Source organism: Cannabis sativa, chromosome 7, assembly GCF_029168945.1.
Source record: "Cannabis sativa cultivar Pink pepper isolate KNU-18-1 chromosome 7, ASM2916894v1, whole genome shotgun sequence".
Lineage (NCBI taxonomy): Eukaryota > Viridiplantae > Streptophyta > Magnoliopsida > Rosales > Cannabaceae > Cannabis > Cannabis sativa.
In genome coordinates, this window is record NC_083607.1 from 47141282 (window position 1) to 47203056 (window position 61775).

Below are 61775 nucleotides of genomic sequence, written 5' to 3' on the forward strand. Positions count from 1 at the left end.
ACACGACAACCTTGGATAACCTGATCATCTTCGAATTTTCTAATCAAGGAAGAAAACCCTTCAGCACAAATGATGAACAAATAAGTAGATAAAGGATCTCCTTGGCGGATTCCACGAGAGGGAACAATCAGCCCCATAAGATGGCCATCATGGAAAACAGAATACTGAACAGAAGTAACACATTTCATAATAAGGCTGACCCATTTACCAGCAAACCCCATACGATGCATGACAGCAGACAGATAATCCCATTCAACACGATCATAAGCCTTACTCATATCAAGCTTCATGGCCATGAATCCTTTTTTACCTTTTGTTTTCCTCTTGAGGTAGTGCATGATTTCAAAGGCCATCAGGATATTATCAGAGATAAGCCTTCCAGGAATAAACGCACTCTGAGTAGGAGAGATGATATGATCAATTAGCACTCTCATTATATTGGCAAGGACCTTCGAAAGAATCTTGTAGGAGACATTACAGAGAGCAATAGGACGCAAATCACCCATAGAGGAGAAGTTCTTCTTCTTTGGAATCAACAATAGATGAGTGTCATTAAGACCAATCGGCATGCATTCATTGTTGAAGAACTCCATGACAAGCTTAACAATATCGGGGCCGACTATGTCCCAATGCTTCTGATAAAAACCAAGACTCATACCGTCAAGACCTAGAGCTTTATCAGGATGCATTTGGAAGAGAGCTTGCTTCACTTCATCAGGTGTGATTGGGCAAAGTAAGGCGTCATTTTGTTCAACAGTTACAGTACGCCAAATGCCATTAACAACAGAGCCACATATAGCATGATCAGTAGCATAGAGAACTGAGAAATAATCAATTATTACCTGATCAAGACCCGAATCCCAGCCTTTCCACACGCCATTGCTATCCTGAAGCTGAACTATTTGGTTATTCCGTTTGCGAGAGCTTGCGGTAGCATGAAAGTATTTACTATTCTTGTGTCCTCCATTTAACCAGAATTGTTTTGACCTCTCCTTCCAATAGAGCTCTTGCTGAGCTAAAATCTCAAAGTAGTTGCATTTCTCAATCAAGAAGTCTTCATGAGAATCCGGATTGTCACGGGACTTAAGACACGAAAGCTTCTTCTTACTAGTAGCCAACCGCTTCTTAAACTGACCAGTAAGATCATGGCCCCAATCAAGAAGAGCATCAAGACAAAGTTTAGTTTTCTCAGCAAGGGAAAGTGGAGCATTTAGCTCCCAACAACTTCGAACAATTTGACTACATAGAGGCTCACGGCTCCATGCATTTTCATACCGAAAAATGACCACTGGTTTACTCATCACACAAGGTGCAGGTTCAAGGAATTTAGGAGTATGATCGGAGGATGAAAAATCAAAATTTGACAAACAAGCCTCATTAAAAATAGTTAGCCAAGACTGAGTAGCAAAAGCTTTGTCTAACCTTATTTCAATGTGATTTTGAGTCCCTTTTCCACGCTCCCAAGTGTACTTATGACCACGCAGTTCAAGTTCGCACAAACGGCAATCATGGAGAGCATTATTGAAGCCGTGGATCAAAGATTGAGGGTAAGGACGACCACCCTTTTTATCATCATGCGTGGTAATGTTGTTGAAGTCTCCAAGGATACACCATGGTAATGGTGAAGCATCGGCAAGCTCTCGAAGAAGGTTCCAAGTTGTATGTCTTCTCGAACGGTTTGGGTCACCATAGAACCCAGTAAGATGCCAGTGAACAAAGCCAGGAACATGAATCTCTAAGTCAATGTGGTGGGCCGAAAACTTAAGCAAATGGGCATCAGTAGCAACTTTCCATAAAAAAGCAATACCACCTTTTCTACCTTGGGCCGGCACAGAAAAGCTATTCTCAAAGCCCAACCGAACCTTGAGTCTATCCACAATGTCATTGTTGCATAAAGTTTCACAGAGGAAAATAAAGTTGTGCTTCTTTTGTACACAGATATCAACAAGGAATTGAATAGCCCGTGGGTTCCCAAGCCCACGGCAATTCCAACTAATGGCATTCATAATGATTGGTGAGCCTGAGCACCAGGACCCACCTGTTCCACGTTTTTTGGAAGCCCATTAGCATCACTACCATGAAAACTAATTGGCTCAGAAATACACACCACATCCTCTTTCACTATCTTGGCCGAATTTGTAGAGAGAGAATCAATTCTCTTCCTCTTCAAATCATAAAGATCCATGTTATCCTCTGACATAAATGTTGATTCATTTTCATGAATATGGAAAGTTGCCTCATTTGTATTTTCCAAAATTGAATGACCCAAATGCATAGGATCAAGGAGAGAATTTTGGAAATTAACATTTGTGACAGGGAGTTGATTACGCTGCCTGGTTGGACTCGCACTCGTAGGCTGCGATTGAGCCTTCGTGTTGAATGCAGACGACTGTGGTGATTTGCTACCTCCGGCCGGGGGAGGTTCAGGCTTGCCGGTCCTAAGCCAAGGAGAAGTCGTGAGAAAATTCTGGCGCCGTGACGGAGCACGTATATCTTTGCTGTATGGCTTTTTGATCAATTCCGGTGGCGTATCGTAGAGTTGGCTACAAAAATTCTCCGAATGGCCCATGATGCCACAGATAAAACAAAAGGTGGGAACGTACTCATACTTGAAATTCGCATAAAACACATCACCATTCTTCTTCTTGAACTTCATACGCCTTTTTAGTGGTTTTTCAATATTCAGACGAACACGAACACGTAAATATTCACGCCAAATACCTTGAAAGTTGTTAGGATCCGATTCGAGATACATACCAATGTAGTTCCCGGCTTGACAAATAGCCCTCTCGGTTTTGAACCCGGGTTGTAAATCGTGGACTTGCACCCAAATATCAAGGTTGTTTAGAGGAATTGTTCTCGGGTTTTCACCTTTTTTGAGTCGCTCGATGATGAGTTGTTTTCGGTCATATGTCCATGGGCTGCCCGCCAGAACACGTTTGATATCTATTTCATGGTAGAACTGAAATAGAAATCGGTTTTGCTCAAGAATCTTGATATACATGCCTTTCCCGGGTTTCCATAAATCCGCTATCATATGAAATATCTGAAAATCAGATACTTTCCCAGTCAATAATCGCCCGACAAGACACCAACGATCATCAAATTCAATCACTTCCTCTTCCTCCTCCTCGTAAGCCACCTCATTTTCTTCTTCTTCTTCTAAACAAATGTCTTTCCATTGTTGTTCCAAACCAGTGGTGGATCGGCTACTAGACGCCATGATAAGATTCAAACAAAAACACTTGACACAAAATAACAAAAAAACTCTATAAGAATAGAGACAAATCACATATCAGAGGACATGACTTAGAATAGATACGAATGCCAAGTCCAAGTTGAACACTAGTATTTAATGAAGAAAAATAAAATGAAAAGGCAATAAATAATAATTGTTTTGGTGATACTCGTTAGTGTAGGTTTGTCAGTACAAAATGAATTTGTTTTATTATGCTATGAAGGACAATAATGGTATTTCACATCTATTAACAAGGGACAAAAAGATAATTTCACTAAAATTTTGGTGGAATGTTGAATAAATATCTAAATTCTAAAGTACATATTTTGAAACAAAAAATCAGAAATCAATACCAATGAACATGTTTAGGTGTCGTGTAGTTAACTTTGAAATAGAGTGATTATGGTTGGGCTTGAGCACTGGGTTGGGCCGAACAGTGTTAGTATAGATTGCAAAAATATTTATAGGATAATTGTAGGGGTGTTCACAAAGTATCCAATCTAATCCAATCCGCACGATCCAATCTAATCCAATCCGCAAAATACGGATATCCGTACTTGTGCGGATTAGATTGGATTGAAAAATCTAAAATCCGCACTTGTGCGGATTGGATGTTGTTTGACCTTAAAAAGTAACCGATCCACTCCAATCCGCACTTAATTATATATATATATATATTTTTTAAAAAATATAATATATAATATATATTAATTAAAAAAAAAACACAAATTTCTAATTTCTTAATCTTTTTTAGAAATGTATTGAGTTGGTGCATTTTATTTATTTTGTAATAAAAAATACAAGAAAAATAATTCTTATTCACATAGACACATACACATAAAGTTTAAATATATATATATATACTAGCTTATTTATTTTAGTAATAGATACATATATATTTTAGTGTAAATCTAATGATAAAGTATATATATATATTGATATATATATATATGGAACACTTCTTAATGGGTAATACCCATGGATGGGAACTAAAAAAATTAATAAGGTAACAATCTAATAACCTTTTATGGCAAGTTTCTAACAATTATTTTTTTTTAAAAAAAATTATATTTATTTTTTATAAAATTGGAAATAATAATTACAACTAATAGTTTAAAAAAATTATAAATTATTTTTAAAAATTAATTAAAATTACTAGTTTATTATTTTATGAAATAATTGTGAGTTTATTAATAATTTATTATTGTAAAACTAAAAATCATTTACATGTATATTAATATGTTTTTTTTTATTAAGAGAATAAGAGCTTGATTGTGGAATCCAATTGTCTTAATATTATTCATATTCTTAAAAATAAAACGCTACAATACTTCTTAGTTCTTACTTAGGGTATCATTGTTAGAGAAATATTATTATCATCCAATAATTTTTTTGACATTACCATGCATCATTCTCCTAGAATAACTAATGATGTGTTGTTTATTATTTATATTTTTAGGATTGGAAGATGATAATCTTGTCTAAGGGTCAAGTATAATTTTTTGTGCTAAAATTCTTGTGTTCGCAATTGCAATTATTCAATAATGTTTATGACACTTTTTTCTTCGTTCATTTTTTTTTTGTTAAAATTTTCTTTATTGGTTTTGTTCTTATAGATTTTGGTAAGTTCAAGTATTTTTTTAAAAAATATAAATAATTGTTAATTATTATGAAATTAAAGATTTTAGGTTTAAAAAAAATCTTATACATTTTATATGTATTATAGCTTAAAGCTTAAAATTATAATTTTTTTTGTTCTCATAATGCAATTTAGAATTTTAGTTCGAAGAAATTTTATAAAAAGATAAATATACACTTTTTTTTTCTTTTTAATCATTAAAATGATTTTTATTAAAAAAATAGTTTGTTAGTTTTTTTAGTGTGTTTTATTTTTGAAATAACAATTCCATTTATAAAGTTTTTATTTCTATTAATAGTTTTATCTATTTTAGGAATATAGAGAATAACAAAATCAAGGAAGAAGTGACAAAATAGGAAATATTAATTTTTTAATATTTAATTAATGATAATAAATATCAACCATTAGATATTTGATCCAATGGTCAAGAATGAAATACCCATACATGGGTAATACCCATTAAGAGCATACCCATATATATATTGATATATATGTATATTGGTTTAATTTGTATATAAATAGAGATGCAAATAGATTATTATTGGAGATTAAGAAACAATAGTTTTTTTAAATTTTTTTTTCTATGAAATATTAAATAATTTATTATAAAAAAAATAACCGATCCAAAATAACCGATCCAATCCGCACTATTGCGGATTGGATTGGATTGGATTTAAACTCTTATGCGGATCGGATTGGATCCAAAATATGAAATCCGCACTTAGTGCGGATTGGATGTTGTTTGACCAAAAAAGTACGGATTGGATCGGATGAACACCCCTAGATAATTGTAAGGCACTATTTTTCTTTTTTTTTTTTTTGTAAAAAATTATATTTTTACGTTTAAAGAATTTTTTTATATTTTTACAATTTTCTTTATAGAAATAATACGAAAATAGCAAGAAAACTACATAAAAGTAACATCTAAATAATATCAAAACAATAACAAAAAATAACATACAAATAATAAAAAATCAACAACAAATTAACAAGAGTACAATATACAAAGACCGTATTTTCTGTAAATAAAATAAAAGGAAAATTTCACTTTTTGGCCTTAATAATACAACACATATCAAATTTTATACCCCTTACTAATTTGTACAAAACAATTCCACTATTTTTAAATTCTACCCAAAATACCCCTTACATTTAATTTTCCCACTCTCTCTTTCTTTCTCTCTCTCTGTTTTTCCGTTTCTCTCTCCGTCTTTCCCTCTCCTCTTCGTCCCTGCCCACGAAACAAAAAAACCACGCCGAACCCAACCCAACCCAACAACCCAACCCAACCCGACCACGACCACGACCACGCCGAACCCAACAACCACGACGACGACGACGACAACGACCTCCCTCTCTGTTTTTTTCTCTTTCGCTCTCTCTCTCGGTCGGTTGCAAATTTGACCCGTGCTCGTCAAATCCACCACGAACCACCACTACCCGTGCTCGTCGACACAGAACAGAGGCCATCGCCACCACCACGAGCAGGACCCGTCGCCACCGCCACCAATTTCATTCAAAGGTAAGGTTTTTTTTTGAAAAAAAAATATATTTTTCATAGTTTTGGATGCCAATTATTGCATGTTGTTGAGATTAGTGGATTTTTTATAGATTTTGTGCTCTTTAGGTTGTAGATGTTGGTGTTTCAATGGTATCTGTGATTGTTACAGGGTTATCGATGACATGTCGATAAAATATCGATAGGATGTCGATAGAATTGGTATTTGTTTACATTGCATTGCAATTATTGTATGTCGTTAGGATGTCGATAGAATATCGATAGGATGTCGATAGAATTTGTGTCTGTTTGCATTGTATTGCTGTTATTGTATGTCGATTGAATATCGTGTGTATGTCGATAGGATGTCGATTGAGGGTTTAACTTATTTTTGGCCCTTAATTGTCGACAGCTTGTCGACAGTATGTCGATGTGTTGTCAACAAGATTAGGATGTTGCTTTTAAGTGTATTATCGAGTGCATATCGTCAGGATGTCGATATTATGTCGACATGTTGTGAAATTGTTGTCCTCTTGAAATTGTCGATATGTTGTCGACATGTTTTAATTTATATTGGCTGTTTGATGATGCCGACATAATATCGACATGATGTCGATATTATGTCGACGATTTGTTAATTTTTTGGCAGTAATATTGATTTGTTATTTATTTTTTCAGATGGCTCCTAGACTCATAATTCTAAAAGTTGTCAAAACGGCTTTCCTTCGTCGTGTTATTCAAGTTTTACTCCTCAAACCGAGACTTGATTTTCGCAAAAGTTCCGGTGCCTCTGTATGTCACGCGGCCAGTAAAATGCTCCGATGCTGGAATTATGAGTCTGGGAGCCATCTGAAAAACTAAAAACTAAAAAAATGTTAATGTCAAAAAATTTTAAAAAAAATGATCGACAAAATATCGACATCCTGTCGATATTCTGTCGACATTATCAAACAGTAAGCAAGAACATAATTTGTTCGACAGCATATCGACATACCATCGATATGCTGTCGACATTCCAATAAAATCAACCCAACACAACATCACACAATATTATCGACATTGTGTCGACATGGAGTCGATATATCACATAGAAATTAACAACATAAAGTGTCGACAACATATCGACATACAATCGACATGCTGTCGACAACAAATTAAAATAATGAATTTACATTGTGTCGACAACGTATCGACATACAATCGACATATGGTCGACAAAATGAATTTAAACACTAAATCCAGTTCAAAAAAATTTCACTCAACATCTGTCGACATTCTATCGATACACTATCGACATCCTATCGATACACTTTAACACACAGAAATTTCTAAAGGTCATTTTGTCGATATCCTATCGATATCCTATCGATATCTCATCGATAACATTGTTTTAATAAATAGACACAACTGATGAACATGAAGAAAACCATTCAAATTCGAATACACAATCTAAAACAATCTAATCTGAAGAACATACACAAATTCGCATCCAAATCTATGAAAATTCAAATTTTTAATGAGAAAAGAACTTACGGTTATAATTTGGGTTCCCTCGGTGGTTCGTGGTCGTGGTTTTGCTGGTTGTGGGTGGCCGTGGATCGTCGTGGATCAATGTGGAACTGTGTGGGTCGTCGTGGGTGGTTCGGTCGCGTCGTGGGGGTGAGTCTTCGTCCTCGGTTGCGTCTGTCGGTTTAGTCGTGGGGCGGGTTTAGTCGTCATCGTGGGGTCGCGTCTGTGGGTGGGTCGTCGTCGTCGGTGTCTGGGTTTAGTCGTGGGGGTGGGTCGGTTGAGATATTGGTGTGGTGTGGGGGGTGGGTCGGTTGACAGAGAGGAAGAAGAGAGAAAGACAAAGAGAGAGGGTGAGAAGAGTAAGAGTTAGGGAGGGAAAATTAAAATAAAAGGGTATTTTAGGTAGTTTTGGAAAATAATGGAATTAATTTGTATAAATTAGTGGAGGGTATAAATTTTGAAATGGGGTATTTTATTAGGGTCAATTAATGAAATTTCCCAAATAAAAATATCTTAAAAATATTTCAAATTAAAAGAACTTATTCTTGATCATGGATGTAATAAAATAAACAAATTAGCAAATTAAAAGAACTTATTCTTGATCATGTAATTGTTCCAATTAACATGTTACTGTAGTAATTGAAATTGATACCAATAAAGTTCTTGGACATGTTGGGTATTATGCCCTAAATAAAACTCATTTCAATATAATCAGATTTACTTATTAATATAGATCAGAAATAACATTTAATGTTGCATGGTTCACATGATTTATTTCATGATTATATGTATATAATGTATAAATTCATCTGAAACCCTTTTCACATACTTGATCCTGTTTATTGTGTTGTCAACATATTGGAAAGTAAACATGACTATGTGAATAAAGTTTCCTAGATTTATCAGACACAGGGTTTTACTGATATGATAATATACAACAGAGTTTACTTGCATTTGGAGAAATGCTATGTTCTTTCCAGAGCATTGGTTAAAGTAAAGCTCAGGTTGGATGCATGGAGTATGCATCGGAAGGGACCGATATTGAACTTTGACTTAGATTTATTAAACTTACCGTAATATCTATTCAAGTCAATATCGCCTAGTTGATCCTAGATCAAATGATCTTAATCATGTTATGATTAGGCTCAATCTCGAAAGGCTATTCGTGTTCTTTGATTTGTTAGTTAAGCCTACTTTTAGGTCAGGGTGATACGTACATTTTGGGAACACGGTAGTGCAATTGAGTGGGAGCGCTAACATAAACATGGAATCTATAGCTTCTATCTGACGAATAGTAAGTAAAGGATGATCTCCTTCGAGCTTGACCAAACGAAAATAAATGGTGGAGTACTCATTTCACATAAGCTGAAATATCATTTATACGGGGTTAAGTGTTTTTAAGGATAAAATACACAGTAGGGTGTAACGGTAATCTAAGTGTAGATCATTCATATGGAGGATCATCGATCAAATTAGGATTATAACAATGGATAACTAATGATGTGTCTATATGGTGGAACATATAGAGCATTCTATATACTGAGAGTGCAATTCTAAGTTCTATGCGTGGATTCAACGAAGAATTAATAAGTCAGTGAATTTAGGTTATAAATTCTTGATCTGCTTATTGGAAGCTTGGTTATATAGACCCATGGTCCCCCCACTAGTTGAGATAATATTGCTTGTAAGACTCATATAATTGGTTTTGATTAATCAATTATAATTCTCAAATTAGACTATGTCTATTTGTGAATTTTTCACTAAGTAAGGGTAAAATTGTAAAGAAAGAGTTTTAGGGGCATATTTGTTAATTATGATACTTTGTATGGTTCAATTAATAAATATGATAAATGACAATATTATTTAATAATTATTTATAGTTATTAAATAGTTAGAATTGGCATTTAAAATGGTTGAATTAGAAAATTGGCGTTTTTGAGAAAATTGAGATGCAGAAAAGATAAAACTGCAAAATTGCAAAAAAAAAAGTGAGGCCCAAATCCATATAGTATAGGCCGGCCACTTTTATAGGGTTTTTCATATGATATTTTCATTATTTTAATGCCAAATAATTCAAACCTAACCCTAGTGGAATGCTATAAATAGATAGTGAAGGCTTCAGGAAATTTACACTTAACTTTCTACTTTTTCCTTCAGATAAAAACCTGAGCCTTCTCTCTCTATTCCTAGCCGCCACTTCTTCTCTCTCTTCTTCCTTGAAATTTCGAAATACTTAGTGATTAGAGTAGTGCCCACACACAGCAAGTGATACCTCAATCATAGTGAGGAAGATCGTGAAGAAAGACATTCAACAAGAAGGAGTTTCAACATCAAAGGAAGGAGAGAAAGAGATCCAGGTTCAGATATTGATAATACTCTGCTACAGAAAGGAATCAAGGGCTAGATATCTGAACGGAAGGAGTCATTATATTCCGCTGCACCCAATGTAAGGTTTCCTAAACTTTATATGTGTTTATTTCATAATCGTTTTAGAAGTTCATATTTAGGGTGTTAATCAACATACTCGTGAGTAGATCTAAGATCCTGGTAAAATAATTTCCAACAGGACATAGTATCACAGTACCTTATCTGAGTGGGAGAATTTTAAAATTCTAGCGCATCTTTATTTGGATGACACTTGTGATAGCTTACTATGTTATGATCATGATAGGAACTTTAAATAAAATTGAGAAAGTAAATCTAACCATTCATATGGATATAAACAACTTATTAGAATTATGAGAATAAGATAAGAGAATTTTGCAATGTCTATTCGAATGACTTAGGCAAAATACCTAATCCTTATGAAATGTTTTATGGTATCTTTAATGATTACTTATTCTTAAGCAAGTATTTTACATTATTGTTAGTACTAGAATGATATGTTGATGACTTAGTCTAGAAGAAACTTATAGTGTCAGACTAAGATAAAATATCACAATGAAAGGTCCTTGAGAACCAATAGTAAGAGGTTAAATGTACTCCTATGTACGAATTTAACCAGACTTCTATTGTTGAGTGGGAACCATCTAAGATGTTAATTAAACAAGGAACATTAAGAGATAATTAAGAAAGAATTATGAAAGTGACCTATATGTTAGATGATAGGGGTGTATATTAGAATCCTTATATCTACACCAACTCAGAATATTATAGATGGTGGTTACTCTAGGGGTGGAGGAATTATTTACAAGGATGTAAAAACCCATCTATAATAATTTAAGCTCCATCAGTGAAGCTAAATAACTTTGTTGCTTTCGAAAAGTACTGGAAAGTTATTCAAACTGAAAAAGTTCTTAAACTGGTTTATTTCTATTCCATTTGGATAGAATTAGAGATATGTCTTCTGTATATTCAGATGCACTTAATAAGCAGTAAAGAATTCAATATCCCTAGATGAGTAATGCATATAGAAAATGATGTTGCATAATGTTTTATGAACACAAAGGAAGTATGGTGGACAAAACAGTTGCTTGCCACAGACTTACAGTTCTTGTAATTTGGGTTTAGTCAAATACACTACAGTTGATCTGGATATCAAGACAATGCATTGATTGAAATTCACTACTTGTTTTATTTTAGTGCAAGTGGGAGTTTGTTGAGATTTTATGCCCTAAATAAAATCCATTTCAATATAATCTGATTTGTTATCAATAGAAGATTTGAAGTCATTTATGTTTACATGTAGTTTTTCATGTTTATGGTTTAATGTATACAATTTATGTTAAGTCCAAAACACATAGTTATTCACAATTACAGTGATGTCAACACAATGGAAGGTAATTGTGATTATATGCTTCAAAAGTTAATGTCCCATGATTCATCAGTGCACTGGATTTACACTGATGTGATAGTCAGCAATAAAGCTTACTTACACCTTGGATAAGTGTTATGTTCTTTCCAAAATATTGGCAAAGTATGCTAGTATCGGATGTATGGAGTATACATTGAACTGGGACCGATATTGATCTTGGTAAAGATATTATAATCTTACCGTTGTATCTTTCTAAGTCAATATCACTAGTGTTGGGTTTTATGCCCTAAATAAAACTCATTTCAATATAATAAGATTTACTTATTAATATAGATCAGAAATAACATTTAATGTTGCATGGTTCACATGATTTATTTCATGATTATATGTACATAATGTATAAATTCGTCTGAAACCCTTTTCACATACTTGATCCTGTTTATTGTGCCGTCATCACATTGGAAAGTAAACATGACTATGTGAATAAAGTTTCCTAGATTTATAAGACACAGGGTTTTACTGATATGATAATCTACAACAAGAGTTTACTTGCATTTGGAGAAATGCTATGTTCTTTCCAGAATATTGGTTAAAGTAAAGCTCAGGTTGGATGCATGGAGTATGCATCAGAAGGGACCGATATTGAACTTTGACTTAGATTTATTAAACTTACCGTAATATCTATTCAAGTCAATATCGCCAAGTTGATCATAGATCAAATGATCTTAATCCTGATATGATTAGGCTCAATCTCGAGAGGCTATTCGTGTTCTTTGATTTGTTAGTTAAGCCTACTTTTAGGTCAGGGTGATACGTACATTTTGGGAACACGGTAGTGCAATTGAGTGGGAGCGCTAGCATAAACATGGAATCTATAGCTTCTATCTGGCGAATAGTAAGCAAAGGATGATCTCCTTCGAGCTTGACCAAACGAACATAAATGGTGGAGTACTCATTTCACAAAAGCTGAAATATCATTTATACGGGGTCAAGTGTTTTAAGGAATAAATACATTGTAGGGTGTAACGGTAATTTAATCCCTTTACAGTGTAGATCATTCATATAGAGGATCATTGATCAAATTAGGATTATAACAATGGATAACTGATGATGCGTCTATATGGTGGAACATATAGAGCATTCTATTATACTGAGAGTGCAATTCTAAGTTCTATGCGTGGATTCAACGAAGAATTAATAAGTTAGTGAATTTTAGTGCTAAATTCTTGATCTACTTATTGGAAGCTCGGTTATATAGACCCATGGTCCCCACACTAGTTGAGATAATATTGCTTGTAAGACTCATATAATTGGTTTTGATTAATCAATTATAATTCTCAAATTAGACTATGTTTATTTGTGAATTTTTCACTAAGTAAGGGCAAAATTGTAAAGAAAGAGTTTATAGGGGCATATTTGTTAATTATGATACTTTGTATGGTTCAATTAATAAATATGATAAATGACAATATTATTTAATAATTATTTATAGTTATTAAATAGTTAGAATTGGCATTTAAATGGTTGAATTAGAAAATTGGCGTTTTTGAGAAAATCAGATGCAGAAAAGATAAAACTGCAAAATTACAAAAAGTGAGGCCCAAATCCACTAAGCATGGCCAGCCACTTTTGTAGGAAATTTAAACTGATATTTTCATTATTTTAATGCCAAATAATTCAAACCTAACCCTAGTGGAATGCTATAAATAGATAGTGAAGGCTTCAGGAAATTTACACTTAAATTTTCTACTTTTTCATTCAGAAAAAACTGAGCCTTCTCTCTCCCTATCTTTGGCCGAACCCACTCTCTCTCTCTTCCTCATTGAGATTTCGAAATTCTTAGTGTAAGAGTAGTGCCCACACACAGCAAGTGATACCTCAATCATAGTGAGGAAGATCGTGAAGAAAGACCTTCAGCAAGAAGGAGTTTCAGCATCAAAGATTCAGAGAAAGAGATCCAGGTTCAGATATTGATAATGCTCTGCTACAGAAAGGAATCAAGGGCTAGATATCTGAACGGAAGGAGTCATATTATTCCGCTGCACCCAATGTAAGGTTTCTTAAACTTTATATGTGTTTATTTCATCGTTTTAGAAAGTTCATATTTAGGGTGTTAATAAACATACTTGTGAGTAGATCTAAGATCCTGGTAAAATAATTTCCAACAACTGGCCTCAGAGCCATGGTAATTGATTTACTTGCAAGAAATTTGGACTTTAAAACGATTGTTTGTTTGTTTTTGGATGGTATCATGTTGTATTGAGTGTTATTTGATGATTGATTGGTTTTTGTGAATTTTTGTTAAAAATAATTGAATATCTGTTTCTGGAATTATTTTTATTGGATAGTATGGAAAAAATTAAGCAAGTTATTTTTTTACAAAACTCAATTTCGATTTAATTTGAATTAGTTACGATTTTTTGAAGATTCGAAAAAATCGGAGTTGTGCTGAAATTTTCCTGCGATCGCGTAAACTGTCCGTACAGCTCACAATTTTTTTCGTTTTTCTTCGATTTTTCATGCTTTTTCATGGAATTAACTTCCGATTTTTTGTGTAGTTCTATATTTATACCATTACTATTCCTAATTCAATTCTAATTATCATTATGAATTAATTTAATATTTTTTAAATTTAATTCAAGATATTAGTGTAATTTCAATTTAAAATAGTTGGTATCTATCTTATTTGCTTAATAATCTATCTTATTTTTAAATTTGATTATATCTTATCTTATTTTTAAATTTAAGGTCAGATTTTAAATATTTTAAATTAAAATTTTTTAAATAATTTGACCTTATTTAAATTTAAAATAAGATAACTATAATCATGTAATTTTAAATAGATGTAAGATATTTTGCTAACTTTTAAATTTTGTTATTTTATTTATTTAAATTACATTTAAAATCTGGAAAAGATATTCATTTATCTTTTTTAATTTTTTATTTAATTTTTATTTATAAAATAACATTAAAATTTTAAAAGTAGTTAGCAAATTTTGAAATGATATTTAGGTTGGTTGAAACCTAATTTTTCAAAATTGTAGTTTTAATTTTAAATTTAATTTTTTTTTAAATTTTTCGATTTTTTTTTTAAATTTTCGAAAAATAAATATTTTATTTATTTAATTAATTATTTCGAAATTAATAATTTAATTTAAAATTAAATAAATCCTACATCCAACTATCCAGCTAACCTTGTTGCAGGAGTATGTGTTTTAGCTTGTGTGTAAGTTTTCAAAACCTATTATTACTTGATTGCAATTAGCCATGGTTACCTTTTGCCAGATCTATTATTCTGATGGCTCCCTTGGTCAAGTTAATAATTTGTAACAGGTATATTTACAATCTTCTTTCATCTGTGGATGACCTAGCAACATGATAGGACCCCTCCAAAGTGTGCCTGTGTGAGCCTATGTGTTTAATTTTATTATAGATGCATATAGGTTGTTGTTGCTAAAATAAATTATCATAGTTCTTGATAGAATTTATTTAGGCCCATTTAGTTTTTGGGCATATTCAATTAACAACAGTTGTTCTTATTAGGGTTAAATTCCTCTCTTTTGGGCCTTGTGTGAGAGTTGGGAGCCATAGTAGTGGGTACGACATACTGAACCCAGCACCCCCTCACATGAACCACCCCAATTGTGAAGGCCCATTTGCCTAATTTGAATAACTGTACTAGGTTAATTAAACTAGTTTAACCTAATAAAATTGATTAGCAACATAATTTATTTCATTTATTTTGAAATTAATTTAAGAAAATTATAGTTTAAAGAATTTTTTATTCTAAGCTAAACTATATGTATTTTCTTGTATTTAATTAAATATAGAATTATAACCATCTAGATTCTTTCTGAAGCTTAATTTAAATTTTTCATTAAATATTCTTATTTAAGTTGATATTTAGTTATCTACAACTAACCAACTTAAATCTGAATATCTTTTGGATTTAAATTTCAAAATTAAGTTGAAGAATTTTAGGCATTGGTTATTAAGATTCTTTAGATATTTTTTAAGTTAATATCTTTTCGAATATTAACTTAAAATGAAATATTTTAGATATTTTTTTGAGTTAATATCTTTTCGAATATTAACTTAAAATGGAATATTTTCAAATTAAGTGGTTATAACTTAATTTTTGATATTTAATTAAATTTAAATTTGAAAAATATTTAAGTTCTAGATTTTTTCTAATACAACTTAAATTAGATATTATTTTTTCAAATTTTATGGAAAAGATACTTAGTTAAATAAGATATTTTCTAGATAGTTATTTCTAGAAAAAGACGAGGTGAGGTGGGGGTCGGGCTAGAGGAAGAAGACGAAGAAGAATAAGAAGAAAAATGAAAAAAAGAAAAAAAACAAATAAAATAAAATAAATTATAATTTTAAAATATTTTTTTAATTTTATTTTATTTTAAAATTTTTTTAATTAAATTATTATTTAAACCAATTAAAAATTGACACGTGGCATTTTTATTTGTGTTTAACGGATCAGTTAAGTTAGGGACCAACGGACAAACAAAAATTGGGACCTTAGGTATTTTCACCGCCAATTTTTGAGGTTGAGGACTAATCGGCATCAACCTCAAGTTTTTGGGGACTTTTGCCGCAATTATCCCAAAATATTATACATTGTGAAATTAATTATTTAAATAATTAATTATTTTAAGTATATTTTTCCTAGTATTAAACTAGAGATTAATAATTAAGCCTTCTCTACACTTAATTATTTATTTCTTGAATTTAATACATTTAATTAATTTGAAAATTAAATATCTAAGTTTATTTTCATCATGATACTTAAATATTTCTTTTTCATGACACTTAATTAAATAGAAAATTATTTTTAGTTGAAATTTATTTTTTCAACTAAATTTAAATAATTTCCAAAATATATTTTTTATTTATTTTATTAATCAAATTTCGAAATTGCATTTCTTAAATGCTGGAATTTCGAATTTTATTTGAAAAATAGATTAAAGTTGTAAATTATTTATTTTAATTTTGGACCAACTTAAATCAATGATTTTTTCATTAATTGATTAATTTAAAATACATGAATTAAAGTATATTATTAGAAATTGAATTAATTAGTCAAAGGAAAATCTAGATAGATGATATTTTTGCTTGAAGTATTTTTCTAGTGTATTTAATTAAATAGAAAATTAATATTTAAGTTGATTTTCATCATCATACTTAAATATTTGAAATTTTTCTTATATATTTAATTAAATAGGAAAATTATATTTTTTGTTGTAAATTAATTTTATTAATTAATTTTGGGCCAACATTAAATTAAAATAATTTTTCCAGGATTAATTTTTTATTTTAACATGCATTTTTCGAAAATTGTGTCCTTGAATACTTTAATTTTTCGAAATGCAATTTATATTTATAGAAAATTAAATTTGAGTTGTAAATTAATTTAAATTAAATTTGTAACAGCTTAAATTGAATATTTTTCTAAATATTTATTGGAAATTATTACTAAGATGGAAATAATTTATATTATTTTCATATCCATCTAAGTAAAATTTATAAATATTAAATTAAAAATTATATTTAGAATTTTTCATTCTAAATTGGAAATTTTAATTAAATAAATATATATTTAAAATAAATAGATTAAATAAAGAGAATCAAAGAAAATACAACTCACTTTAAATAATGAGCTTTATTATTATTAAGATATTCGATCTCCATTGTTGGTCTTACAATAGTTAAATGTTTTCAATATAACCTCGAGACGCTAGACTTCGTCCCCCTTTGGATGGTTATTCGTTGAACGCATTTAACACCGTAAGATCTCATTTGATAAATGTTTTGTAAGTTTTCGTCTCTATTAGACTCTCCCCTACGGTGACTACTTAGAGATAAACTTATGAAACATGAAACAATGGTGGAAGCTCATAAAATGAGAATAACCTTGACTCTCGCCTACCGGGACAACGTTGGATTCTTATTTTGATCGAATAAAAGGTTGCTAGAATGGTTACTATTTTAGATGAGCTGACAACTCTATTCAATGAATGATACTGTAACGCCCTTACTTACGTAAAATAAGATGCCATAAATAAACTTGCGTTAAGATACTAATGTTGCCTTTATTAAAAAAAATAACACTTTTCAAAACATGGGTACCCAGTTGAAAATAAAGTATTACCACTTAGGGAAAAGTAATAGAAAATTTAAACGACAACATCCTCGATAAGTTTAATAAATAAAAAAAAACTTTCAGCGGAAGATGGCCAAGACCACACGCAGTTACATGATCACACGAGATACACCCCATGCTGCCCAGACTCAACTTGTCACCGAAAGCTTACAGGCTTACTTATCTGCACATAGGGGGTAAATAAGGGGTGAGCTGCAAAGCCAAGTAAGGAAAAACAAAATACTATGTACCAGCATTCACACATCATAGCACAAACATATACATCAAACATACAACAACCTAATCATAAGTATAAATAGAGGCAGCCACACAAATACTGAAATACCACACACTCACACTCCAACTTCCATACAAATTTGGAGTGTCTTACGTTCTTAACCAGAACGCAGTACCAATAACCAGTGCACCCTTACGTACACTTCCTCACTTACCACATCACCATACATGTGTGGTTTCCAACCACTTCCAAGTACCTGGAACATGATTAAACAGCCATATACAATTCATCGATAAAACACTATTTCACCAAAACTATCACATTCCACAGTTTCAATACAATTTATTCAAGCAGTCATACTAGATACTCAAACCATATAAAAAGCAAGTATAAAGTATAATTATTTTTCCTTACCTCAACTCTGCTGTAATTAACTCCTACGATACCTTCTAGCCCCTATAACAATTAGTGAAACCCTTAGTCCACCGATAAACTCAATATATTTATTACTCTTACTGTACAGCAAGTTTAGCCTAGAATTTGACTCATAAAACGTTTGAATTAGAAGTCCTACAGTTCACAAAGTTTTTAGTTAATTGAAAGACCTTTTTAACGGTATAAAGATCATCAAAATCGGAGCTATAACCTAGGAGTTATGCATGTTTTCTCAAAACAGTTTCTTTAAAATCCTGGATCACGCCGATTTCTGAATACAGCCTAAAAATAAAAGTTTTAAAAATAGTTACACCCCGATCTAGACAATACTTTATTCATAAGAAATGTAGCTATTTTTCTAAGCTTTAAAACGAGATAAAGATCTTTCAAAATGGATCAAAAGTGAGAGAGATATTGAATTTTTACTGAAGACACTTTTTTTGAAACAAAACTTAAAACGAAATATCCTAACCGAGTAAAGATACTAACTTTTGACTGGTAAGAACTCCGAATTAGGGAAAGGTTTCTTCAATGAAAATATGGATTATTGAATTATCTTTCTAACAGTACAAGAATCGCTGTAAAATAATAGATATCGAGAGAAATATCACACTTTTACTAAGGCAATATCGGAAAGAAATTTTAAAAAAAAACTGTAAATCGACAGTCAGTGTAAAACATGAATTTTTGACATCGAAATAATCAGAATTAGGAAAACATTAAATTATCTTTAAAACGGTACCTAAATTACTAAAAACGGACATAGGAGCAGGAAGATATGGCAGTTTAAATGAAATGATAGGCTTTCTTTAAAGCAGAGATTGAGAGTTCCTTACCTTAACAGTGAAGGGTGGAAGAGTTTGCACTAATTTTTATTTTTAGATCCAATATATGATAGCAGCCTTTGTAGCCACACCCTAGTCAAACCTCAGTAGAAACTTTTACGTAAGATGCACTACGATTTACAAAGAGACCAGACCACAATCACCTTCCTACTCTGATCACTTTCTCTCTCACTCCAATATCACATAAAGATAACAATTTCTATATATTATATGACTACTATAACTATGATCTTTAGTTGCATCTAATTGGCATCACCCAATTCGAATTTAAAAAAAAAAAATCTCATAACCTCCCTCATATATCTCGGCTAAACCAACTAAGTCACTATTCCTCATCAAAAGTAAAATATAATATATATCATTTTAAATCCTTTATTTATCTATTATTTTAACTCCAACCGAAAAGACTATATATCAAAGTCAACTATTCGATTAAAATCACAAAAATATCACCAAACAAACTTTTTTTTTCTTTTCAAATATAGCTTACTAATAGCTTAAATTTCAAATATCAATACAACTTCTACTAAAACAAGGTTCTCATATTTATAATCATAATAATAATATTTATACTTAAATTACATAGTTAATATATAGATTGCCATCATATATAAATTGAGTATTACATTCTACATTCCTTAAAGGAAATTTCGTCCTCGAAATTAGAATTACCAAAAAGTTCGGGATATTGCTCTTTCATGTCTCCCTCCATTTCCCACGTTGCCTCCCTTTCTGAACGGTTGCTCCACAGAACTTTTACTAGAGGAATACTTTTGGACCTTAACTCCTTCGTTCCTCTCTCTATAATGCGAACTGGTCGCACTTCATAACTCAAGTCCTGCTTTAGCTCCATTCTTTCATAGTTCAGCACGTGTGATGGATCCGACACGTATTTCCATAACATAGAAACCTGGAACACATTATGTGTCTCAGCCAAAACTGGTGGTAGTGCCAGTCGATAAGCTACCTGTCCCACTCTGTCCAATATCTCAAAAGGACCTATAAATCTTGGACTTAGCTTTCCTCGCTTTCCAAAACGCATAACCCCTTTCATAGGTGACACTCGAAGGAACACTTTATCACCCACTGCAAATTCCACATTCCGTCGCTTTGCGTCGGCATAACTTTTCTGGCGGCTTTGTGCAGTAACCATTCTATTTCGAATCTTTTCTATCGCTTCAGTGGCCTCTCTTACTAGGTCAGGGCCTAAGTATCGCTTTTCGCCAACCTCATCCAAGTGTAGTGGTGATCGACACTTCCTCCCATAAAACATTTCATAGGGTGCCATCCCTATTGTAGATTGATAGCTATTGTTGTACGAGAACTCCATTAGTGGAAAATAGTTACTCCAGTTACCTGGGAAATCCAACGCACAAGCTCGTAGCATGTCTTCTAGTATTTGAATAGTTCATTCCAATTGTCCATCAGTTTGAGGATGGAATGCTGTACTCAACCTCAGTTTTGTGCCCAAAGCGCTTTGCACACTTTCCCAAACTTAGAGGTAAAAACTGAACCTCTATCAGATACAATGGTCTTTGGGACTCCGTGTAGCCTTACAATTTCTTTTACATACAGTTCAGCATATTGCTCTGCATTGTAATTAGTGCGCAGAGGCAGAAAATGTGCTGATTTAGTAAGTCTGTCAATAATCACCCAGACAGAATCCTGTTGTTTGCTATTCTTCGGTAACCCTGTCACAAAATCCATAGCAATATCTTCCCATTTCCACTCAGGAATATCAAGAGATTGCAACAGCCCTGCAGGTCTCTGGTGTTCGGCCTTAACTTGCTGGCAGGTAAGACATTTTGCTACAAATTCTGCTATATCATTTTTCATACCCGGCCACCAATACCTACCTTTCAGATCATTGTACATTTTGGTTAATCCTGGGTGTAAAGAATAGGGTGTAGTGTGCGCCTCTTGTAAGATTTTTGATTGCAACTCCGCTTTCTTAGGTACACACACCCTTGCCTTGTATAGTAGAATACCCTCTTCATTAACTGAGAAGTCCCCGACTTTCCCATTTTGTAGTTCGACCCGCTTCTTGATTAAAAACTCATCTTGGGCTTGTTCTTCTTTGATATTCTCTAATAAATTTGATTCAATTGTGAGGTTAGCTAGCTTTCCTGTTACTAACTCTATTCTAGATCTCTCGATTTCCTATTGCAACGACACTTTTAATGCCCTTAACATTGATAAGCTTGCATAGTGGCGTCTGCTAAGTGCATCCACCACTACATTAGCCTTTCCAGGATGGTATAGTATCTCACAATCGTAATCTTTTACCAGTTCCAACCACCGCCTCTGTCTCATGTTGAGCTCTTTCTGCGTGAAGAAGTATTTTAGGCTTTTGTGATCTGTGTATATTTCACACTTCTCTCCATAGAGATAGTGCCTCCAGATTTTCAATGCAAAGACCACTGCTGCCAACTCTAAGTCATGAGTTGGGTACCTTGTCTCATACTCCTTTAGCTGCCTAGAGGCATAGGCTACCGCCTTCTCATTCTGCATCAACACACAGCCGAGCCCTTGCTTTGATGCGTCGCAATATACTACAAATTTGTCTTTGTTAGTTGGAACACATAGGACGGGTGCTGTTATGAGTTTATCTTTCAATGTTTGAAAGCTTTCCTCACATTTATCTGTCCATGCAAATTTTTGTTGCTTTCGAGTCAGATTCGTCAATGGCGTGGCTATTTTTTGAGAACCCTTCAACGAATCTCCTATAATATCCAGCTAGTCCGAGGAAACTACGAACCTCACTTGTGGTTTTTGGTTTTGGCCAGCTCTTCACTGCTTCAATTTTCGCAGGGTCCACCTCTACCCCATCTTTGGACACTATATGGCCTAGAAACGCCACTTTCTCCAACCAGAACTCACACTTTTTGAATTTGGCGTACAATTGGTGCTCTTTGAGTCTGCTTAGAGTTAGCCTTAAGTGCTCCTCGTGCTCTTCCATTGTCATTGAATAAATGAGTATGTCATCAATGAATACCACCACAAACTTGTCAAGATATTCCTTGAATACTCTATTCATTAAATCCATGAAGGCTGCTGGGGCATTGGTTAACCCAATTGACATCACTAGAAATTCATAATGCCCATACCGTGTTCGAAATGCCGTCTTTGCTATATCTTCCTCTCGGACTTTCAATTGGTGGTACCCAGATCTCAAGTCAATCTTTGAGAAGACGATCGCCCCTTGTAACTGATCAAACAAATCATCGATGCGAGGCAAGGGATACTTGTTCTTTATAGTCACTTTGTTCAGCTCTCGATAGTCTATACACATCCGCATACTACCGTCCTTCTTCTTGACGAACAACACTGGCGCACCCCAAGGTGAGTAACTTGGTCTAATGAACCCCTTGTCTAAAAGATCTTGTAGTTGAGCCTTCAATTCCTTCAATTCATTGGGAGCCATGCGGCATGGAGCCCTCGAGATTGGTGCTGTGCCTGGCGCTAACTCAATCACAAATTCTATCTCTCTATCTGGGGGTAGCCCTGGTAGGTCTTCCGAAAAAACTTCTTGGAATTCACATACTATGTGGACATTCTCTGGCTTGAGGGTGGTTTCTCTTGACTTGTCTACTATGCTGGCCAAGTATGCTTGACATCCCGCACGTATCATCTTTTGTGCCTTCAGGGCTGTAACTAGCGGTAAGCTTGACTTGACTTTGATTCCTTCAAATATGAATGCCTCTCCAGATTCAGGGGTGAAAGTCACTGTCCTCTTTCGGCAGTCTATTGTTGCTCCATGTCGTGATAGCCAATCCATACCCAAGATAAGATCGTAATCCCTCATCTCCAGCTCTATCAGATCTCCACTAAGTTCCTTGTCTGCAATCCTTATTGGCGCATCCCGCACTCCTCTAGATGATATCATAGCCTCGCCCGAGGGCAACTCCGTCATGAACTTATAACTAAAGTTTACATACGGTAGTTCTAACTTATCTATTATCTTTAAAGCAATAAATGAGTGCGTAGCTCCAGAATCAAATAAAACAGTACATAGTTTTCCAGAGATAGAAATCTGACCAGCAACCACAGTGTTACTAGTCTCAGCCTCCCCTCTGGTTAGTGCAAATACTCAAGCTGGGACAAGTTTGTCATCCTTGAGTTGATCACCCTTTTGTGGACAGTCCTTCTTATAGTGGCCTGGTTGCCCACACTTGTAACAAGTCTTGCCTTTCAGTCGACATTCTCCTGGATGCTTACGACCACATGTTGGGCATAGGGGGTACTCCACATATGGCTTCTTCCCTTTGTAGTTATTGGACCCTATCTTGTTTCTCTTGTCGGCTTCGTTGTGTTGGTTACTTGGCAGTTTCCTTTTGTTATCACCACCTCCATTACTAGCCTTTCTGGCCTCCCACCTTGCTGTATTGTCTTCTGTATACGAATTTCACACAACTCAGCTTCTAGGGCTTTTTCCAGTACCTCAGCATACGTGGTTGCCCTTACTCCTGACATCGCTATGTCCCGACTTATTCAGGAGTCGAGCCCTTCAGTAAAACGATGAATCCTCAGAAACTCAGTAGGAACCAGATCTGTGGCAAACTTTGCTAATCTGTCAAATTGGTGAGCATACTCTGTAACTGTAGACTTACCCTGCCTCAGGTTCGTGAACTCATTAACTCTAGCTGAGCGTATTGCTTCACTGTAGTATTTGTTGTTAAATACTTGTACAAAGTCAGACCAGGTCATTGCGGCCACATCCCGTGTTTGTTTAATAACATCCCACCAGATGCGGGCATCCTTTTTCAATAAACTAGCAGCACAAACTACACTATCGCCGTTACCGAGCCGCATGTACTCAACAATACCTTCCACTGTTCTTAACCATTCCTCAGCTTCCATTGGATCTGAGCCCCCTTCAAAATTTGGTGGGTGTTGCTTGCGGAACCTTTCATATATTGGTTCCCATCGACCCTCCGGCACAGGCATGTATTGCACCGGCAAAAATCGATGTTGTCCTTGATTGGGTTGTTCCTGACGGTTGTGAGCCTCTTCATCTCGCTTCCTAATTTCTTCCCTGAGACGAGAAACTTCTTGCGCCAAATCTTCTTGTTGTGGTGGCACCACTACAGGGGCGTTTTGGTGTTCTTGACCAACTACCCCAGCAGGGACTTCGTGGTTGCCCCCACCTTGACCTGATTGTTGTCCATTTACAGGGGCATTTTGATTCTCCTGGATCACCGCCTCGGCAGGGACATGCTGGTTTCCCCTGCCTCGACCGCGACCTCGACCGTGAGCACCTCCTCGCCCTCGACCTCTAGCTCGGTCTCTTACAACCGCTCTTTCATTCAACCGGGTTGATCTTCTGGGTTCACCGTTTTCCATCAAATCCCTTAACTTGTTCTTCAAAAGAAAGGAGATAGTAGCGGTAAGAAAAATAACCAAAGATGTATCTCGCTCAAAAAGGAAATATCTATACACTAAATTATATAAACTTAAAAAAACGTAAATCATCAAGCAACAATTCACCATGTAAAATAAATAAATAAATAAATAAAGAATCTTTACTCATAAAAAAAAATTACACTAATAAGAAAATTGTTTGAGTTATACTAAAATTCTAACTCCGAAGAATCAGTTAATTGTTTCAATTAACCATACCATAAACTTCTAGCTAACTAAAGGAAAATCAAAAGATAAAGACTAAACCAAATTTAACATATAAGACATAACATATATAAAGCATACATACTTGATGACAAGTTGATCCTTTGCAGCGATGGTGTGTATGTCGCGTGAATTCAAGATCAATGTAACTGTGGCTCTCATACCATTTGTAACGTCCCCGCTTCAAGCCTCCATTGGGTCCTTACACCCACGGACTAATGGCTCTTATACACGAGTACGCCACTCTGGCTGCTTTATGGACTGATGACTGACCCTACCGACCAACACGAGTGTTTCTAGCGTGCTTTGTCCTCACTCGTACGCTTCCTAGGAAAACTTCCCAGGAGGTCACCCATCCTAAAATTGCCCCAGGCCAAGCACGCTTAACTGTGGAGTTCTTTCGAGATGGGCTACCGAAAAACAAGAAGCACCTTGTTGATATAGGTAGTACCAATCAATCCATTTAAGCCCTCTTCAACTGTGTAGTCCCATACCTACACATTCTCAGAATCATCCCACTTGACCTTCCCCAGGCGGTGTGGGATTGCACAGCTTACCCGGTGTTTCCCCTTATGGATCACGGGACTACTAACTGTCACAATCACCCCCCCTTACGGGGTCCGACGTACTCGTCGACCACACTTCCGGCCGGGTCAAGGCTCTGATACCATTTGTAACGCCCTTACTTACGTAAAATAAGATGCCATAAATAAACTGGCGTTAAGATACTAATGTTGCCTTTATTAAAAAAAATAACACTTTTCAAAACATGGGTACCCAGTTGAAAATAAAGTATTACCACTTAGGGAAAAGTAATAGAAAATTTAAACGACAACATCCTCGATAAGTTTAATAAATAAAAAAAAACTTTCAGCAGAAGATGGCCAAGACCACACGCAGTTACATGATCACACGAGATACACCCCATGCTGCCCAGACTCAACTTGTCACCGAAAGCTTACAAGCTTACTTATCTGCACATAGGGGGTAAATAAGGGGTGAGCTGCAAAGCCCAGTAAGGAAAAACAAAATACTATGTACCAGCATTCACACATCATATCACAAACATAAACATCAAACATACAACAACCTAATCATAACTATAAATAGAGGCAGCCACACAAATACTGAAATACCACACACTCACACTCCAGCTTCCATACAAATCTGGAGTGTCTTACGTTCTTAACCAGAACGCAGTACCAATAACCAGTGCACCCTTACGTACACTGCCTCACTTACCACATCACCATACATGTGTGGTTTCCAACCACTTCCAAGTACCTGGAACATGATTAAACATCCATATACAATTCATCGATAAAACACTATTTCACCGAAACTATCACATTCCACAGTTTCAATACAATTTATTCAAGCAGTCATACTAGATACTCAAACCATATAAAAAGCAAGTATAAAGTATAATTATTTTTCCTTACCTCAACTCCGCTGTAATTAACTCCTACGATACCTTCTAGCCCCTATAACAATTAGTGAAACCCTTAGTCCACCGATAAACTCAATATATTTATTACTCTTACTGTATAGCAAGTTTAGCCTAGCATTTTACTCATAAAACGTTTGAATTAGAAGTCCTACCGTTCACAAAGTTTTTAGTTAATTGAAAGACCTTTCTAATGGTATAAAGATCATCAAAATTGGAGCTATAACCTAGGAGTTATGCATGTTTTCTCAAAACAGTTTCTTTAAAATCCTGGATCACGCCGATTTTTGAATACAGCCTTAAAATAAAAGTTTTAAAAATAGTTACACCCCGATCTAGACAATAATTTCTTCATAAAAAATGTATCTATTTTTCTAAGCTTTAAAACGAGATAACGATCTTTTAAAATGGATTAAAAGTGAGAGAGATATTGAATTTTTACTGAAGACACTTTTTTTGAAACAAAACTTAAAACGAAATATCCTAACTGAGTAAAGATACTAACTTTTGACTGGTAAGAACTCTGAATTAGGGAAAGGTTTCTTCAAAGAAAATATGGATTATTGAATTATCTTTCTAACAGTACAAGAATTACTGTAAAATAATAGATATCGAGAGAAATATCACACTTTTACTAAGGCAATATCGGAAAGAAATTTTTAAAAAACTGTAAATCGACAGTCAGTGTAAAACATGAATTTTTGATATCGAAATAATCAGAATTAGGAAAACGTCTCTTCATGAAAAATGTAGCCCATTAAATTATCTTTAAAACGGTACCTAAATTACTAAAAACGAACATAGGAGCAGGAAGATATGATAGTTTAAATGAAATGATAGGCTTTCTTTAAAGCAGAGATTTAGAGTTCCTTACCTTAAAAGTGAAGGGTAGAAGAGTTTGCACTAATTTTTATTTTCAGATCCAATATATGATAGCAGCCTTTGTAGCCACACCCTAGTCAAACCTCAGTAGAAACTTTTACGTAAGATGCACTACGATTTACAAAGAGACTAGACCACAATCACCTTCCTACTCTGATCACTTTCTCTCTCACTCCAATATCACATAAAGATAACAATTTCTGTATATTATATGACTACTATAACTATGATCTTATATATATCTATCCTTAGTTGCATCTAATTGGCATCACCCAATTCGAATTTAAAAAAAAAAAAATCTCATAACCTCTCTCATATATCTCGGCTAAACTAACTAAGTCACTATTCCTCATCAAAAGTAAAATATAAATACATATATATCATTTTAAATCCTTTATTTATCTATTATTTTAACTCCAACAGAAAAGACTATATATCAAAGTCAACTATTCAATTAAAATCATAAAAATATCACCAAACAAACTTTTTTTTTTCTTTTCAAATATAGCTTACTAATAGCTTAAATTTCAAATATCAATACAACTTCTACTAAAACAAGGTTCTCATATTTATAATCATAATAATAATATTTATACTTAAATTACATAGTTAATATATAGATTGCCATTATATATAAATTGAGTATTACAGATACTTTTACTCTCGCCTACCGGGACACTGTATCAGTTTGTTGGAAACCTTGGAAATTATTTAGGATTGTATGTTTTAGTATTTTCACTGGTCATTCCTACTTGCTATATGTTTAATAATTTCTGAATTGTGTATGAATTTATATTGAACCATGTTATTTTCTGTTATTAAGTTGTAGTTTAATTTCGAATCTTCATTGTTGGTCTAACATGTTTGTTTTTCTAATGAGATAAATCCCTAATGGATTTTCACCATTAGACATACAAAATAATGTTAGATCTCGAAAGATAAATATTGTATATGCGACATCTAGCTGTTCATCAATTGATGACACCTTAGACTAGTATTTTTACGATATGAAACAAGAAGATTGTATAAATAAGATTACTTTGACATTCGCTAATCGAAGCATCGTTGGATTCTTATTTATAAACGAAATTATCCTAATTCCTCTTAGCTTATTCATTTCAAAAAGCTCAATAACATATCATTGGATGAATGGTCTATAAATCATTTCATGTCATTAAATTTTCTCTTAAGAAATTAAATGACGCATATGATTATAATCCCGAAATTCTATTCCCAATTGATATAAATCCTCAATCTTAGAAATCTCCTACTTGTATGGGCAAATTTGACTTAGAGTTAAATTAGTAGTGGTGGTCCAAGATAGAATTACTCATAATATTTGGTATAAATTTAAGTCTTTGACTTTAATTTTAGATTCCAAACAGAAATTTTCTTATATTTCTAATTCCAGAATACAATACAGTTACACTTTCTAAAGTGTTTAATATCCATCTTCTATTAATGGATTAAAACTGTATGGAATATGAGTTAGGTATTCTGTGACCAGGATCCACTTGCAGTATTCTAAGAACTCTTTGATGTAACTAAACCTAAGTCATCAAAAGACACTACCACATTTTTTTTAATCTATGGCATTTGTATCTTGTTCATAGTGGATTTGACAAGATCAATCTCTGCAAAGAGTTAATATGCCTATATCCACTGAAAGTAGTTCATCTCATTCGCAGATGGATGTACATTCAGGGGTGGATATGAGTTTTTTGTTGTATTCTTAAAACGATAACTCTAGATATACCTTTTACCAAGAAATTTGAAATGTTTGAAAAATTTCATTAATTTCTAGCAATGGTTAAAACCATTAAGGTAAGTGGTTAAAGATCTTGCGAACTGATAGGGGTGGAGAAATAGTTAGTAGATATGCAATTCAAAGATCATTAAATTGATTTTTGAATTATATCCAAACTTACCTCCCCAGAAATTTCGAGTTGCATGTTGATGATTAGTTACTAGTCGTTGCCTAATTCCTTCTATGGTAATACAATTTCAGAATGATGTAATGGTTGTATACTTAATGTAAATCATTACTAGATTCATGGATGACCTAATCAAAGCTAGAACTGTTAACCATGGTTTGTTAACTATTCTAAGTGATTAGGGGTGGACCATCCCATTGTCAATAGATAAGAAAGTGTTTGTTCAAACAAATACTACTTTTCTAAGAAAATGACTAAGTCCAAAAATAAAGTAGCATATAAAGGAGATATTTAATTCTTGATTCCAAAAGTGTTCTATCATCTTATTTGACATATGATGATCCCACTGCCTCTGTTGTCTTGTCACAACCAAAGAGGTTAATACCATTTTCTTAGACATAATTCACGGTACCTTGTCGTAGTGGGAGAGTTTCTAGGAACTCACCTTCTTATGACTTGGGAGACACTAGTGATTAAAATCCATTGTGAGTTTAAACAAGTAATGGATTGTCAAGATAAGAAACTAAGAAGAAAAGCCAATAGAACTATGGTTTAATCCATTCACATGGAATAACCTAAAGTTTTCTATTACAAGGACATAAAAGGAAATTTTAGTTAATAAGTCTATTCTATGGACTTAACAAACTTCCTGTTCCTAGTATTATAGGTTTGAGTTTATCTAAACCTATGGCTTGTGGTATACCTGGTAATTACTTACTCTAATGCAAGCAACTTACTTTAGTAAGATGCTGAAGCATTTTCTTTCTAATGGAAATCTATAGAAGCTTCACAACTTCTTAGGCATAGATTTTATTTATCTAAGGAAAAGTCTCAACTATTCCAGAAAACATAAAGTCATGAAAGAATTTCTTACATCAACAGTGAGAGGTCTTAGATATGCTTTTGTATGCCTTAGACCAGACACCTGCTGTTGAGTGGGAGTAATGAGTAGGTATCAGATTAATCCAGGAGAAGAACATTGGAAGACAATCAAGTAAATCTTAAGATTAAGAAGAGGAACTATATGTTAGTCTATAAGGGTGTGTTTAAAACTCTTAGACTACACCATATCAGATTTCGAAATTTGCCTTTGTGCTAGTAAATCTTTCTGATAAGATGGTGGTTACTTTGGGGGGTGGAATAGTGATTTTGGAGAAGTGTAAAAACCTATCTGAAGTCTCTAGGTCTACCAGAGAGAGACTGAATGTTAAAGCTGCAGGAAAGGTACTTATTCAGTCTAAGAAAAGTTCTATACATCTTTGGCACTATTCCAAATTGCCTTAAACTACTAGTGTTCTTTCCTGATTAACCAAAAGTAGTTGCCAAAGGTATAGAATCCAGTATCCCAAGAGAGTAGACATATAGAGAGGAATTTCATATTATCAATGATTTTGTGATTAAGGAAGAGTAATAGTGGAGGAAAGGTTGTGGTTAATTCAACCTTTCAGATCCTATTACGAGGAGTTTACTACTACTACACTTGATTTGTATATCAAGGTGTTGAGATTATTTGAAACGCACTTTTTGTTTTATATTTGTGCAAGTGGGAGTTTGTTGGGTATTATGCCCTAAATAAAACTCATTTCAATATAATCAGATTTACTTATTAATATAGATCAGAAATAACATTTAATGTTGCATGATTCACATGATTTATTTCATGATTATATGTACATAATGTATAAATTCGTCTGAAACACTTTTCACATACTTGATCCTGTTTATTGTGCCGTCATCACATTGGAAAGTAAACATGACTATGTGAATAAAGTTTCCTAGATTTATCAGACACAGGGTTTTACTGATATGATAATCTACAACAAGAGTTTACTTGCATTTGGAGAAATGCTATGTTCTTTCCAGAACATTGGTTAAAGTAAAGCTCAAGTTGGATGCATGGAGTATGCATCGGAAGGGACCGATATTGAACTTTGACTTAGATTTATTAAACTTACCGTAATATCTATTCAAGTCAATATCGCCAAGTTGATCCTAGATCAAATGATCTTAATCCTGATATGATTAGGCTCAATCTCGAGAGGCTATTCGTGTTCTTTGATTTGTTAGTTAAGCCTACTTTTAGGTCAGGGTGATACGGACATTTTGGGAACACGGTAGTGCAATTGAGTGGGAGCGCTAGCATAAACATGGAATCTATAGCTTCTATCTGGCGAATAGTAAGCAAAGGATGATCTCCTTCGAGCTTGACCAAACGAACATAAATGGTGGAGTACTCATTTCACATAAGATGAAATATCATTTATACGGGGTCAAGTGTTTTAAGGAATAAATACATTGTAGGGTGCAACGGTAATTTAATCCCTTTACAGTGTAGATCATTCATATAGAGGATCATTGATCAAATTAGGATTATAACAATGGATAACTGATGATGCGTCTATATGGTGGAACATATAGAGCATTCTATTATACTGAGAGTGCAATTCTAAGTTCTATGCGTGGATTCAACGAAGAATTAATAAGTTAGTGAATTTTAGTGCTAAATTCTTGATCTACTTATTGGAAGCTCGGTTATATAGACCCATGGTCCCCACACTAGTTGAGATAATATTGCTTGTAAGACTCATATAATTGGTTTTGATTAATGAATTATAATTCTCAAATTAGACTATGTTTATTTGTGAATTTTTCACTAAGTAAGGGTAAAATTGTAAAGAAAGAGTTTATAGGGGCATATTTGTTAATTATGATACTTTGTATGGTTCAATTAATAAATATGATAAATGACAATATTATTTAATAATTATTTATAGTTATTAAATAGTTAGAATTGGCATTTAAATGGTTGAATTAGAAAATTGGCGTTTTCGAGAAAATTAGATGCAGAAAAGATAAAACTGCAAAATTGCAAAAAGTGAGGCCCAAATCCACTAAGCATGGCCAGCCACTTTTGTAGGAAATTTAAACTGATATTTTCATTATTTTAATGCCAAATAATTCAAACCTAACCCTAGTGGAATGCTATAAATAGATAGTGAAGGCTTCAGGAAATTTACACTTAAATTTTCTACTTTTTCATTCAGAAAAAATTGAGCCTTCTCTCTCCCTATCTTTGGCCGAACCCACTCTCTCTCTCTTCCTCATTGAGATTTCGAAATTCTTAGTGTAAGAGTAGTGCCCACACACAGCAAGTGATACCTCAATCATAGTGAGGAAGATCGTGAAGAAAGACTTTCAGCAAGAAGGAGTTTCAGCATCAAAGATTCAAAGAAAGAGATCCAGGTTCAGATATTGATAATGCTCTGCTACAGAAAGGAATCAAGGGCTAGATATCTGAACGGAAGGAGTCATATTATTCCGCTGCACCCAATGTAAGGTTTCCTAAACTTTTTATGTGTTTATTTCATCGTTTTAGAAAGTTCATATTTAGGGTGTTAATCAACATACTTGTGAGTAGATCTAAGATCCTGGTAAAATAATTTCCAACAACTAGTTGATCTTAGATCAAAAGATCTTAATCCTGACATGGTTAGGTTCGATCTTAAGAGTGTTATTTGTGTTCTTTAAGTTGTTAGTTCAAGCCTACCATTTGGTTCGGGTCACACGTACAACTTGGGAGCATGATAGTATAATTGAGTGGGAGCACTAAACGTAGATGTGGAATCTATAACTTCATCTGGACATAGAAGTGAAATGATGATTTCCTTTGAGCTTGGCTTAATAGAGATACATGGAAGAGCTCTTATTTCAGTGATTATATTAGTTTACTGAAATATCATTTATAGGAAGCTAAGTGCTTTAAGGATAAAATACATTGAGGGGTAAAACGGTAAATTTGTCCCTACTCGGTGTAAATCATCTATAGAAGATCTTTGATTATTGGGATTAGAACGATGGTTAAAAGCGTATCTATATCGTGGAACATATAGAGCGTTCTATATAATTGAGAGTTCAAATATTCCAAATATAATTGAGCGTTCTATATAGTGGGAGCGCTAAACGTAGATATGGAATCTATAGCTTCATCTGGACATAGAAGTGAAATGATGATTTCCTTTGAGCTTGACTTAATAGAGATAAATGGAAGAGCTCTTATTTCAGTGATTATATTAGTTTACTGAAATATCAGTTACAGGAAGCTAAGTGCTTTAAGGATAAAATACATTGAGGGGTGAAACGGTAAATTTGTCCCTACTCGGTGTAAATCATTTATAGAAGATCTTTGATTATTGGGATTAGAACGATGGCTAAAAGCGTATCTATATCGTGCAACATATAGAGCGTTCTATATAATTGAGAGTTCAATTCCAAATCTATAGAGGTACAAGGAGGAATTAATAAGTTAGGGAATTTACTTGGTAAATTCTAGATCTGCATATTGGAAGCTCGGTTATATAGGCCCATGGTCCCCATACTAGTTGAGACAATACTGCTTGTAAGACTCAGTTAATTGATTTTAATTAATCAATTATAAATCTAAATTAGACTATGTCTTATTTATGAATTTTCACTAAGCTAGGTCTTAATTGTGAAGAAAAGAGATTCTTGTGTTTATTTGTTAATTAAGAGACTTTATTAAGTCTAATTATTAAATATATTAAATGACAATTTTATTTAGTAATTAGTTTTTATTATTAAATAAATAGTTATGACATTTAAGTGGTTGAATTGAAAAATATAGCATTTGTGAAAGAATAGGATAAGTAATTGAAAAATGGCAAAATTACAAGTGGTGGACCCACATCCTATGGTCGACCACATTGTTGGGTTTCATGCCCTAAATAAAACTCTATTTCAATGTAATCCAGATTATTCAATATCAATAAAGTAATAGAAGTATTTTTCATTCATTTGTGTATGTTTTGGTTCACCTTATCAATTGTTTGTCTATTTGATTTATAAATTCATCCAAACCCTTTTCACATACTTGATCATGTTTATTGTGTTGTCAACACAGTGGAAAGTAAACATGACTATGTGAATAAAGGATTCCTAGATTTATCAGAACATTGGGTTTTACTGATATGACAATCTACAACAGAGTTTACTTGCATTTGGAGAAATGCTATGTTCTTTCCAGAATATTGGTTAAAGTAAAGCTCAGGTTGGATGCATGGAGTATGCATTGGAATGGACCGGTATTGAACTTTGAAATAGATTTATAAAACTTACCGTAATATCTATTCAATTCAATATCACTAAGTTGATCCAAGATCAAATGATCTAAATCCTTATATGGTTAGGCTCAATCTCAAGAGTATTATTCGTGTTCTTTGATTTGTTAGTTAAGCCTACTTTTGGGTCAGGGTGATACGCACATTTTGGGAACACGGTAGTGCAATTAAGTGGGAGCGCTAACATAAACATGGAATCTATAGCTTCTATCTGGCGAATAGTAAGCAAAGGATGATTTCCTTCGAGCTTAACCAAACGAAGATAAATGGTGGAGTACTCATTTCACTTAGCTGAAATATCATTTATATAGGATTAAGTGTTTTAAGGATAAAATACATTGTAGGGTGTTACGGTAATTAAGTCCCTTTACAATGTAAATCATCCATATAGAGGATCATTGATCAAATTAGGATTATAACAATGGATCACTAATGATGTGTCTATATGGTGGAACATATAGAGCATTCTATATACTGAGAGTGCAATTCTAAGTTCTATGCGTGGATTCAACGAAGAATTAATAAGTCAGTGAATTTAAGTAGTAAATTCTTGATCTGCTTATTGGAAGCTCGGATATATAGACCCATGGTCCCCCCACTAGTTGAGACAATATTACTTGTAAGACTCATTTAGTTGATTTTAATTAATCAATCATAATTCTCAAGTTAGACTGTGTCTATTTGAGAATTTATCACTTATTAAGAGCAAAACAGTAAATAGAGAAAGTAAAGAGCATATTTATTAATTGGGAAACTTTAATTAGTTTTATTAATAAATAAATGACAAAATATTATTTGATAATTAATTTTAATTATTAAATAATTAGATTTGACATGTATGTGGTTGAATAAAGGAATTGGCAGTTTTTGACAAAATAGGAAACTAGCAATGTAGGAAAATTAAAGTTGAAAAAGTGGCAAGCCTTGTTTCCACAATGCCTAGGCCGGCCACCTTGCTTCCCTTTTCACATTGATTTTTCAATTTTTAAATGCCAAGTAATTCAATCATAGCCCTAGGTGGTCTTCTATAAATAGAAGGTAAAGGCTTTAGTTTTTGTAACACTTTTGACATAATTTTCTCTCATACAAAAACTCTCTCAAGCCGCCACCCTCTCTCTCTCTCTACCTTCTCTGTTTTCGAAATTCTATGAGTGATAGAGTAGTGCCCACACACATCAAGTAATACCTCAATCATAGTGAGGAAGGCTGTGTAGAATTCAGAGACAATAAAGAAGGACTATCGGGCTCAGATCTTGATTATACTCTGCGATAGAAAGGAATCAAGGGTTAGAGATCTGAGTGGGAGGAGAAATATATTCTGCTGCACCCAATGTAAGATTTCTCTTACTTTTATGTGTTTAATTTTTAATCGTTTTAGAAGTTCATATTTAGGTTGTTAAATCAACATACTTGTGAGTAGATCTAAGATCCTGGTAAAATAATTTCCAACAACTGGCACCAGAGCCGTGGTAATTGATTTGCTTGCAAGAAATTTGGACTTAAAACTATTTGTTTGTGTTTTGGATGGTATCATGTTGCTTTGTGTGTCATATTGATGTTTGATTGTTGTTTGTGAATTCTGGGAAAAATAGTTACTTTTCTGTCTCTGTAATTATTTATATTGGATAGTTTGGAAAATTCTAAGCAATTTACATTTTTACAGAACTCGATTTTGATTTAATTTGAATTAGTTATGAATTTTTGAAAATTGGAAAAATCGGGATGATGAACACCTTGCCACGCAGGCGGAATGGCTGCATGCAGATGGGTATGCTTTGCATACCATCCAAACTGTTCATCAAATTTTTCAATTTTTTCGATTTTTCATGCTATTTCATGGAATTAACTTCCGATTTTTTGTGTAGTTTTGTATGTTGATTTTTATTTTTCAAATTTCAAATCTAATTATCAGAAATAAATTAATTTGATTTTTCAAAATTAATTTTATATATTAGTGTAATTTGAATTTGAAAATAGGTTAAAATCAATTTTTGCTTACCTCTTTTCTTATTTCCTTTAAAATTTGATTATTTTATTTTTTTTAAGGTCAGATATTTTTTTTTTTGGTAACTTGACCTTATTTAAAATAAGATCAAAATAATCATGATATTTTAAAAGAGGAAATAAGATATTTTTGTTAACTTTTAAATTTTGTTATTCTTACTTAAATTAAAGTGTAAAATAAGAAAAGGGTATGTATTTACCATTTTCTATTTTATTGAATATTTAATTTATTAAATAACATGAAATTTAAAAGGAAAGTTTGCAATTTATTTTGAAATGATATTTAGGTTACTTAAAACCTAATTTTTCAAAATTGTAAGTTTAATTTTTTAAATATTTTTTTTTAAAAACCGATTTTTTTTTTCGAAATATATATTTAAAAATTAAATAAATCCTACATCCAACTATCCAAATCTAACTTGTTTCAGGAGTATGTGTTTTAGATTGTTTGTATGTTTTCTAAAACCTATTATTTCTTGATCTAAATTGCCATGGTTAACTTGTTGACAGATCCAATGATCTAATTTTAACCCATGGTTCAAATGATGATAGGTCAAGTAAATAATTTGTAACAGGTAAATTTTACATTCTTCTTTCATCTGTCTATGACCTAGTAACATGATAGGATCCATCCAAATCTGTGTGCTTGTGTGAGCCTATATGTTTAATTTCTGTTATAGATACATATAGGTTGTTGTTGCTAAATAAAATGTCATAACTTGATAGATTTTATTTAGGCTCATTTAGTAGTGAGCCTATTCAATTAATAACAGTTGTTCATATTAAGGTCAAATTCCTCTCTTTTGGGCCTTGTGTGAGAGTTGGGAGCCATAGAAGTGGGTACGACATACTAGACCCAGCCCCCCTCACATGAACAACCCTAATTGTGAAGGCCCATTTGCCTGATTTGGATAACTGTGCCAGGTTAATTATATTAGTTTGACCTAATAAAATTGATTAGCAACATAATTAATTTCATTATTCCTTGAAATTAATTTAAGAAAAACATAGTTTGAAGAATAATATTCTAAAAAAATTATATGTATTTTTCTTGTGTTTAATTAAATATAGAATTATAACTATGTAAATTCTTTCTGAATCTTAATTTCATAATTTCATTAAATATTCCTATTTAAGTTGAGATTTAGTTATATCTAACAAAATCAACTTAGATTTGAATATCTTTTGAATTTCCTATTATAAATTAAGTTGAGCAATTTTAGGAATTGGTTATTAAGATTCTTTGGATATTTTTTAAGTTGATATTTTATAAATATGGGAACTTAAAATGGAATATCTTCTAAATTAAGTGGTTACTACTTAATTCTTAAGATTTAATTAAGTCATTGATTGAAGAATATTTAACTTGGATATTTTAGATTTCTCTAAACAACTTAAATAAGATATTTTTTAAATTTATTCCATTTTGAAATTTAATTAAAGTTTTTACTTTAATTTTTAATGTTTTATTATCAAGATATGGAATATAAATGATTAAACAAAATACATATTTTAAATAATGAGCTTTAATCAAGAGAAATTCGATCTCCATTGTTGGTTTTACATAGCTATTGTTTTAGTGAGTAATCCTCCCTAATGGAGGAACGTTCATTAGCAAGTTAGCACCGTTTAATCTCAAAAGATAAGTATTCTTATAAGTTTTTTGTATTGTTTTTGACCACCCTAATGGTGGCGACTGTATAAGACTTACAAGAGTATGAAACAATGGTAGAAGCTCATAAGATAGAATTGCCTTGACTCTCGCCTAAACGGGACAACGCTGAATTCCAATCTTGATCGAATAAAAGGTTGCTAGAATGACTGTCATTTTAGATGAATTGACAACTCTATTCAATGGATGATGCTTTGACTCTCGCCTAAACGAGAAACTGTATCAGTTAGTTGGAAACCTTGGAAAATAAATTATGTTAGATTTAGTATTTTTATAACATATGTGATTATTTGTTATTTTCTGAACTTGTGTATGAATTTATAGAACCAAAATCTTACTTCTGTTTATTGATATGATGTAGTGCCAATATGAATAACCCTCACCCCGATCCACTCCTAGTTAGTATCTTTGCAAAAGAACTCAATAGTGTGAAAATGCGTCCTGGTAGTTGCATTAACTCGCACCTATTGTTGATGAATCTGAAGTTCCAAAAGGCAAATCTACTTGAAATTGATTTATCAAAGGAACAATGGGTACGACTCATCCTTAATAGCCTTCCTCAGGAGTATGATAGTTTTGTTCTATATTACTTATTGAACAATCCTCACTCCTCCGACATGGACAAACTCGAGACTGAGTTGAGGGCCCATGAGCGGAATTTGATTGCAATGGGACCTCCTGGTATTGCAAACTTTAATCAGAGGAAGAAGATTAAGCATGAGGGCTCTAACAAAGGTGCTTCTTCAAATACAATTATCAGACATCATGTTCTATGTGCGAATTGTAATGGAAAGGGACATAAAGAAGAACAATGTCCCAAGCTTCTAGACAATTCAAACGAAGGTGATGCTTTTGTCTTTGAATCATGTGTTTTAGAGAATGACAAATCCACCTGGATTGTTGATTCTGGATCTACTAACCATGTATGTTCTTCATTGCAGCTGCTTGAAACTTGGGAGAATCTTCACCCAGATGAGTTAAAGCTAAAAGTTGGAAATGGCGAGTTGGTATCAGTTAAAGCTAGAGGAACAGCCCGAATCAAGTTTCATACAAAGAAGTTTTAATTTTACAGTATGTTTTATATATTCCAAACTTTAGTAGAAACTTGATTAGTGTTTCATGTTTACGAACACAATTTTATATATTGAATTTTTCGAGTTCAAAGATCATTTAACCGAACTTGGAATTGAATCCCAATATACTGCCCCAAGCACTCCACAGCAAAATGGAGTTGCAGAAAGAAGAAATTGCACTCTCTTGGAAATGGTTAGGTCCATGCTGAGTTATTCAACTCTGTCTACGTCCTTCTGAGGATATGCTATTCAAATGGCAAACGACATTTTAAATGTTGTACCATCTAAAGCTGTCCCTAAGACACCCATCGAACTATGGAATGGTCGTACACCTAGTTTACGCCATTATAGGATTTGGGGGTGCCCTGCTCACGTCTTGAGAAAGAAAGAAGGCAAACTGGAATCGCAAACTGAAGTTTGCATGTTTGTCGAAAATTTTAAAGAGACTAGGGGTGGACTATTTGTTGGGTTTTATGCCCTAAATAAAACTCATTTCAATATAATCAGATTTACTTATTAATATAGATCAGAAATAACATTTAATGTTGCATGGTTCACATGATTTATTTCATGATTATATGTACATAATGTATAGATTCATCTGAAACCCTTTTCACATACTTGATCCTGTTTATTGTGCCGTCAACACATTGGAAAGTAAACATGACTATGTGAATAAAGTTTCCGAGATTTATCAGACATATGGTTTTACTGATATGATAATCAACAACAGAGTTTACTTGCATTTGGAGAAGTGCTATGTTCTTTCCAGAGCATTGGTTAAAGTAAAGCTCAGGTTGGATGCATGGAGTATGCATCGGAAGGGACCGATATTGAACTTTGACTTAAAAACTTACCGTAATATCTATTCAAGTCAATATCGCCTAGTTGATCCTAGATCAAATGATCTTAATCCTGTTATGATTAGGCTCAATCTTGAAAGGCTATTCGTGTTCTTTGATTTGTTAGTTAAGCCTACTTTTAGGTCAGGGTGATACGTACATTTTGGGAACACGGTAGTGCAATTGAGTGGGAGCGCTAGCATAAACATGGAATCTATAGCTTCTATCTGGCGAATAGTAAGGAAAGGATGATCTCCTTCGAGCTTGACCAAACGAAAATAAATGGTGGAGATCTCATTTCACATAAGCTAAAATATCATTTATACGGGGTCAAGTGTTTTAAGGATAAAATACATAGTAGGGTGTTACGGTAATTTAATCCCTTTACTGTGTAGATCATTCATATAGAGGATAATTGATCACATTAGGATTATAACAATGGATAACTAATGATGTGTCTATGTGGTGGAACATATAGAGCATTCTATATACTGAGAGTGCAATTCTAAGTTCTATGCGTGGATTCAATGAAGAATTAATAAGTTAGTGAATTTTAGTGCTAAATTCTTGATCTACTTATTGGAAGCTCGGTTATATAGACCCATGGTCCCCCCACTAGTTGAGATAATATTGCTTGTAAGACTCATGTAATTGGTTTTGATTAATCAATTATAATTCTCAAATTAGACTATGTCTATTTGTGAATTTTTCACTAAGTAAGGGCGAAATTGTAAAGAAAAAGTTTATAGGGGCATATTTGTTAATTATGATACTTTGTATGGTTCAATTAATAAATATGATATCTGAACGGAAGGAGTCATTTAATTCCGCTGCACCCAATGTAAGGTTTCCTAAACTTTATATGTGTTTAATTTATCGTTTTAGAAAGTTCTTATTTAGGATGTTAATAAACATACTTGTGAGTAGATCTAAGATCCTGGTAAAATAATTTCCAACAACTGGCCTCAGAGCCATGGTAATTGATTTACTTGCAAGAAATTTGGACTTTAAAACGATTGTTTGTATGTTCTTTGGATGGTATCATGTTGTATTGAGTGTTATTTGATGATTGATTGATGTTTGTAAAATTTTCGTGAAAAATAATTGCGATTTTATCTCTGGAATTATTTTTATTGGATAGTATGGAAAAAATTAAGCAAGTTAGCCTTTTACAGAACTTAATTTGGATTTTATTTAAATTAGTTATGATTTTTTGAAGATTTAAAAAAATCGGGGTTGTGCTGATATTTTCCTGCGATCGCAAATCTGTCCGTACAGTTCACAATTTTTTTGTTTTTCTTCGATTTTTCATGCTTTTTCATGGAATTAACTTCCGATTTTTGGTATAGTTTTGTATTTATACTATTACTATTCCTAATTCAATTCTAATTATCATTTTGAATTAATTTAATATTTTTTAAATTTAATTCAAGATATTAGTGTAATTTGAATTTGAATAGAATTAGTATCTATCTTCTTGCTTAAAAATGTATCTTATTTTAAAATTTGATTATATCTTATCTTATTTTAAATTTAAAAATAAGATATTTATAATCATGTAATTTTTAAATGATATAAGATATTTTGCTAATTTTTTAAATTTTGTTATTTTATTTATTTAAATTACATTTAAAATTTGAAAAAGATATTTATTTATCTTTTCTAATTTTTTATTTAATTTTTATTTATAAAATAACATTTAAAATTTAAAAGTAGTTAGCAAATTTTTGAAATGATATTTAGGTTGGTTGAAACCTAATTTTTCAAAAATTGTAGGTTTAATTTTAAATTTAAATTTTTTTAAAAAATTTCGAATTTTTCAAATTTTTTTTAATTTTTCGAATTTTTTTTTATTATTTAATTAATTATTTTCGAAATTAAATATTTAATTTAAAATTAAATAAATCCTACATCTAACTATCCAACTAACCTTGTTGCATGAGTATGTGTTTTAGCTTATGTGTAAGTTTTCAAAACCTATTATTACTTGATTGCAAATAGCCATGGTTACTTTTTGCCAGATCTAATGATCTGATGGCTCCCTTGGTCAAGTTAATAATTTGTAACAGGTATATTTACAATCTTCTTTCATCTGTGTATGACCTAGCAACATGATAGGACCCATCCAAAGTGTGCTTGTGTGAGCCTATGTGTTTAATTTGATTATAGATACATATAGGTTGTTGTTGCTAAAATAAATTATCATAGTTCTTGATAGAATTTATTTAGGCCCATTTAGTTATTGGGCTTATTCAATTAATAACCGTTGTTCTTATTAAGGTTAAATTCCTCTCTTTTGGGCCTTGTGTGAGAGTTGGGAGCCATAGAAGTGGGTACGACATACTGAAGCCAGCACCCCCTCACACAAATCACCCCAATTGTGAAGGCCCATTTGCCTGATTTGAATGACTGTACTAGGTTAATTAAACTAGTTTAACCTAATAAAATTGATTAGCAACATAATTAATTTCATTTATTTTGAAATTAATTTAAGAAAACTATAGTTTAAAGAATTTTTTATTCTAAGCTAAACTATATGTATTTTCTTGTATTTAATTAAATATAGAATTATAACCATCTAGATTCTTTCTAGAACTTAATTTAAATTTTTCATTAAATATTCTTATTTAAGTTGATATTTAGTTATCTACAACTAACCAACTTAAATCTGAATATCTTTTGAATTTCAAATTTCAAAATTAAGTTGAGGAATTTTAGGCATTGGTTATTAAGATTCTTTAGATATTTTTTAAGTTAATATCTTTTCAAATATTAACTTAAAATGGAATATTTTTTGAATTAAGTGGTTACAACTTAATTTTTGATATTTAATTAAATTTAAATTTGAAAAATATTTAAGTTCTAGATTTTTTCTAATACAACTTAAATTTGATATTTTTTTTTCAAATTTTGTGGAAAAGATACTTAGTCAAATAAGATATTTTCTAGATAGTTATTTCTAGACTACTTATTATTTCTAATATTAAATAGGAAAATATTATACATTGTGAAATTAATTATTTAAATAATTAATTTTGGTACAATTTATTTTAAGTATATTTTTCCTAGTATTAAACTAGAGATTAATAATTAAGCCTTCTCTACACTTAATTATTTATTTCTTGAATTTAATACATTTAATTAATTTGAAAATTAAATATCTAAGTTGATTTTTATCATCATACTTAAATATTTCTTTTTCATGACACTTAATTAAATAGAAAATTATTTTTAGTTGAAATTTATTTTTTCAACTAAATTTAAATAATTTTCAAATTATATTTTTTCTTTATTTTATTAATCAAATTTCGAAATTGCATTTCTTAAATGCTGGAATTTCGAATTTTATTTGAAAAATAGATTAAGTTGTAAATTAATTATTTATTTTAATTAATTCTTGGATCAACTTAAATCAATGATTTTTTCATTTATTGATTAATTTAAAATAAATTGAATTAAAGTATATTATTAGAAATTGAATTAATTAGTCAAAGGAAAATCTAGATAGGTGATATTTTTGCTTGAAGTATTTTTCTAGTGTATTTAATTAAATAGAAAATTAATATTTAAGTTGATTTTCATCTTCATACTTAAATATTTGAAATTTTTCTTATATATTTAATTAAATGAAAAATTATATTTTTTGTTGTAAATTAATTTTATTAATTAATTTTGGGCCAACATTAAATTAGAATAATTTTTCCAGGATTAATTTTTTATTTTAACATGCATTTTCGAAAATTGTATTCTTAAATACTTTAATTTTTCGAAATGCAATATATATTTATAGAAAATTAAATTTGAGTTGTAAATTAATTTATATTAATTTTGTAACAACTTAAATTGAATATTTTTCTAAATATTTATAGGAAATTATTACTAAGATGGAAGAAATACATGTTATTTTCATATCCATCTAAGTAAAATTTATAAATATTAAATTAAAATTTATATTTAGAATTTTTCATTCTAAATTAGAAATTTTAAATAAATATATATTTAAAATAAATAGAATAAATAAAGAGAATCAAAGAAAATACAACTCACTTTAAATAATTAGCCTGATTATTATTAAGATATTCGATCTCCATTGTCGGTCTTACAAAAGTTAAATGTTTTCAATATAACCTCGAGACGCTAGACTTCGTCCCCCTATGGATGGTTATTCGTTGAACGCATTTAACACCGTAAGATTTCATTTGATAAGTGTTTTGTAAGTTTTCGTCTCTATTAGACTCTCCCCTACGGTGACTACTTAGAGATAAACTTATGAAACATGAAACAATGGTGGAAGCTCATAAAATGAGAATAACCTTGACTATCGCCTACCGGGACAACGTTGGATTCTTATTTTGATCGAATAAAAGGTTGCTAGAATGGTTTCTATTTTAGATGAGCTGACAACTCTGTTCAATAAATGATACTTTGACTCTCGCCTACCGGGACACTGTATCAGTTTGTTGAAAACCTTGGAAATTATTTAGGATTGTATGTTTTAGTATTTTCACTAGTCATTCCTACTTGCTATATGTTTATAATTTCTGAATTGTGTATGAATTTATATTGAACCATGTTTTTTTCTGTTATTAAGTTGTAGTTTAATTTCGAATCTTCATTGTTGGTCTAACATGTTTGTTTTTCTAATGAGATAAATCCCTAATGGATTTTCACCATTAGACATACATAATAGTGTAAGATCTCGAAAGATAAATATTGTATATGCAACATCTAGCTGTTCATCAATTGATGACACCTTAGACTAGTATTTTTACAATATGAAATAAGAAGATTACATAAATAAGATTACTTTGTCTTTCGCTAATCGAAGCATCATTGGATTCTTATTTATAAACGAAATTATCCTAATTCCTCTTAGCTTATTCATTTCGAATTAGCTTTAAAAACATATCATTGGATGAATGGTCTATAAATCATTTCATGTCATTCTATATTTTCTCTTAAGAAATTAAATGACGCATATGATTATAATCCCGAAATTCTATTCCCAATTGATATAAATCCTCAATCTTAGAAATCTCCTACTTGTATGGGCAAATCTGACTTAGAGTTTGTATTAGTAGTGGTGGTCCAAGAAAGAATTACTCATTATATTTGGTTGAATTTAAGTCTTTGACTTTAATTTTAAATTCCAAATAGAAATTTTCTTATATTTCTAATTCCAGAATACAATACAGTTACACTTTCTCAAGTGTTTAATATCCATCTTCTATTAATGGATTAAAACTGTATGGAATATGAGTTAGGTATTCTGTGACCAGGATCCACTTGCAGTATTCTAAGAACTCTTTGATGTAACTAAACCTAAGTCATCAAAAGACACTACCACATTTTTTTTAATCTATGGCATTTGTATCTTGTTCATAGTGGATTTGACAAGATCAATCTCTGCAAAGAGTTAATATGCCTATATCCAGTGAAAGTAAGTTCATCTCATTCGCAGATGGATGCACATTCAGGGGTGGATATGAGTTTTTCGTTGTATTCTTAAAACGATCACTCTAGATTATACCTTATGCAAAGAAATTTGAAATGTTTGAAAAATTTCATTAATTTCTAGCAATGGTTAAAACCATTAAGGTAAGTGGTTAAAGATCTTGCGAACTGATAGGGGTGAAGAAATAGTTAGTAGATATGCAGTTCAAAGATCATTAAATTGATTTTTGAATTATATCCAAACTTACCTCCCCAGAAATTTCGAGTTGCATATTGATGATTAGTTACTAGTCGTTGCCTAAATCCTTCTATGGTAATACAATTTCAGAATGATGTAATGGTTGTATACTTAATGTAAATCATTACTAGATTCATGGATGACCTAATCAAAATCTTAAGAAAAACTAGAACTGTTAACCATGGTTTGTTAGCTATTCTAAGTGATTAGGGGTGGACCATCCCATTGTCAATAGATAAGAAAGTGTTCGTTCAAACAAATACTACTTTTCTAAGATAATGACTAAGTTTGAAAAACAAGTAGCAAATAAAGGAGATATTTAATTCTTGATTCCAAAAGTGTTCTATCATCTTACATATGATGATCCCACTGCCTCTGTTGTCTTGTCACAACCAAAGAGGTTAATACCATTTAGTTTTCTTCGACATAATTCACGGTACCTTGTCGTAGTGGGAGAGTTTCTAGGAACTCACCTTCTTATGACTTGGGAGACACTAGTGATTAAAATCCATTGTGAGTTTAAACAAGTAATGGATTGTCAAGATAAGAAACTAAGAAGAAAGCCAAAAGAACTATGGTTTAATCCATTCACATGGAATAACCTAAAGTCTTCTAATACAAGGACATAAAAGGAAATTTTTGTTTATAAGTCCATTCAATAGACTTAACAAAACTTCCTGTTCCTAGTATTATAGGTTTGAATTTATTTAAACCTATGGCTTGTGGTATACCTGGTAATTACTTACTCTAATGCAAGCAACTTACTTTAGTAAGATGCTGAAGCATTTTCTTTCTAATGGCAATCTATAGAAGCTTCACAACTTCTTAGACATAGATTTTATTTATCTAAGGAAAAGTCTTAACTATTCCAGAAAAGATAAAGCCATGAAAGAATTTCTTATTTCAACAGTGAGAGGTCTTAGATATGCTTTTGTATGCCTTAGACCAAACACCTGCTGTTGAGTGGGAGTAATGAGTAGGTATCAAATTAATCCAGGAGAAGAACATTGGAAGACAATCAAGTAAATCTTAAGATTAAGAAGAGGAACTATATGTTAGTCTATAAGGGTGTGTTTAAAACTCTTAGACTACACCATATCAGATTTCAAAATTTGCCTTTGTGCTAGTAAATCGTTCTGATAAGATGGTGGTTACTCTGGGGGTGGAATAGTGATTTTGGAGAAGTGTAAAAACCTATCTGAAGTCTCTAGGTCTACCAGAGAGGGACTGAATGTTAAGGTTGCAGGAAAGGTACTTATTCAGTCTAAGGAAAGTTCTATACATTTTTGGCATCATTCCAAATTGCCTTAAACTACTAGTGTTAATTTCCTGATTAACCAAATGTAGTTGCCAAAGATATAGAATCCAGTATCCCAAGAGAGTAGACATATAGAGAGGAATTTCACATTATCAATGATTTTGTGATTAAGGAAGAGTAATAGTGGAGAAAAGATTGTGGTTAATTCAACCTTTCAGATCCTATTACGAGGAGTTTACTACTACTACACTTGATTTGTATATCAAGGTGTTGAGATTATTTGAAACACACTTTTTGTTTTATATTAGTGCAAGTGGGAGTTTGTTGGGTTTTATGCCCTAAATAAAACTCATTTCAATATAATCAGATTTACTTATTAATATAGATCAGAAATAACATTTAATGTTGCATGGTTCACATGATTTATTTCATGATTATATGTACATAATGTATAGATTCATCTGAAACCCTTTTCACATACTTGATCATGTTTATTGTGCCGTCAACACATTGGAAAGTAAACATGACTATGTGAATAAAGTTTCCTAGATTTATCAGACATATGGTTTTACTGATATGATAATCTACAACAGAGTTTACTTGCATTTGGAGAAGTGCTATGTTCTTTCCAGAGCATTGGTTAAAGTAAAGCTCAGGTTGGATGCATGGAGTATGCATCGGAAGGGACCGATATTGAACTTTGACTTAAAAACTTACCGTAATATCTATTCAAGTCAATATCGCCTAGTTGATCCTAGATCAAATGATCTTAATCCTGTTATGATTAGGCTTAATCTTGAAAGGCTATTCGTGTTCTTTGATTTGTTAGTTAAGCCTACTTTTAGGTCAGGGTGATACGTACATTTTGGGAACACGGTAGTGCAATTGAGTGAGAGCACTAGCATAAACATGGAATCTATAGCTTCTATCTGGCGAATAGTAAGGAAAGGATGATCTCCTTCGAGCTTGACCAAACGAAAATAAATGGTGGAGATCTCATTTCACATAAGCTGAAATATCATTTATACGGGGTCAAGTGTTTTAAGGACAAAATACATAGTAGGGTGTTACGGTAATTTAATCCCTTTACTGTGTAGATCATTCATATAGAGGATAATTGATCACATTAGGATTATAACAATGGATAACTAATGATGTGTCTATATGGTGGAACATATAGAGCATTCTATATACTGAGAGTGCAATTCTAAGTTCTATGCGTGGATTCAACGAAGAATTAATAAGTTAGTGAATTTTAGTGCTAAATTCTTGATCTACTCATTGGAAGCTCGGTTATATAGACCCATGGTCCCCCCACTAGTTGAGATAATATTGCTTGTAAGACTCATGTAATTGGTTTTGATTAATCAATTATAATTCTCAAATTAGACTATGTCTATTTGTGAATTTTTCACTAAGTAAGGGCGAAATTGTAAAGAAAGAGTTTATAGGGGCATATTTGTTAATTATGTTACTTTGTATGGTTCAATTAATAAATATGATAAATGATAATATTATTTAATAATTATTTATAGTTATTAAATAGTTAGAATTGGCATTTAAATGGTTGAATTTGAAAATTGGCGTTTTTGAGAAAATCAGGTGCAGAAAAGGTAAAACTGCAAAATTGCAAAAAGTGAGGCCCAAATCCACTAGTATAGGGCCTGCCACTTTTGTAGGAAATTTAAACTGATATTTTCATTATTTTAATGCCAAATAATTCAAACCTAACCCTAGTGGAATGCTATAAATAGATAGTGAAGGCTTCAGGAAAATTACACTAAATTTTCTACACTTCTGATTCAGAAAAACTGAGCCTTTCTCTCTCCCTATCTTTAGCTGCCACTTCTTCTTTCTCTTCCCTCTTGAATTTCGAAATCCTTAGTGTATGAGTAGTGCCCACACACAGCAAGTGATACCTCAATCATAGTGAGGAAGATCGTGAAGAAAGATCATCAGCAAAGGAGTTTCAGCATCAAAGATTCAGAGAAAGAGATCCAGGTTCAGATATTGATAATGCTTTGCTACAGAAAGGAATCAAGGGCTAGATATCTGAACGGAAGGAGTCATTTAATTCCGCTGCACCCAATGTAAGGTTTCCTAAACTTTATATGTGTTTAATTTATCGTTTTAGAAAGTTCTTATTTAGGATGTTAATAAACATACTTGTGAGTAGATCTAAGATCCTGGTAAAATAATTTCCAACAACTGGCCTCAGAGCCATGGTAATTGATTTACTTGCAAGAAATTTGGACTTTAAAACGATTGTTTGTATGTTCTTTGGATGGTATCATGTTGTATTGAGTGTTATTTGATGATTGATTGATGTTTGTAAAATTTTCGTGAAAAATAATTGCGATTTTATCTCTGGAATTATTTTTATTGGATAGTATGGAAAAAATTAAGCAAGTTAGCCTTTTACAGAACTTAATTTGGATTTTATTTAAATTAGTTATGATTTTTTGAAGATTTAAAAAAATCGGGGCTGTGCTGATATTTTCCTGCGATCGCAAATCTGTCCGTACAGTTCACAATTTTTTTGTTTTTCTTCGATTTTTCATGGAATTAACTTCCGATTTTTGGTATAGTTTTGTATTTATACTATTACTATTCCTAATTCAATTCTAATTATCATTTTGAATTAATTTAATATTTTTTAAATTTAATTCAAGATATTAGTGTAATTTGAATTTGAATAGAATTAGTATCTATCTTCTTGCTTAAAAATGTATCTTATTTGAAAATTTGATTATATCTTATCTTATTTTAAATTTAAAAATAAGATATTTATAATCATGTAATTTTTAAATGATATAAGATATTTTGCTAATTTTTTAAATTTTATTATTTTATTTATTTAAATTACATTTAAAATTTGAAAAAGATATTTATTTATCTTTTCTAATTTTTTATTTAATTTTTATTTATAAAATAACATTTAAAATTTAAAAGTAGTTAGCAAATTTTTGAAATGATATTTAGGTTGGTTGAAACCTAATTTTTCAAAAATTGTAGGTTTAATTTTAAATTTAAATTTTTTTTAAAAATTTCGAATTTTTCAAATTTTTTTTAATTTTTCGAATTTTTTTTTATTATTTAATTAATTATTTTCGAAATTAAATATTTAATTTAAAATTAAATAAATCCTACATCCAACTATCCAACTAACCTTGTTGCAGGAGTATGTGTTTTAGCTTATGTGTAAGTTTTCAAAACCTATTATTACTTGTTGCAGGAGTATGTGTTTTAGCTTATGTGTAAGAAATTCTTTCATGACTTTATCTTTTCTGGAATAGTTGAGACTTTTCCTTAGATCAATAAAATCTATGCCTAAGAAGTTGTGAAGCTTCTATAGATTGCCATTGGAAAGAAAATGCTTCAGCATCTTACTATAGTAAGTTGCTTGCATTAGAGTAAGTAATTACCAGGTATACCATAAGCCATAGGTTTAGATAAACTCAAACCTTTAATACTAGGAACATGAAATCTTGTTAAGTCCATTGAATAGACTTATTAACGAAAATTTCCTTTTATGTCCTTGTAATAGAAAACTTTAGGTTACTCCATGTGAATGGATCAAACTATAGTTCTCTTGGCTTTCTTTTTAGTTTCTTATCTTGAAAATCCATTACTTGTTTAAACTCACAATGGATTTTAATCACTAGTGTCTTCCAAGTCATAAGAAGGTGAGTTCCTAGAAACTCTCCCGCTACGACAAGGTACCGTGAATTATGTCTAAGAAAACAAAATGGTATTGACCTCTTCGGTTGTGACAAGACAACAGAGGCATTGGGATCATCATATGTCATATAAGATGATAGAACACTTTTGGAATCAAGAAAAATATCTCCTTTATTTTCTACTTTATTTTCCGACTTAGTCATTGTAACACCCTAACTAGCATAGGCGTATTACGTGATTTTTAAACATACTGTGCAGCTCTTTGCTAATCAACGAGGTTTATGGAAATCGTGATTAATTAAAAAATTTTCTTTTTAATTAAACTTATAAAATATTTATACAAAATTACTCGGGATCCCAATTACAAAACATTTTACAAAAGTTCATTGACTATACAAAATACTTGTCGCCTAGCGACTAATTACAAAAATAGCCTTACTGTCCCGACGATTGTATGCTCCAGGTCTAACCGCCCCGACATGTACAATCTTTATCGGCTCGCTCTCACGGTCCTTCAGCCTTAGCCTTGCCCTTACCTACACATAAACATAGCACTGTGAGTCGACAGACTCAGTAAGAAAAGCATAAATCATAAACATACATAAATCCCGGATTATGATCAGACGCCCATACCCCTAACCATAACCCTAACTGCCGTGTCCCACACAATACTGAGTCCCGAACGTTCATAAGACGGTACTATTGACAAGTAACAGCCTATACTCGGTACACTGGTCATAGTCCAGCTGCTAGTCATACTCTAGCCTGTACCGATGTGTTACAGTATCAACCTATACTCGGTTCACTGGTCATAGTCCAGCTGCTAGTCATACTCTAGCCTAACCGATGTGATACGGTCACATAGTACTGTACCACCAACCCTAGTATCAGCCTATACTCGGTATACAGGTCATACTCCAGTCGCTAGTCATACTCTAGCCTACCCGATGTGATATGGTCGGATGGTACGAAGCCAACATACATATCTAATGTAATCTAACAGGCTTCCTAACATGCACGCTAAACATGTAATATATATGCATACTTTTATACTAATCTTACCTCAATTCCGAATTTAGGTGTGCCGGTCAACCTGACTGGAACGAACTGCGCGGCGGTTTACAGGCTCCTAAACCATAACAATCACAACACTATAAGTGATACGCTAAATCACTTCACGGGGACTTAAACTAGGAACTAAAAGTTTCCCTATCGATAAAAAGCATGGCAATACCCCAAATAACATAAAAATGAGAAAATCTAGGGTTTCTGAAAATCACCCAACCGGCAGACCGGTTGCCCAACCGGAATTTTGGTCCTGGGAAATTTCAGAACCCCATCCGGAATTCCGGGCACAACCGGAATTCCGGTTCCTCGCAGGAAACATTCAAAAAATCATACTTTGCTCAAATCAAATCCAATTCACCCCAAACCTTCCAGACCTGTTCTAAATACCCCAAAGAACAAATCCAAAGCACTAAAACAGCCTAGAACACACAGATAATAAAAATGCCATGTGAGCTCCAAGCTTTGAGTTTCAAACTCAAACTTGGCTAAAGCTCACTTACAAGCATCAAAACTAGAATCAAACTACATATTCATGCATTTAGAAACTGCAGAAAACATACACAAACTCATGCAACAATCACAACAAGTATTTTCACCTTTTCTCTTTGAAAAACCAAAGCTTTTGAACCAAAAATTCTCAAACTAGAACAAGGATAACTAGCATGCATTTCAACCTATCTAATCACAATTAATTCAGCATTTTAAACACAAAAACAACAACCACAACTAACAGCAGCAACAGCATCAAAAACTAGCATGCAACCTATCCACTTTTCTTCAAAAACTTCAAGAACAAAAGCAAGAGACTTACCAAGAGTTGAGACCACAAGAACTTGATAATTCCAGCAAGAAAACACACAAAGAAATCTCCCAATTCCAGCTGCTCAAAATCGAAAAGAGAAGAAGGAGAGAAGAAGAGATTTTTGCTTTTCTTTTCTAATTTTTCTAACTTTTGAAATAAGAGACAAAATGAAAATTAAACTCTTTTATTCAGCCAACACTTATCATTTCAAACCATATAATTGACCATTAAAAGTCCACTAAAGGACAAACTAACATTGGGGCAAAATGACCATTTTGCCCCTTCACACTAAAATAACATAAAGGGCACTAAAGGGGTATTTTGGGAAATTCTAAATTCCCGGCCAATCCCGACATTCCCAATGTCTAATAAACTGTCCCAAAATACTAACATACTAAGTTGTGATTTTACTGAGCCAAACACCGAGTTCCATGTTACCGGGCACCGGAAATGCAAAATTATGAAAATCACTAAATGACACAAAATGCATTTCAGAAATTCAACAATAACAGTATAAATAATTATTTAAATATCTATAAATAATTTTCCATAATTAAACATGATTAACTGCTAATTTCCAAATTAAACTAAGCGGTCTTTACAACTTTTCCCCCCTTAAAAGGATTTCGTCCCCGAAATCTAACCTGAATAACTCTGGATATTCAGCTCTCATATCTGACTCTAGCTCCCAGGTGGCTTCCTCCACCTTGTTGTTTCTCCAGAGTACTTTGACCAATGCTATGGTCTTATTCCGAAGGACTTTATCCTTTCCATCTAGGATCTTCACTGGCTGTTCTTCGTAAGACATATCTGGCTGCAGTTCAAGGCTCTCATAACTGAGTATATGAGAGGGATCTGAAACGTATTTTCTCAACATAGAGACATGGACTACGTTGTGAACTGCTGATAAAGCTGGAGGCAATGCTAACCGGTATGCCACTTGACCTATCTTCTCGAGAATCTCGAAAGGTCCTGTAAATCGAGGGCATAACTTGGCTCTTTTCTCGAAACATTTGATCCCCTTCATTGGAGATACCCGTAAAAACACATGGTCCCCTACTCGGAACTTAACATCTCTGCGTTTGGGATCTGCGTAACTTTTCTGTCTACTCTGTGAGGCAAGCATTCTAGCTTTTATTTTCTCTATTGCCTCATTGGTCCGCTGCACTGACTCCGGACCTAAGTATTTCCTCTCCCCTGTCTCATCCCAGTGGATGGGAGCTCTACACTTCCTACCGTATAACAGTTCATAGGGAGCCATCCCTATCGTACTCTGATAACTGTTGTTGTAAGAAAATTCTATCAATGGTAGATATTTATTCCAAGAGCCTTCAAAATCCATAACACAGGCTCGTAACATGTCCTCCAATATCTGAATTGTCCTTTCGGACTGACCATCAGTCTGAGGATGGAACGCTGTACTGAATTTTAGTTTTGTACCCATTGCTCGTTGCAAACTCTGCCAAAACTTGGAGGTGAACTTCGGATCTCTATCCGAAACTATAGACTTCGGTATATTGTGAAGTCTTACAATTCTCTAACATACAATTCTGCCAACTGATCCACTGAAAAGGTTGTTCTAACAGGTAGAAAATGAGCAGATTTTGTGAATCGATCCACACAACCCAGATGGAATCGAACAAACCCGTGGTTCTAGGTAAGCCGACCACGAAATCTATTGTGATATCTTCCCACTTCCACTCAGGTAAGGTTAAAGGCTGCAACAACCCTGCTGGTCTCTGATGTTCAGCCTTAATCTGCTGACAAGTGAGGCATCTTGATACAAATTCTACCAAATTCTTCTTCATACCGCTCCACCAGAAGTACGGTTTAAGATCTTGGTACATCTTAGTGGTGCCGGGATGCAGAGAATAAGGGGTAGAATGAGCCCCTTCAAAGATCTCACTCCTGAGTTCCACACTACTCGGAACACAAACCCTTGCTTTATACAAAAGCATGTCGTTGTCTGACACTGAAAAATCGTTGGCTTGACCAGCCAAAACCTCATCTCTGACTTTCATTAACTCTGGATCAGACATCTGAGCGGCTTTAATTCTTTCTAACAGATCAGATTGCAGCGTTAAGTTGTGAAGCTGATCTACCACAAACTCAATGCTGGATCTAACCATGTCCTCTGCTAACTGAGGTGAGATCTGAACCATGCTAGCCACTTTCCCGGGTCCCTACCTACTCAGGGCATCGACCACTACATTGGCCTTCCCAGGGTGATAGAGAATCTCACAGTCGTAATCTTTCACTAATTCCAACCAACGCCTTTGTCTCATATTCAAATCTTTCTGAGTAAAGAAATACTTGAGACTTTTATGGTCCGTATAGATTTCACACCTTTCTCCGTAAAGGTAATGCCGCCAGATCTTCAATGCAAAAACCACCGCGGCCAACTCTAGATCATGAGTTGGATATCGCTATTGATAATCCTTTAACTGACGGGAGGCATAAGCGATAACCCGATCGGCTTGCATCAGCACACACCCCGGACCCTGTCTGGACGCATCGCAATAAACCACAAATTTCTCGTTGTCTGAAGGCAACGCTAGCACTAGAGCGGTAATCAATCTCTGTTTCAGCTCCTGAAAACTAGCTTCGCACTTGTCTGACCAGACAAACCGCTGATTCTTCTTTGTAAGTTCAGTTAAGGGCGTTGAAATTTTAGAAAACCCTTCCACGAACCTACGATAATACCCGGCTAAACCCAAGAAGCTTCTAATTTCTGTCACTGTCTTTGGTCTCGGCCAATCCCTGACAGATTCTATCTTCCCGGGATCCACCTTGATCCCATCTTTGCTAACAATGTGCCCCAAGAAGGACACCTGAGATAGCCAGAATTCACATTTCTTGAATTTGGCATAAAGCTTGTGTTCCCGAAGCTGTTGCAAAACCATCTGAAGATGTAACTCATGCTCCTCTTCTGACTGAGAGTACACAAGGATGTCGTCGATAAACACAATCACACAGATATCGAGGAAATCCTTGAATACTCTATTCATCAAATCCATGAATGCTGCAGGAGCATTTGTTAGTCCAAACGACATAACCAAGAATTCGTAATGTCCATACCTAGTACGGAAAGCCGTCTTTGGAATGTCCTCCTCTCGGATTTTCAACTGATGATAACCCGATCGGAGATCAATCTTGGAAAAGACCGTCTTCCCCTGAAGTTGATCGAACAGATCATCGATCCTAGGTAGTGGATATTTATTCTTCACTGTTAGCTTGTTTAATTCTCGATAATCGATACACATCCTCATAGTTCCATCCTTCTTTTTAACGAATAAAACTGGAGCTCCCCAAGGTGACACACTAGGCCGAATAAACCCTATGTCAAGCAACCCCTGAAGCTGAATCTTTAATTCCTTAAGTTCAGCTGGAGCCATTCTATACGGAGCCTTGGAATCCGGTTCCACTCCTGGTGCCAAATCTATAACGAAATCAATCTCCCGCTGAGGTGGTAACCCTGGAAGTTCTTCAGGAAAAACATCTAGAAATTCCCAAACCACCTTGATGTCCTCTGGCCGAATGGTATCTTTCCGAGTGGTGTCCATCACCACGGCCAGAAACCCTAAACAACCGCCATGTAGCAATTCCTTAGCTGACCTGGCCAAAATCACCGGGATCCGAGAACCCTGAACCGAACCAACAAACACAAATGGTTCTTCACTTTCTGGTTGGAAGATCACCATCTTCCTCTTGCAATCAATACTGGCTGAGTATTTCGATAGGAAATCCATTCCTAAAATAATATCGAAATCTACTAGGGTCATCTCTATCAAGTCAGCGCTTAACTCTCTACCATCTATTCTGATCGGCATAGACCTAATCCACCTTTTGGAGATAATTAACTCTCCGCCAGGTAATAGGGTTCCAAACCCTGATTCATAACTATCAAACGGTCTACCCAACTTACAAAAGATTATGGCTGCCACATAGGAATGTGTGGCCCCAGAATCAAACAGTACTGAGTAATACGAGTTATTAACTGAGAGCTGACCTGTTACAACTGAGGGGCTGGCATCTGCATCAGCCTGCGTGATGGCGAACACCCAAGCTGGAGTGGGTCTCGCCGGAGCCCTAGGTGCCTCTGGTCGTAGCTGGGGACAATCCTTCTTGTAGTGTCCGGGCATGCCACACTGAAAGCATCCCTGACCTCTGCACTCACCCAGATGGTGCCTTTTGCAACTGGGGCACTCTGAGTACGAAAACCGGGTCTCAGCACCACCCTAACGACTGCCTCTACTCTGGTTCCCCCGAAACCTCTTGTTCTGCCCCGAGCCACCGGATGCAGTGGATGTTCTCTTCTTCTGGTCCATGGCCGAACCACTACTTCCCCTGCTAAATCCTGATGCAGGAGGGGTAGGAGCCCCGCCACTCCCTGGAGTACTAGCCGACTCCGACATACATCCAACTGCGCCATCAGCTCGCAGTGCCTTCTCCACCATCTCAGCATACGTGGTCTTGTCGTCGGTGGTAATCATAAGGTCATGTCGAATCTTCGCATTAAGTCCATCCAGATACTTTTCCTTCTTGCTAAAATCGATTGGCACTATTCCCGAGGCCAACCTCGCCAACCGATCGAACTGGGTGGTATACTCTGTCACGCTCATGTTTTCCCGCTGGGTCAGGTGGGTGAACTCTTTCCTCTTTGCACTTCTAACTGCCTCGTTATAATACTTGGCGTTGAAGAGTTCCTGGAACCTTTCCCAGGTCATGGTGGTGACATCATGAATCTGAGACACCATGTCCCACCAGACTAAAGCGTCTTCTTAGAACTGGAAGGTGGCACACACCACTCTATCATTTCCGGTGACACCCATAAAGTTCAGAATCTTGGTAATCGCCGTTAGCCACTGTTCGGCTTTCATAACATCTGGACCCAGAAAAAGCGGCGGTGCTTACTTCCGGAACCTTTCATACAAGGGTTCCATTCTGTTTGCCGCTACTACTATTTCGGCCTGAGCAGCAGGGGCGGGTGCCACAGGAACTTCTAGCACAGGCACTCCAGGAGCACCCTGCTGCCTCAATCTCTGTATCTCAAGATCTTGTTCCTCTATCCTAGCTTGCATTTCAGCAAACCTAGTCTCCCAATTTCGGGCTTCTTGCTCGGCTTGGGCAGCTTGGGCAGCTTGTGACGGGTTATCATCACCTCGACCACGAGCCCTACCCCTGGGACCTCTACCACGGCCCCTAGAATGCGGGGGAAACTGGGCTCCCTGACCCTGATTTGACCTTACTGAGTTGCCCTGGCTCCTGGTGTTCCGCCTGGCGTCCATCTAATCTGAACCGCCTGCGAAACCAAGAGTTGGCACTATCAGGCTATTAACATGCTTCCTATTAGGCTTTTCTAATTTCATATTAAATAATAAACTACTAAAGCAATAAAAGCTTACTAAACCATAGAACGAGCTAACTGCTGATGATGATTGTACATGTCGTGACGATCTTCGGAAGACAACCTGGCGGCTCTGATACCAAATTGTAACACCCTTACTAGCATAGGCGTATTACGTGATTTTTAAACATACTGTGCAGCTCGTTGCTAATCAACGAGGTTTATGGAAATCGTGATTAATTAAATTTTTTGCTTTTTAATTAAACTTATAAAATATTTATACAAAAATACTCGGGATCCCGATTACAAAACATTTTACAAAAGTTCACTGACTATACAAAATACTTGTCGCCTAGCGACTAATTACAAAAATAGCCTTGCTGTCCTGAGGATCGTATGCTCCAGGCCTAACCGCCCTGACATGTACAATCTTCACCGGCTCGCTCTCACGGTCCTTCAGCCTTAGCCTTGCCCTTACCTACACATAAACATAGCACTGTGAGTCGACAAACTCAGTAAGAAAAGCATAACTCATAAAGAATTTAAGTTGTATTAGAAAAAATCTAGAACTTAAATATTTTTCAAATTTAAATTTAATTAAATATCAAAAATTAAGTTGTAACCACTTAATTTGAAAATATTCTATTTTAAGTTAATATTTGAAAAAATATCAACTTAAAAAATATCTAAAGAATCTTAATAACCAATTCCTAAAATTCCTCAACTTAATTTTGAAATTTTAAATCCAAAATATATTAAGATTTAAGTTGATTAGTTAGAGATAACTAAATATCGTTATAATTCTTTATTTAATTAAATACAAGAAAATACATATAGTTTAGCTTAGAATAAAATTCTTTAAACTATGGTTTTCTTAAATTAATTTCAAAATAAATGAAATTAATTATGTTGCTAATCAATTTTATTAGGTTCAACTAATTTAATTAACCTAGTACAGTTATTCAAATTAGGCAAATGGGCTTTCACAATTGGGGTAGTTCATGTGAGGGGGTGCTGGGTTCAGTATGTCGTACCCACTTCTATGGCTCCCAACTCTCACACAAGGCCCAAAAGAGAGGAATTTAACCTTAAAATGAACAACTGTTATTAATTGAATAGGCCCAAAAACTAAATGAGCCTAAATAAAATCTATCAAAAACTATGATATTTTATTTAGCAACAACAACCTATATGCATCTATAATAAAATTAAACATATAGGCTCACACAGGCACACAATTTGGATGGATCCTATCATGTTGCTAGGTCATACACAGATGAAAGAAGATTGTGAAAATTACCTGTTACAAATTATTTACTTGACCAAGGGAGCCATGAGTTACAATCAGATCATTGGATCTGTCAACAAGTTAACCGTGGCTATTTGCAATCAAGCAATAATAGGTTTTAAAAACTTACAAACAAGCTAAAACACATACTCCTACAACAAGGTTAGCTGGATAGTTGGATGTAGGATTTATTTAATTTTAAATAAATAATTTCGAAAAATTAATTAAATAATAAAAAAAATTATTTTCGAAAAATAATAAAATAAAATTTATGTATTTTCAAAATTAATTAAAAAATAATATTTAAAATTAAACCTACAATTTTGAAAAATTAGGTTTCAACTAACCTAAATATCATTTCAAAATTTGCTAACTACTTTTAAAAAAATTTAATGTTATTTTATAAATAAAAATTAAATAAAAATTAAAAAAGATAAATAAATATCTTTTTCAGATTTTATGATTTAATTTAAGTAAATAAAATAAAAAAATGTACAAGTTAGTCAAATATCTTACTTCTATTTAAAATTACATGATTATAGTTCTCTTATTTTAAATTTAAAAAAGGTCAAATTATTTAAAAAAAAATTAATTTAAAAAATTTAATATCTGACCTTAAATTTAAAAATAAGATAAGATATAATCAAATTTAAAAATAAGATAGATAATTAAGCAAAAAAGATATATATTTACTATTTTCAAATTCAAATTACACTAATATCATGAATTAATTTAAAAAAAAATAATTAATTTAATTATGATATTTAGAATTGAATTAGGAATAGTAAATCTTTAAATACAAAACTACACAAAAAATTGGAAGTTAAATCCATGAGATAGCATGAAAAATCGAAGAAAAACGAAAAAAATGCGAGCTGTACGGACAGTATGCTGCTGAGCATACTGTCCGCGCGCTAGGGGTTGCATGGGCGAGGGAACACGGCGCAAGGGGGAGGCTGCATGATTTCCGCGCGCGCGTGGTGCAATGACACCACCCAGATATTTTCGAAACTTCAAAAAATCATAACTAATTCAAATTAAATCGAAATTGAGTTCTGTAAAAGAGTAAATTGCTTAATTTTTTCCATACTATTCAATAAAAATAATTCCAGAAACAGATATTCAATTATTTTTCACTAAAATTCACTAACATCAATCAATCATCACATAACACTCAATACAACATGATACCATCCAAAACATCAAACCATCGTTTTAAGTCCAAATTTCTTGAAAGCAAATCAATTACCATGGCTCTGAGGCCAGTTGTTGGAAATTATTTTACCAGGATCTTAGATCTACTCACAAGTATGTTGATTAACACCCTAAATATGAACTTCTAAAACGATGAAATAAACACATATAAAGTTTAGTAAACCTTACATTGGGTGCAGCGGAATAATATGACTCCTTCCGTTCAGATCTCTAACCCTTGTATCCTTTCTGTCGCAGAGTATTATCAAGACCTGAACCTGGATCTCTTTCTCTGATTCTTTAGTGCTGAAACTCCTTCTTGCTGAAAGTCTTTCTTCACGATCTTCCTCACTATGATTGAGGTATCACTTGCTGTGTGTGGGCACTACTCTAATCACTAAGTATTTCGAAATCTTAAGGAAGAGGAGAGAGAGAGAGTGGTCGGCCAAGAATAGAGAGAGAGAGGCTCAGGTTTTTCTGAATGAAAAGTGTAATTTTCCTGAAGCCTTCACTATCTATTTATAGCATTCCACTAGGGTTAGGTTTGAATTATTTGGCATTAAAATAAAGAAAATATCAGAGGTAAAACCCTACAAAAGTGGCCGGCCATGCAATGTGGATTTGGGCCTCACTTTTTGCAATTTTGCAGTTTTATCACTTTTGCATCTGATTTCTCAAAAATGCCAATTTTCTAATTCAACCATTTAAATGCCAATTCTAACTATTTAATAACTATAAATAATTATTAAATAATATTTTTATTTATCATATTTATTAATTGAACCATACAAAGTATCATAATTAACAAATATGCCCCTAAAACTCTTTCTTTACAATTTCGCCCTTACTTAGTGAAAAATTCACAAATAGACATAGTCTAATTTGAGAATTATAATTGATTAATCAATACCAATTATATGAGTCTTACAAGCAATATTATCTCAACTAGTGGGGGGACCATGGGTCTATATAACCGAGCTTCCAATAAGCAGATCAAGAATTTATAACCTAAATTCACTGACTTATTAATTCTTCGTTGAATCCGTGCATAGAACTTATAATTGCACTCTCAGTATATAGAATGCTCTATATGTTCCACCATAAAGACACATCATTAGTTATCCATTGTTATAATCCTAATTTGATCAATGATCCTCTATATGAATGATCTACACTGTAAAGGGATTAGATTACCGTTACACCCTACAATGTATTTAATCCTTAAAACACTTAACCCCGTGTAAATGATATTTCAGCTTATGTGAAATGAGTACTCCACCATTTATTTTCGTTTGGTCAAGCTCGAATTAGATCATCCTTTACTTACTATTCGCCAGATAGAAGCTATAGATTCCATGTTTATGTTAGCGCTCCCACTCAATTGCACTACCGTGTTCCCAAAATGTACGTATCACCCTGACCTAAAAGTAGGCTTAACTTGTTTTAAATTATTTTACCAGGATCTTAGATCTACTCACAAGTATGTTGATTGACACCCTAAATATGAACTTTCCAAAA

The 61775-nt window shown here is 33.2% G+C and overlaps 1 protein-coding gene across 1 annotated transcript; it reads right to left on the minus strand.

Annotated features, from left to right (window-relative positions):
- Positions 1–23217: 23217 nt before the first annotated feature.
- Positions 23218–26424, minus strand: LOC133039857 (uncharacterized). Its single transcript, XM_061118898.1, has 2 exons — positions 26381–26424; positions 23218–25912 (listed from the first exon to the last, which is right to left on the minus strand). The coding sequence occupies exon 2, from the start codon at positions 24801–24803 to the stop codon at positions 23805–23807; it is 999 nt and encodes a 332-aa protein (XP_060974881.1). The 5' UTR covers positions 24804–25912; positions 26381–26424; the 3' UTR covers positions 23218–23804.
- Between the last annotated feature and the right edge of the window lie 35351 nt (positions 26425–61775).

Bases quoted from the DNA above. Each gene is read 5' to 3' on its own strand.
- LOC133039857 (XM_061118898.1), bottom strand. From the start codon at position 24,803: ATGGTGAATTGTTGCTTGATGATTTACGTTTTTTTAAGTTTATATAAT.